The sequence below is a fragment of the Centrocercus urophasianus genome, unplaced genomic scaffold, assembly GCF_019232065.1.
Source record: "Centrocercus urophasianus isolate 14NV4802_14NV808 unplaced genomic scaffold, USGS_Curo_1.0 seq_37, whole genome shotgun sequence".
Classification (NCBI taxonomy): Eukaryota; Metazoa; Chordata; class Aves; order Galliformes; family Phasianidae; genus Centrocercus; species Centrocercus urophasianus.
Genome location: NW_024884944.1, coordinates 123,048 through 193,900, shown reverse-complemented (window position 1 = coordinate 193,900; position 70,853 = coordinate 123,048). Strand labels below are relative to the sequence as shown.

Sequence of the window (70,853 nt, the reverse complement as noted above, 5' to 3'; positions counted from 1 at the left end):
TTAGCACCATAATGAGCAACGGTGGTGGAGTGGTACCCAGAGATGATGAGGGGCACCCAGACCCATGAGCATCCCTTATGGGTGCCAAACCAGAAATGAAGACCCCAGGACCTAGAAGCCGCACAGGAGAGGTGGCTGCTTTCCTATTTTCCTGTTTTTCCCCCCAGGTGCTCAGCGCTTTGCCCTCCTCTCGCTGTGGCTGTGTTTTTTAATTTGATTCAGCAGCACCAGAGTTTTTGTCTGCAGTCAGTGCTGCCTTGAGGAAACCCGGTGGTGGGGCACTGAGCCCTGGGGTCCTTCCCAAAACTCTGCATCTGCCTTTTACATTGAAGTCCCATAGGCAAGCCTAAAAGGAAAACCTTTTGCATGCAGGGAGAATGCAGATAGTTTGCTCTATACTCAAATGGAGCCAGAAGGTGGGAATGTGGCAAACATTTGAGTGATGGCAGCATCAGGTGCTGTGCTCCTCATGGGGTCTTTGGTGATGTGTACAGAAAATCAGTTCTCATGAGAGTACCTTCAGCTTTGTGATCAATAGTATAAATAGTCTCTTCTGTGCAGGGAACCTCTCGTCCTTGTTGGCCCTCATTAGAGCTGGGTTCGCTCCTCATCAGCGGGGGGCGATGACCTCTGCTGGGGACAACCCAGGGACACATGGCTGAGCAGTGGGACTCCTGAGGGCAAGGTGCTCCTGCCCTGTGTTGGAGTGGGGAACTCGGCTGTATGATGGTTTCTGCTTCTGCAGTCCCCTAGAAGGGAGTTCATTTCTGAGCCAGGGAGCTTCCCTGCAGCTCTGGGGGTGCTGTGGTTTGGGGGTGCTGTGATTTGGGGGATGCTCGTGGACCAGCTGCCAGCCGGCACCCGATGGCTCAGGCTCTGCTCCCGCAGCTGTGGGACCACATTTACGGCTTTCCCCGTCCAGATTCACACCACTCCTCCAGCTCTGGGATCTGCCCCTCCATGGAGGGCTCAGATATCACCACTCTCCCCTCTCCTCTAACAAACACCTCCCGGAGCAGCGTGGGTGTTTCTTTCCCTTTGCGTCGGCTGAAACCTGAACTCGTGTTTATTTCTGTTCCTGGTTGGCTCCCTGTGAGCACAGCCCATCCTGCACAGCACTGTGCCCCCTGCATGGCATTGCTATTGGAAACGGAGTCCTTTTGCTGTGGGCACCCAAAAATAGCCAGGGTTGGTGCTGAGCAGAGCATCTCTGTACTGTGCACAGCTTTCTGCTGCATTGCCTGTGGAAATGCCCAGGAAAATCCCAGCATTGCTGCCCTTGTTTCTCCGGAATCATAGAGCATTTCAGTTTTTATAATTAAAAGATGCTGCTGAAGAGCAGTGAGTGCACTGTTTGTAACATTTGCAAACCTTCCAACCCTCTTTGGCTTGAATTTTAGCAACAAGCCCCACATTGCCTTTCTTGCTGTGCTGTGCTCCAGCCACCTGCTCTTGACTGGAAGTGCTCTGAGGCTTAATTGGGATTGCTTAATTACCCATCAGCATCAGGTGGGTCGTTCCTTGGGGTGTGTTGGATATAAAAGTCCATCCCCAGTGGCTGCCCCGATGGTTGCCAACAAGGCTGTGCGATCCCATGGGAGCAGCGTGAGGGTTTGCACTTCTTTTCACAGAGAGGCAAATTCCCCAAGGACGGCTGTGGGAAATGGAAGATGGTCACTCTGTTCTTGTGAAGGTTGATGGTGATGGAAGGAAGTGCTGCTGATGGAAGAGTGGTGGGTGTGAGAACACCCGCGTTTTGGGGCGTTCCCTGCATTGATGGTGCTCTCCTCTGAGCATTGCTTGGGAATGAATTGGAAAAAGGTCGCCGTCACAGAAGAGCTGAGAAATGGGGGTGGAGGAATCAACAAATTGCCAAAGGGAACAGGTTGCTGCTTTGGGTTGGCCATGAATTTACTCATTCTGGGGGAGCCTTTTCCCTGTGCCTGCTGACACTGAGGGGAGACGTTTTGCTTTCAGGAATTTCTCCTTTTCTCTCCTCAGATGTATTGTTGGAGGTGAGCGATTTTGGCAATCGCTGTTGAACAGGAGTCATAAAATGAGAAGCGCCGCCCTGCTATGTATAAACCGTGGCTGCGCTCTGTACCTATTTTTACGAGTTTTTTTTTTTTTTTTTTAAATGATCCCAGAGTACTTCCTGGAAAACGGAGCCATGAATTGATGCTTTTTATAGGTCGCACCATAATGCACTAATAAAGCAAAAGGTTAAGAGAACGGCCGTGTCCCTGTCCTCTCCTCCCGCCGGCTGTTAGAGCAGCAGATTCTAAATCATGGCGAGTTATGAAGTGCAGCTCGTGGTTCCGCCAGCCAGTCCAGCTCTCCCCGTCGTGCAGAGCATCTCTCTACTGTTGCCATCACCTCCCCTTGTGCCAAGTGAACCTTCCTGGTGAAATCTCTACAAGCAATTACACGAAATATTTCCAAACTATTCTAAAAATAGCCAGAAACAGCCTCGTGAGTGGAAATGTGGCTCCTACATATGCTTTTTGTGTGTGTGTGTGTGTGCAATAAAGGCATAAAATGGCATTGGGTTGGTGCTCACCACCTAGAGAGGTGGAAGAGTGCGGTTTGCATTCTGCAGAGCAGCCCTCAGGGTGAGCAGCAGAGGATGCAGAAGGTCGCATCCCCACTGAGCATTTGGTGCCCAGGGGGGACCCCACCATCACCCCGACCCCATCCCCACCTCAAAGAGGCAAACGGCAGCGATGGAGCTGCTGGAGTTCCTTTCTCAATTAATGGCTTTGTTTAATCATACCCCCTGTCCAGAGGAGTATTGTCTTACGGATAATTTCGTTTGCCTAACGAGATTTTGCTAATTAAATCTCCTTTCGGTCGGCATGGCTCTCCCTGCAGGATAGGGGAATGTTTGTGGATCCGCTGCCGGCTAAATAAACCTTTCCACTCCGCTACCAAAGAAAACACGGGGATTGCAGGAGCCAAACACTGTTTGCAAATTAATTATCTGCTGCGGCCCTGGCGAGGCGCTGTGCTGTGCAGGGTGCTGCTGGCTGTGCCCTGGGCTCTGCCTCTACTGCAAAGCATGTGTGGGGGCTGATGGGCTGCAAAACTTGGAGCAGGGCTTTGGGTCCCCAGAGCGGTGAGACAGCCCTGAAATGGTGCAGGGGGGCTTTGGGTGTTGGGGCCTTCGGCAGCATTTTCAAGGCCGAATGGGAACAGAGTTCCATTGCATTGCAGTTTTGGGGACATCTTGCAGGAAAACCTCAGAGCTTTTCATGTGGCACCCGTTTAGCACCTGGTTAATCACCATTAACTCCTTGGCACTCGCTGCATTTATGTTAATGGTGACCCAATTAAGTAACACTCATTACCTTGCACTGTCACTCAGCTAAATCATTTTCCAGAGAGACAGCCCAGGAAAATCGCAGTTCCTTTTGCTGGGGCTCCAATGGAGAAGAATAACCTCTGTTACCTCAGGGTATTCATTGCTCTGCCTCTGTCCCATTACAGCATTCAAAAATGGCAACGCTGCTACTTCTTTTTTTTTTCGCCTTTTAAGAAAAAATCTTCCTGCAAAACAACTTTCTGTTTTTCTTCCACGAGTTTCACACGTTTCTCCTTCGGTCTGTGCCTTTCTGGCTGCAGTTGTGTGCTTGGAGGGTCTCCTGGGCACGCTCCCTGCGCGCTGCTGGGCTGCGTGCTGCCGTGCACGATCTGCTGCTCGTCGTGTGCTGCTATGCACGCTCCCATCCGCACGCTCTTTTACTGTATGCTTCTTCTGCGTCCCCACGCACACTCCCTTGCACACTCCCAGCTTCTTTGCACACTCCCTTGCGTGCCTCGAGTCCCCATCCAAGCTCCCAGGCGTGCTCACAGCTCCCGTGCATAATTCATGCACACCCAGGGTGCTCTGCGCACATTTCTGTGCGTGCTTCACGCACTTTCTGTGCTCACCCCCACACGTACTCCATGCACACCCGATGCACGCTCCGAGCACATTCCTACACACATTCCCCTGCACGTTGCTGAGTACGCTCCATGCAGACTCCCGTGCACGTCATGCTCCGTGCGCCTTCCCAAGCGTGCCCCCCACATGCACCACGAATATTTGTCTCTTCCCCCTTCACCATCTGTGTAACGAAAAGCCTCTTCTCTCCCCGTTGCGAGCTTTGCCCCACCTGTCCCAGTGGTGGCCATTTTCATGAAACTTGTGAGGAATTCACTGGTGCGTGGCCCCATCACCCAGTAACTGCCTGTGCTGAAACCCCCTCACCCTGTCGTGCCATGGAGGCATCCTGCAGACCCGAGCATTCTGCATGCAGCCTTGCTGGGTATTTAATAATATCTAATAATGCGGCGTTGCAGCATAAACACTGTCTGCGGCTCATCGGAGGCAGTAACACTAAAAAAGTTACAGGGAGCACTTGGGGAATGGTGATAACCCTTCTGAGAGGCAAATAATTGGCGACCGAGGAGAAATATGGAAAATGGAGAGAAAAAAAACACCGTGTGTACTTGTATATATTAACGAAACATTAACTCTCTGCACGGGTTGACTTCCACGGAGCTGGGGGTGGGATGGGGGTGCGTGGCTGGAAACCCGACCATAAGTGAGGAGAAAAGAAAATAAAAATGTTTTATCTCCGATCTCTTTCTGTGATAATGATCTTAACTGATTTGAGATGGCAATAGAGCTAAAGGGAAAAACGTGTGTGGTTTTTAAATAAAAGTTGCTGTGGCTGTGTGCGTCCCTGCTGCCCATGGGGAAGGTTGGTTTGGGAATTTAGGTTTCGTGCACCAAAATCAACTCGGGAAGGTGGCACTGCCCGGAAGTGCTGGAGCAGAGATTTGGGGGCATCCCAGGGCTTGGGATGCGCCCAGCATCCACTGAGTTGGGCAGGTGGGATTGCAAGAGAACAAGCGTGCCATTTTCTATCAGTACTTCATCCAGAGTTGTAAAACGTTGCACATGTGGAGCGGGGTTCTGCTTTGCCCTCTGAAATTGGGATGTGAAGGAGAAAACCCGACCAGAGTATTTCAGAAGGTTTGTTTGTTTCCCCCAAAAGATATGTTTTTGAGGCCGTGTTTCTGAGATTTTTTTTCAGCTGAGTGGATCCTTTTGAGTTGAGAAAAAGTTACAGTGCTTGGGAAGTTTGTGCTGAGCAGCCTTTACAATGTGAAGGGAAATCCCACAGCAGGCACCCAGCAGTTGCCCCTCCTTGCAACAGGCAGCTGCCAGAGCTGCTTCTGGGGCCAGTCACCGCACTTAGGGGCAGGGAGGAAGGTTGCTGGATGAGCTGCAAACCTGTTTGCAAGGCTCAGAGTCCTGCAGATCCCACAGAGCGGCTGAGGTGGGAACAATTCCAGCAGAGGTTCAGGTCCAGTTGGCTTCTGAGTAGTTCCAAGGAGGGCGATTCGCCACCTCGCCACCCATCCACCTCCTCCCCACCCACCCCACCCCTGGGGCTCCTGTCCCAGTGCAGAGCCGACCCTGTGCCCCTCTGTGCCTCAGAGCTGTGGATGGTACGCAGAGTGCTGGCCATCGCTGGCACGTCACACGTGTGAACCCCACTCGTGCTTTGGGGTTGGACCCATTTTTGTGCTTTTTCCTCTCCCTCGGGCTGTTCTCAGCCCCAGTCTCGAGGAATCCCCGAGTGGCCGCATGCTGTGCGTCAGGGCTGCTCTGAGCACCGTGTTCCTTGGCTGTGGGCCAGGCTGGAGCTGGGACTGCCGCTGCTGCCGTTGCTATTTCCAAGCGTTTTCTTTTTTTTGCTTCCGAGAACAATTAAAGGAATATGTGGGCGCTGCTGCCTCGTTGCAGCATTAGTGCACAAAGATGCAAAATTCGCTTGGGCGCAACCCAACACCTCACATCCGCGTTGCACATCCCCCTGCCAGAAAAAAACCTGCTTTTTAGACGTTTTTCCCCAACTTAAGTGCCAAAAATGCATCTCCTGAGCGTCTTCCACCAGCTCCAGGCACCGGCAAAAAAAACTTCCTGATGGGTCAGTGCCACATTTTGGGGCAGAACCCAAAGTTTCCTTCACTGTTCCTCTCCTTCCCTGTGCTCAGCGCTTGCCACCCCGCTGTCTGTTTTTCCTCGCCGAGGTTCAGTTCTAATTATGTTGATTTTCTCCAGCCCACCCCCTCCTGGAAAGCTTATTAGGGTGAATATTTTTATTTATTATCATTTCGCCCAACTCCTGCCAGCATTTCCAATTACTCTCGCCGCTTCCTTGTAATTGTCTTTCTGTAATGGCTCCGAAACAATTGCGCTAAATGAGGTGTCTCCGGCAAGATGAGGGTTTCACTTCATTAAAGGCTAATGTATTCTCAGCTCCAGCTCTGTGGGGCTGGCGTGGAAGGAAAAAGGAAAGAAAAAAAAAAAAAAGAAGAAAAGAAGAGATTTAAACAGATTCTTTTATTTTATCGGGAACAACTTTCCCAACAGAAGAAGCATTTGGGGAGTTTTTGCTTTTGGTTGAAGGGAATCCTATGGGAGAAGTGGGGCGTCCTGTTGGGGAAGTGCTGACTGTGGGGGAGAAAGGCACTGTGAGGCCAGGGAAGCGCCGGGCCGTTCTCAGCACCGAGAAGCACTGCTTGCAGAAGCCTGGGTGCGTTTGGGTGCATTTGCTCCCTTTCTGCACCATGAACGTTGTGTTTGTGTCTCCATCCAGGCGTGCAGCTTTCCCTTTCTCCAAGCTGCCACTTTTCACTTTCTCACTTCATTTTATTTTGATTTCCTTTCTCTAAGCTCTATCTGCCTCACAAAATCCACCTTTTTTCCCTTTTTTCCCCGCTGCCATCTGATGGGAGATGCCTCGGCTGCACAAAGCAGCACTGGAGGAGTTCCCTGTGTTGCAGCTGAGTCCTCCTTGCCTAAAATTACAATAATTATTGCTGCAAAATGCGCTATTCTCTTAAAATGTTGCATCTGCAGAGCAGCCAAGGCCGGCTGCAAAGCTTTTTGCATTTCCATCAGAACTTCAAGGCTCGCTAGGTATTATTTTTGAGCCAGAATTGGATATCATTCTTGTTTAGAAAAGTGCTTTTTTTTTCTTTTTGTTTTTGTTTTTCCTTTTCCCCCCTATTTTCTGTTTTCTGTTTAGACCTGGCTTGTGGGGAGGACTTCACTATTTGCTATGTTGGAAGGCTAAGAAGCAGGGCTTAAAATTAGAGGGTGTCCTCTCAATTTTAAAGGGTTTTCTGCAGTATTTATTCAGATCCTGATCCAGCAAGTGGTTCAGGACTGCTCCAACACGAGCATCATGAGCATCAAAAGGGGGCTTCACTGGAACAGAATCAGAAACTGCAGGGGAACGTATTGTGTTGGGCACAGTGGGACCACCTAGAAAATGATGTGTGCGAATGGAGGTCTGAATGTGGGGAGAAGCACTTTGGAATCACCATTCGTGAGTATTGCAGCTGCAAAAATGTCTGTTTTTGGAAGCAGCCTGCAAGAGGATCCCCAGCAGGGGAAACACGGAAACCTGGGGGTGAAGGGAGTTGTTGAGGGCATAGCAGCCATAGAAAGAGTGGAACTACTGCTGTTTTAGAGTGGAAAAAGCCAAAAACCCAACAAAAATGTGGTGACCAGGGAGGAATCGGAGAAGAGCATGAAAGTTTGATAGAAGACAGAAAAAAAAGTGGTTTTTTTTGCCATGTGAATAAAGACTTGCGGTTGTGCCTGCATCTGTCTGCCCAATGATTGGAGCACTGTGAGCTCAGTCGTCTGTGCCACGTCCCCACGATGCTCCCAGCCCAGCGCCGCGACCCACGGAATGCCAGGAGATGGATGGAGACAAAGTGCTGTTAAACAGCTGCAAGTTTACTTAAAATAGAAGTCTGGAGCGACCTTCAAGCCCTCATTTCCACTGCAGTGTGCAACGTGGGATTTTTCCTTAAAAATGTTATTTTGTAGGGATGCAATCTTTGATAAACAGCAACTGGAGCATCTTGAAGTGCATGAATAAGAACTGAGCAGAAAGTGTCAAAAAATGAGGATTGCTGGGAGTGGCTGTCAGAGGAATGCCATAAATCTGCAGTTCTGGCTTTGGAAAACGGGGATGGAAATGCCCTAAAGGCAAACATTACTTTTGTCACTTCTACATCGCTTTTCTGCACTGTGCAGAGGAATGGCTGCTGGCAGCTCAGCTCTGGGAATGCCTTTGTATGGATTTTTCTTTCCTGGGAACACCGCTACCAGGTGAAGGAGGAGATGTTATTTCAGATGGGTGCCAGGAGCAGCAGTTCTGCATGGCTGGAAGAGCTGAAATTCTTAATTATGAAAGCCCAAAGGTGGCATAAAGAGCTGAGATCCCCAATTATAGAACATCTGGAGGTGAGATGGCATGGCCTTCCTCGCAGCCAGGGATGCTCAGCGCCCACTGAAGATGGTTTGTTTTTGGGACAGATCTCCCTAGATTTGGTTGATGTTGGATTGCTGGCAGCCTTTGAATGAGGCAAAACAGCCCTCAGCAAGAGTGAATATCCCTGTAGAGAAAAACATTCTGGGGAAAAAAAGCGGGAATAGTGCAGGGCTGCTCTGTGCTGGGGGTTTGGATACGAAGTGTGCCAAAAAGTATCTCTGTGTTTTCTGGTAATGAATTACTGCAGCCTCTGCCTTAGGTCAACTCTGTCCTCTGTGCTTCCAGCCCACCTTGAATCCTGGCACTGGTGGCAGCCAGTACCTTTGGCTCTGTTCTGGCCCTCCTCCTTGGGGCAGTTGTTGGCTCTTTGTGGCCAGTACAGCCATTGTTTTCAGTTTGCTGTTAAATGGATTGGCTCTAGCCAGCGTCCTTGCTTTGACTTCAGTGAGCATCTTGGGTTTGATACCAATATTAATGGACATCTTAGGTTTGATGCCAATATCAATGAGTACCTTGGGTTTGGATGTAGCTGGTAGCTTCCTTCTGATAACAGCACCCACAGCCTTGAGGTGGTCCTGCCCAGCATCCATTTGATCCTGGCCAACATCCCTACCTAATCTCTGCCAGCATCCTTCATCTAAGGTAAAGATAATTCCCAGCTCAGCTCGCACAGTGCATCCATGCCTGCAGTGTGCATGCAGCTGCTGCACAAACCATGTGCTTCCTGCATTGCTATGGCATTTATCCAACAGTTTTCTGACCCTGTCCTGGCAGACACGAGGCCAGCTGCCTTGGTCTCATTTTACAAAAACCCAGGGTGAGAAGCACAGCTCATCCTCAGAGCTGCAGCATTTGCAATGACTGAGACAGCTTAGTCCAGATGCATTGAATCGATGCATTGATTAGTGCATTTGCAGCACATGCTACACAATGCAGAGCTGCTCTTGTTTTCTCTGGGGCATGTAGCCCTCACCTTTCCTGCAGTGTTTGGAGCTTGCAGCAAGCCTGCTGCATGCACGGAAACTGCTGCCTTTCTGCACATTGCTCCCCGTGCCCCACCTGTGCAGCCCTTTGCCAGGACTTTCTGCAGCCCTCCTGTACCACTTTCTGCATTCTGCTCTGGTTACAATTTTAATTTTGCCCTTATTAAACCTTCCCAGACTCTGCCTCGTTCTGTGCCTCCGAGCAGAAATTCCTGGGCCAGGGCTCACACCTGGGCTGGTTCTGCTCCCATCCAGCAGTCAGACATGAAAGCCGACGGCAGAGCGCTGTTCCTGGGATGTGTCTGCGCAGGTCCCTTTGCTTGGCACAAAGGAACACAAAAATTGAGTTTGTGAGGCATGAACCAAGGCAAGGTTTGTCTTTTGGGGTTATATTCTGAAAAAAATCAGCAGTAAAACAAGCCAGGAGGTTTTGCAGTTGAGCTGCCAAGTGGGGAGAGGTGCATTTTGCAACTTTTGCACAGTTTCTCAGTGAGATGCAACAAGTCAAATTAAAATAATCCAACTCCTGCAGCAAGCTACAGAGCGAGCACTCTGCTCTGTATTTCCCACTCCAGATTTCCAGAAGTATCCATGCAAACATTTGTGCATGCATAGTGGTGGAAAAACGTTTCTCTTTGTGCATGCAAAGCTGCATGCAGCAGCACGGAGAGGTGGGAGGTGCATCCCCAGAGAGAGCCACGTGCAGCTGCACCCCCGTGCGCACACCCAATTTACACACAAACGCACTCCATAACTTTCTTTTCTTGCCATTATCTCTAACCCATATACTCCAGGAAGTTTAATTTGTTCTCGCTGGTAATCACCATTAAATAGAAATTGTCTTTTTCTGTGTAAACACGTCATTAGTGGCGCTGGTTTCTGCAGGGTCCAGATTCCATTTTTATTAAAATGAAACACTTTTCGGCTCCTCACTGTGTCCGGAGATGAGCAGTGTAATTTTAACCCGTCGGGTTGGCCGCAGATAATTGCGCGGCGTTTGATTGGGGCGATTAGGGAAATATCCTCTTTTCATGCCGAAGAATTTGCATTTTTCCCCTACTTCTCTGCAGCGAAGTCATGCTTTTGTACACAGCCAGTTTTAATGAGCATTATAAATCCTAATGAATATATTTTCGACGTGCCTTTTATTGGCTTGTTTTCATTAGCGGAGGTCTAACAAACAGGGCTGGCTGGCAATGGTGGAGCGGTGCTCCACACCTCTGCTCCTCTGCCTCCCCCCCAGCAGGAGAGCGGTGCGTTCGGCCACTGTCCCACCCAGCAGCGTCCATTTTGGGGCTGAGTGATTTTGGAGCTCTGAAAGCCTTTGCGGTCTCACAGAATCACAGAACAATTGAGGCTGGACCTTCATGAGATCCCCAAGACCTCTCAGATCCCCAGTCCACCCCCAGCCCACCCCACCGTCCCACTGCCCACATCCCGCACAGTTCCTGTTGTGGAGCCATGGGACGGCGACCCAGCACCCCCTGTGCAGCTGTGCAGTGCGGCACCGCGCTTTGGGAAAGGAGAGATTCCTGGTACCCAGCCTGAGCCTCCTCTGGCACAATTTGTGGCCATCGCTTTGTGTCCTAAATGCAGCATCTCCCTCTGTATGAGGCAGTGAAGGACTCTGGGGGAAAAAAAGGATGGTGTATGGCCAGGGGGATGGCTTGGAAGGGTTCTCAGGGCTGCAATCTGGCACCAGCATCGTCCTTTTGTAACAAGGAGCAAACACTGCAGAGCTCAGTGCGTTTGTGTTGTGGCCCTATTGCCCTTTCATCCCTCTCTGGGCCTTCTTGGGATCACATTCACCTCAGATCTGCTTTCTGCATTCCCATATTTAAAGTGCATTATTATACATTATAATAAATATTTGCTGCAAGGAATGAAGCTCACATATGTAAACATGTACATATAGTAATAATGCACACCCGTAAAAACTTACATATAATACATGCATATAAATAAATATGTGGAAATATTACACATATACGCACATACATGCAAATGCATAATTTTGTTGTGACACATTATAATGCATTCATATATGAACAATTTTCACATGTATGCTGTATATAGAAGTAACTGTGGGCACTGGGTGATGCTGTGCCCTCGCCCCCCCGTTCTGCCCCACTCAGACTCTGTGTTTGGTCTGCAGCCCTGCAATCATATGGACCCATCGTGAGGTGCCATCCACTTGCTCAGTTGGGCTCCAGATGCAGCACTTTCCATCCCTCTGCTATACAGAAAACAGCTTTTTCAGAGGTTTTTTGGGGGAAAAAGTCCACCACATCATGTTCTCAGCATCCTCCAGCAGCTTTGCCGTGTTTGGGTGGTTTCTGCCCCCTGCAGGGAAGGTTTTGGGGTTACTTATGCATGCCGGGGGCAGGGCTGAGCCCCTCTGGGGGGGATTGTGGAGCCGCCAAGTTCAGCAGGGGCTGCTTTCACCAAACTGCTCCAACTATTCTACTTTATTAGGTTTCTTTCTTTGCTTGCAAGCAGGCCTCCTTTCCCCATGGCAAATTTCTGGGGGAAAATCATCCTTTTTGTGCACTACGGAGCTGCAAAAATTATATATGTGTATATATATACATACATTTAAATAGTGTCAGTAGTTGTGCAGCCAGCCAGCTCTGCTGTCACGTGGAGCTTTGTGACAGAGGCGGCAAAGTTGCAAAAAAATAAAATAAAATGCAAACGGACCTTGCACTGCAAAGTTCCGAAGTAAAAATAATTTTTATGAAAGAGCAAACGGGCTTTGCATTGCCAAGTGGCAAAAGTCCAAACGTGCATGCAGTGGAGATTTGCAAAAATGCTTTGCAGAGTTTCAAAATCCTGCAAGGGCATCGCATTGCAAAACCTTTGTGCACATTGCATTGCATTGCAAAGACAGCAAGTGCAGTGCATCGCCTTGTAAAGCCTGCAAATGCACTGCACTGCGTTGCAAAACTTGCAGCGTCCCTCACGTGTCGGAATGGAGTCAGTTTATTGTAGTCGGCAACAAATTAGTTCCAGTAACTCCGTGTTTTTTCTGCAAAGAGGAATGAATTCCCTCTTCTGTTTTGTCTTTGGAAACTCAGGTTTAATGATGGGGATCTTTCTTTGCACAGAGGATTAACTATGCCCCCTTTTAATTCATAATCCCTTTATTGCTGTTCAGCTTTTGCTGTGACCCGCTGCCTATCCTTTGGCTGCTGACACCAAATTTATCGCCTTATTATGAAGCCAAAAATTGTTTGCTTTCCTTTGCAGTTGCCCACCCCCAGAATTGCTTTTGTGCCCCAGCAGCGGCGCGGCCGAGCCGCTCGGAGCCACCGGCACTGCAGGTTTGGGCAGAACTCGCCGAGCGTCGCCGGTGCTGAAGCCTCATTGCTGTAATTTAGCTGCTATTAAGCGATCGTGGTGCATTTTCTGGCAAAAAAAGCCTTAATTTTGACAGATGAGAGGAAAGCGATTTCCTTATTTTTCATTTTCTAAAATTTTTTCTGAAACCCAAAATGGGAACATGCAGCAGTGGGAAAACATCTGCGAGAGAAAAGGGGCCGTCGGCTGCTGGGTGAATTGGGGCCTCCGTTTCCCCAAGCCCCCCCAGCCCACCGGTGTGAAACCCCACCTTCGGGACCCAAATGAGCGCGAGGTTAATTCCGATATTTTCGAACTCCAGAGTTTACGTTCCCATGGCAACCCGTATTTTTATCCTCCGCACCGTCGGGGAGCAGCGCTCCTCTGAGAGCCGCCGAGGTGTCGGGGTCGAGTCAGAACAAATAAATAAAGCGCAGGAATTTGCGCCGCGTCGCCGCGCTGGGCAGCGGGAGGCGGCAGTGCTGGCGTTGGGGTCGGGTGGGAGAGCGCCGGAGGAGCAGAGTGAGAGGGGCTGTGTGATGGAAAGGCGCAGCTGGGGGCCGCTGAGCGCTCTGTGCTGGGGGAGCAGCGGGAGCTGGGGACCCCCAGGCCCCCTCGCCATGAATTGGTCACTTTCAGACTTCTGTGCGCCGGAGTTGTGTGGCTGCTTCTGAAGGAACCGATGTCCGTAGTTCGGGTGCGATGGGAGAGGGGACAGGAGGGTGAGACCACAGGATTTGGCTCAAAAATGACACCGCGATGGGAGTCTCACCCAAAAGCAATACGGAGAATTGGAGCAAAATTTTGCAGCCCAGCCATGCAGTCGGTGGACGAGGGGCCGCACCCTGTGCAAACCCTCCAACCCTCTGGATATTAATTAATATTTCGTGTTGACATTTTTTCCCCCAGACGGGATGTTTCCAGCACGCAGTCTGCGCCGTCGAGTTAAGATAATTAAAGGCGGTTTTGTGCCGTATTTTTCTCTTGACTGAATCAAACAATGCTGTTGGCATAGAAACAGCCTTTTGTGGAAAGGTCACCTGCATGGAGGGCGTTTTAGGTGTAATTCAAGGAGATTACAGGGGATTAGGGAACGTTTAAATATATATTTTTATATATGGAGGGAGCGTATGTGTCACGGTATGCGTGTGTAGATATATGCTTATGCACCCATGTGCTCATGCACACCCTTGTAAATATATTGTATGCGCTTCTTTAAGGGAAATACGATAAAGGAGCAGTATCCAACCAAGCTGGGAGGTTCAACAAATTAAAAAGTCTGCGATAAAGGTTTTATTTCCCCCTTTTTTTTCTTTTTTCTTTTTTTCCCCTGCATGTGGCGGGGTGATATCAACACGAAGCGCTTTCTCCTCTGTGTTTTTGCGCTTGGCTTTAATTAAACCTCAGGCAGGGCTGGAAAAATGTGGCGAGACGAGATAATTGCGCTATTCCCCACGCGGGGCTCAGCGCCACGGAGGGAAACGCGAGGAAAGAAATCTGGGGACGGAGCCGTCAAGTGGTGGAGGCGGCCGGGACCGCGATCTTCAGGCCGAGCAGATTCCTCTGCAGCCCCAAACTCCCCAAAGTGGCGGCTTTTGCCCCTTGGTGCACCTCCATGGTTTTGCAGGGGGTGGGAAAAATTAGTAAACCTGATTTTTACTCAGACAACCAGCACAGGTTGCTTTTCTTTGCCTTATTTTCTTTTTTTTTTTTTTTCTGGCAACACATTTCCAAGGCAGGAATTTAAAAGGTGAGATCACTGCCAAGTGGCTTTTATGTGGGATTTGACGCAGGATCGCTCCCTGCAGCTCTGGGTGCGTTCTCCCCTCGTCCCCCAAACCGGTGCTGATGTGAGCGCTGCAGATCCCTCAGGAATCAAACGCTGATTCCATGGCAGGAAACGCAGTGTCCTTTTTCCAGGTTATCCCACAGTAAGTCCTTATAACAAAAAGCAGGGTGTTGGAAACAGCCTGGCTGGTAGGAAGGGCTTCCCGCGCCTGACCTTGCTGGAGCCTGTTGGGATGTAATAGGAGAGAGGGGCCGAGGAAACGTGGAAGTGGCCTGGAAGAAAGGATTCAGACAGACAGCGATAACAAAATCCCCATTTCGTGTCTCTTCTCGCGTATCTGTAGCAGCCCTTGGTAGCAAACATTTGGTTCAGATTAGGTTTTGGTGATTACAGCTTGTCAGAAAATATTGTTTGCATCCTGCAGGAAATACTATGTTTTAACTTTGTTTTCATTCCAAGTAGTCAAAATATTGATTTTTCATTTTTTCAGGGTAAAATTCCAAAAGCGATTTCTGTTTGGACACATGGAAGCAAAAGCTATCAGCTCTGTCTGCAGACTTGAAATGTTTTGACATTTTTAAATGTTAGTTTCAAATTGACATTTCAACTTAAAATAGCATTAAAATGGCACAGAGTGAAGCTGTTGATTCAAACAAAAATTAAATTTCATCGAGGCATTTTAAAACTTTGTATTTTTCTCTGTCCTGAACGAACGGTTTGGAGAAAGGGCCATTCCTTGCCATTGGTTCTCTTCCTTCAGAGGAGACCAGATGGGCAAAAAATGCACTGTTTCATCCTAGGCTTGGTATTAAATAATCCTAGAATCCCCGTTTGCCATTTTGGAGACCCCAGAAAAGCACAAAAATGAGCTTTCCTTGCTCAAAGCTGGTGAGACGTCGGAGAGAATCAGAGAGCATCACTGGACCGTATTCATTGGAGGCCTTTGAAATTTGCAATGTTGACGTGAGATTTTGCCTTTCTCCCCTGGAGGAGATTGCTCTGCTTTTGACATCCCATGGTGGCATCTCTTGACTTGCAGCCTTTGGCAGGCAAAAGACAGCAGAGAGGTTTTTTTCTCTTTTCTGTAGAACTGCAATATTGGATATATATCAGGACATGTTCCTCCAAGTGAAAAAAAAAAAAAAGTCCAAATAAATCAACTGAGGAAAAAAAACCAAAAAACAGAAAAAAAGAAAGAAAGAAAGAGAAAACAACCAACGAAATTACAGTTGTATTTTTTCCCAAGTTGGTTGGTGGCCAAATCCCATCGCCCGCTGGCGTTGGAGGTGGGCTGCATCCATTCAGCTGGGAGCAGCTGTGTAGGACGTAGGCCAATAGTATTTCAACAGAGAGCAAAAAGCTACAGTGAGCCTCAAATGGTTACTGCTCTTATTCATCCGAGTGCCTGCGGTTCCCATCTCAATGTAAGGAAAATGGGGACAAACACCGATAAAAAAAGCCGTGTCCAGCGTGGATGGCCAGACAGAAAGTGCAATGACTTCAGGCTGGCTTCTGCCAGTTGGCAGTTAATTAATTGGCCGTCTTTCCGATTCAGCAGGGGTTGGGCTGTTGGTGTTTTGTTTTGGCAAATCCCTGTTTGGGGCAGTTGCATCCAGAGAGTTGGGTAAAAATGGCCACTTGAAGTCCTGCAGGCATTTTATGTCTTGGAGGCTTGAGGCTTTTCCCTGGTGATTGGGAAGAAGTGCTTCCTTCAGTGCTGGAAGTGATAGGAGTGGCCCATCTTATGGGCTGATGTAGTGATGTTGGAGAAGCAGCATTTCTGGATGCCTCTAAAAATGATGAGCACCACACATTCGCCACAGGAAAAATTGGACCAGAGTTTTGCTTCTTCTCGGTTCTTCTTCCACCACATCAACAAAGAAACATGGAAAAACACTTCTGGGGGGCTGCTTTTGGGATGCTGCTGCTCAGTGTCTCTTGAATGGGAATCCATTGGAAGTCTCAGGGAAAGACTTTCCCCAGAAAGTCTCATTTCTGCCCTCTGAGCCCTTCTCACAGACAGCTCTTCTTCCAATGAAAGAAAAAAAATCCACAAAAATAGACATCCCTACTTCTTTCCACAAATTAGAACAAGGAAATACTGAGCAGAGAGAAGATTTCAGCTTTGGGAAAATTTCTGTTTCTGTAGGAAAAATTGCTGTTTCCGTTGGGTCCCTCAGTGGCTCTTTTGAAAAAGATCTTGAGTTCGACCAGAATTGATGGCCAAGGCTACAAGTGCAGAGTGCTGTTTCCAGCCAAAATTGCCAAATGAGGTGACAAATAGTCTCTTTGGGGGGATTTCTTTTAATATCTGAAGTCACTTTATAGCAGTATTTGACTTTTATGGCAGTCTTTGGGCAGTTGGTTTGAGTCACGCTTCCTCTTAGCGCAGCCGTGGACACAGGATCAGCTCTGCTCTGAAGGATCAGCGCAGTATTAATAGCTGTTATTTAAAAAGTGTGCCCATAAATCCATGTCCAGTAGTTGTTCATAACCGTGCTTTGTTCCTCAAGGCATGTGGGAAGCAGAGCATCCATCCTCAGGAGCATTCAGCCATTTGCCTTTTGCTCGATTGGAATTGCCTAAAAATAGGGCGATTCTCAACCTGCGTGGAAATGAAAGCGCAGAAGGATGATGAGCTGGGAACGTCCTGACATGGAGTTCCTGGCACGCTGCTCTGCTAAAGGTGAACTCTATGGCATCCACACAGCAAGCGTGGAATGCTGATAACTAAGAAAGGCGAATCAGCACCCATGAGAGGGTCGAGGCGCGGGTTAACGCACCAACCGCTCTGCAGGGAGACGCCTCGTCAGCACCTCGCTCCATCGCCCCGTTCCTCTGGTGGAAGAAATCCTGGCCGTGTGCATCCTGCCCCCACAGACATGGGATTTCCCAGCTGGATTTTCTGTGGCAGATTCGTGTGATTTGTTGTGCTGTGCGCTGACTGCAGACAGCAGCAGTCACACCTTCCGCTGGGCACACGCAGCACATGCGGCTCCGATCTATCACAGCTTACTGCGGGCTATTAATAGTTTATTAACTCCATTTAAACTCTGCCTAAATGCTCCCAGTGTGCCGAGTGTCTCTGCATGGAAATTATTAAGAAAAAAGAATTAAATGGAATTACAGAGTGCGCCGGGGCACATTTGGAACTTGCGCTGTGTCCCCCGCACTTCTGCAAATGGTGAAGTGTGTCTGTGTGCGTTTGGGAAATGCTGGGATGTCCTTCTCTTATGAATTGAAGTGTCACTGAAAAGGGGTGCTTCCCGGAAGGAAGGGTTTGGTTGTTTGAGCTGAGCCAACCCCAGACCGGAATTTTGCATTTGCTGTTGCTTGTCTCGGAGCAACTCAGGCTGTGGAATGCTGATCAGCCCCAAACTTCAGAAATTCATTCCCATAACAAGGAAAGAGGTGTTTTCCCAGCCCGCTCCTGCCTATGGGGAGCTGAATTTGGGGGATTACGGATGGCAGGAAATTTCTGCCACGGGAAGATTGTTGGGAACGCACAATTTATATTTGCTTTCACAGCTGATCCTCACCCACGGGGATCCCATCATTTGATCTCAAGCACTCCCTTCCTGCTAAACACAAAAAGACATATATTTTTTCATCTCCCCCTTCACTTCGCTGTGATGTTTCTTTGTCTCCCACCATTCCCTGAATGTTGAGAGTCAAGCCAGGGCATTAATATTGATGCAGAACTCGGTTATTAGGAGCTGCATTTCCGAGCGTGCCGGCAGCATATAAATACTATTACAGGGTAATTAGTGAGCATCAAGCTGAGTTTGGATCTTGCAGGGCTTGGTGCCCTACTTTTGTGGTTTTGTGTGTGGGGTTGTTGGGGTTTGCCCACAGCCGGAGCTGAAGGCTGAGTGGGATCCCATCCCAGGAGCAACCGAATGCTGAACCGAGTGGAGCAGAAGGCAGAGAGCAGGGAAGGAAAAGGCTGTCACAGCTTTCCTTCTTTGAAAGCTGGGTGTATTTGAAGTGCAAAGTCGCTTCCGACTTTCTTATTAAATTTTCCCTGTTTTTTTGTTTGCTTGTATCCCTCCTTGCCAAGATGGGATTTCATGGTTTGCATTTTCTCCTCCTGTGCCATGTTTTAATTTTTTTTCTTCCAGTCTTGTATAGTTTGAGAAGGTTTCAGCATCGCCAAAGGGCAAATACAGCCCAGTGGTTCTGAGGGCCTGGAATGCTGCAGGTCTCCCAGCCTCCCAGAGCAGCAAACAGCTCACACTGTACAATGCTTCGCAGTGGAAAGGAAAAAAAAGAAATACCTCCTATTTTTGGGCAGAAGTAACATCCAAACAGTCCAGGTGTGTGAGATCTGAAAAATGGGCGCTCCTTGAATTCCTCACACTCCTTTATTTTATCATTTCCTCCACTTCCTTCCCTCGGCAACTACAAGAAGAGGTTGCCACCCAAAAGGAGACAACTCAGGGTTGTGGCTCCATCCCCAAATCCTTCGTTTTTTCCCACGGTGCTGCTGTTACCACCTCCTACTGAAACTCTCTGTGAATAATTTAGGAGCATTTTGCATCTTTTATAGCTCTGAACTTCAACTAAAAGGAGTTTAGAGATGGTGCTGCCTGTGCAATAAAGTATGAATGTGGCTGAAGGCGAAAAACCTCAATCTTGCATGAGTGAAAAGGGACGGGGATGGAGGGTGACAGCAGTGGGAGCTGTGGAGGCCTCTGAATGCTGCGAGCTCTTAGAAGTGGTTTAACACATTATTTTCGTGTGTTGACATGGGAGAAAGGGCATTCAGCTTGCAGGCTGGCAAGCACGGCTTGGCCCCCGTGTTTCCTTGTCTGGGGCTGTTGGAGAGGTTTGAGGTCTGTGGTTCTGCTTGGGATTGGGGAAATCGATGCAGTGTGCTGCACAGGGGGGTGAATCACTGCAGCTCACTGCCCCGGGGGCAAGTCAGTCACTGCAGCTCTGTGCTCCCAGGAGATAAACCCACTTCTTGCACTTCACCACCCCCATTTCTTTGTTGCAGCTTGGTCACTGCTGTTCTCTGCTGCTGGGTTTCCCTCTCCATCGCAGATGTTTGAGCCGAATCTTACTGTTTTAAGGACAGTTCATTGCTTGAGTCTCTTAACACATGTGCTGTTGGCCAATGGGAGAGGTGCAGCTTCATAAGCAGCATGCTAACAGGCACATGTCTTTGTCTCCTGCTCGGGGATGCTCATCCCCAGCTTTGGGATGGTCGTTTCCAGCTTTCCAGATTTGGGATGATAGCAGAGGACTTTTCCTTCAGGGGCTGCACGCACCAGCATGTGGGCTTTAGCAGGGTGTCAAGCTGCTGGAAAGATTTTAAATTCCTGACTAATTTCTTTTCCATGAAACAAATGAATCTTCAGAAGGGTGTTCTGTCGCAGCTGCTAAGCCGTTTAATTTATCTGAGTCATTTACAGTTTGTGATGGGACTGTTAATGGCCTGATGTGGGGATCAACATCACTTAAATACTTGGAGGATGGGGTTTTTTTGTGTGTTTTTTTTTTTCTTTTTTTTTTCCCCCTCCTGTCCTTTATTTTTCCTTTTGGTTTTAAAGTTGTTGCTGGATTTGTCCCCAGAGGCACAAAGCTGTGTTTGGAAAACGTCAGCTCTGTGTCCCCAGCCCCTTTGTCACGCTGAAAGCGCAAACCGCAGCCCACCCAGGGGGACGTGCCGCCCTGCTACTGCTTGCTGCTTCAAAGTACCTGTCCGTGATATGAAACATGCCATAAAATGAATACATTCCAGATGTCCTGCAAATTCCCCTTGGCTTCGCCATCCACCTGAAGGCAGATGACGTGGTGAGGCCCCTCAGCACCGGCTGCTTTGCTTGTATGGGGCTTTCCTGCCCCACAGTGTGGAATGGTGGCTCGTTTGGTGTCTCCATGGCAGTGGAGGGGTGAGATGTGTCTAACCAGGGATGATGTCTGCAAGTCTTGTCTGGTACAGAGTGGCTGCAGCTGCTGGCAGCAAGGTCCCGGGGGTGATTTCCCTCCTTCTGACTCAGGAAGGGTCTCTCCTTGGCATTTGGAGGGATTTTCGGCCTTGTAGATAGAGATTATCTCTCCTTGGAAAGTCTCCATTCACATCTTGGAGAGGGGCTCCATCCTGGAAGTTTGAGGGATCTCTGCCCTCCAGGTTGGGAGGGCTCACAGATGTGGGTTTTAGGCATTTTATAGTTGGGGAACTGCCGTCCTTGGAGTTTGTAGAATCCAGGTCCTTGGGGTGAGGAGGACCTTAGCCTTGGATTTTGTTGAGCTCCGTCCTTCAGAGTTGGGAAATCTTCATCTTTGGGTTATGGGGATCTTTTTCACCAGGGTTGATGGGGCACTGTGCATCCTTGGGGCTGGCAGGTTTCCATACGTGGAGATGGTGGAAGCGGTGGGAAATCCATCCTTGAAGGTTCCCCCCCCCAGGGTTGGGGAATCTCTAGCCATGGAGGAGCTCCATGCTCAAGAGGACTTTCATCCTGGATTCTAGGCCAAATCAGGAGCCACTGCATCTTCCGTGTAGCTCTCACCTTAATGCAGAAGTCATGGGATTCTGGCCAGGCTCTTGCCCTTGGAGAAGAGTTGGAATGCTGTGAGCCTGCACCTGTGAATGATGCCAACTCTGCAGGCAGCTCAGCAACCATTGCCTTTGTTTATTCAAAAGCACCACAGAAAACACAGTGGGGGAATGTGTGATGTCTCAGTGGATTTCCAGGAGATACAGGCAGCAATTTCCTTGGTACCCGTGGTGTTAGGGTCCACTTTGCTGGAAGGACTGCATAAAATGGGAACGCTGGTGGTGTGGAAGGCGGTAAAGTAGTTACAAAAGCTAAAATTACTATTCATAGCTAATATGTCGCATGGCACTAATTAATTTTTAAAGAGACTCACCAGGGACCTCATTGCTAAAACGTGATGTTTTCTCCTCCGGCACCATAACTGTTAACTCAGAACAAAGCAGACAGACGGAAAGGAAAAGGAGCTGCAGCATCCAAGGATTTCTCTGATAGGCAAATCCTGCTGTTTGGATTGGGTTGGGGTCATCTTGTTGCACCCCTCCAAAGTTGCTTTTTTTTTTTTTTTGGATGGGTCAAATCCAGCTTTCCTGAAGTGCAGAAATGTCTCTGGAGCTCAGAGCATGCTGAGAGCAAAGGGAGGAGCTATTTTGGGCTCTGCTCTCACCTGTCTCACTTTACCCGAGCGTGGCTTTCCTGAATATTTTTAGCCATGTTTTATTACCAGCCTCGCAAGCCCCAAACCAGGGGATTATTACCATTGCACAGTTACTTACCCACATACAAGTTGTTTAATTCAAATAGTCTTTGGGAGCACTAAGAACAGACTTTCCTGGACATTTTTGTTGTTGCTGGCATCTGGACGGGAATCAACAGCCAAATATACTTACCCAACATTTCCCAGCATGTGATGTGTGTAGCATTGCTCCTAAAATGGCCAAAGCCATAAACGCTTTATCTTCAATTTGTGTTTAACTATTATTTTTATCAGGCTGGACATTTCTCTCACCACCTTGAATCAACCTCTTAATGCCAACACTTCAAGTTTCATCAGGGTGTATTTCTCCATAAGAATGGGAATTCATCAAGCTTCAGCAAAACTGTTTCAAAAAAGTCACATTCTGTGCTTGCATTTGCCCCCTCCACTGTTACCTTTTCGTTTGAAAATTAGGAAATTTAGTTGCTCAGGGCAAACCTTCCCTGCTGTTCCTCAGGGTTTGGTCCAAACTGGGCCAGGGGTAACAAATTCCAGTTGCACCACTGCAATATTTTATTTCACTTTTGCTGGTAGCAGCCCGGGGTCACAGAGCACTGCACTCACGTCCTCCCCCAGACGGAGCGATTTCTGTTTCCATATGGAAAAGGGCTGTGGCATCTGGTTTCACTCCCAGCAGCTGGCAGCTTGAAGCCTGTGTTTTGCGTGGTGTGGAGTAAAGAGAAAATAAAGTGTCGAATTGTTTGGCATTATCAAGGATTTCTGCTCCCCAGGACTTCTGCATAAAGAGATGGAAATTTCAGCTGCTGGAGCCAAGAAACACACAGAAGTATATGAATTTATTACATTTTATCTCATTCTCCTGCAAACAGCACTGGAAATGTCAAAAGATCATCTATTGTTTCATCATTTATAAAGAATTTTTGTTTTCTTGTTGTAATTTCTTTGATGCGTGGCTGTGGGGAAGGAAAAGAAACTGGAGCAGGAGATGGCAGGTTGAACGAGCAGTTTGTCTGGCCACAGAGCTCCGTGCATTTAAATTTCTCACATCCCGGTTTTTAATTTAACAAATGTAATTAAGGATGGGGTAGGTACTCGGACTATTCATTTACTCCAGATGGAAAAATTAAATTGAATGCAAATTCTATAATCAGACACGAAGTTGAGGATGTCGGACGTGATGGGGAAGTGTCAGCACATTAATGGGAGCACTTTCCCTAAACAGCACCCAAATCTAGAGCTAGGGATTATTTGAATAATTGAGGTGGCGTTTGATAAGATATCTGATTGCTGATATCTCCTTAAGATGGAGCCTTAATTGTAATTCTCCATCAAGAAGAATTAATCTGCGTAACGGGGCGTGTAGGGAATGGTGCGGTGTCAGATCGCCTCGCTCGCTTTGGCCTTTTACCAGGGGCTGCCATTCCTGGTAGCAGTGCCAGAATGATTGGTGGCATCTCCTGGTCTCATCCTGGGCCTCCGGGGCTGTGAGTCCTGGCAGAGGGATTTCTCAAGGGTTGAGCCAGCGCTGCAGCATCAGTACTGAGGCCTGCTCCCATTTCTTTTCTTTGGGGCGCAATCAAACCCTTATTTCTTCGTGAAATAGAGACAGACAAGGAGAATGTTGTTGCATCTTCATCAGAGGACCTTATGGGACCGTCAGTGTCCTCTGATGGGATGCTGCCACTGGGCGGCCATTGGGAGTGGATGGACGCTGAGTCCCAGCTCAGCCTTGGGGGGCAGCAGGAGGGATTCGCCCGCAGCCTGGTAGCAAACATTTGGTCGTGGTCATAGGCAGCGCCTCCTGCATTTGCTCGACACTTACGCTGCACTTTGGAGAAGTAACTGTTCTGTTGAGTCCTTCTCACTGCCAGCAGTACTTGTTCCTCTTGGAACAGGGCATAACAGGCAGTGAGATGGAGATAAACTTTGCTTCTTGAATCCCACATCTGGCAGATAAAATGAATTATTTCAAATGGTCATTGTTTTTGCTGGAAATAATAATTATTTTTGAAGAAAAACAACAACATTTTCTTTAATGTTGACTATCCAGAATGGTAAAATAATCATTTCAGCCTTTCTCTCTCGCCTCCTACATCTAGCAGCAAATGAAGAAAGGGAAAGAGAGATGAAAGAGGGCAAAGAGATAAAGCTTGAAAGATTTATTTTCTTGAGAGTGTGCATATTTTGGAACAAAATGTAAATGAAACACACAAAAAAACCCCACCAAAAACATTACGGAGAAAGTACTCGTGAGCCCTACTATGGGTTTTGGATTGCCCAGCAGTGAAGAGTGCAGCCTGTATCTCTGCTGTCTTTAATATGAAGCCATATGCAAATTTTCCTTTTTTTCCCCTTTTTTTCTTTTCCTTCTTTTTCTTCTCCTCACCATCCTACCCCCAGCTGTCGCTACGTAGTAATATCCGTTTCTGCTGAATGGGTGCATTCATCATCTCAGCAATGTGATTTTAGCACTCAGATGATCTCTTAGGTCAGCATTCACGCTCCACAAGCAGAAGGGCATGATTTCCCCCAAAACTTAAATCACTTGAGATAAGTTGGGCATTATCTTCAAGGTTGCAAATTGCTTGTTTGCTCCTCCAGCTGGAGCTCTTAATTCAGAACAATTAGCATGCCATTTAAAATAGAAACAAAGCATATGGAGGTGATCCTGGGAAAAGAGCATGTTTGGGTTGGAGCACCCCAGCATTGCCTGGCATTCACTGAGCCAGCTTGGCTCCAGTTTGTCTTTCTTTGCACATCCCAGCTCTTCCTTTTGTCCTTCTTTCCTCTCTCCATCTCTCTCCCCCTCCCTCTCTTCCTCCCTTCACTGCTTTCTTTCCTTACTTTCCTTACCTCCTTGCCTCCATCATTTTTGCTCTTATGGTTCATACTGGAATTGCACAAGAATGTTATTGAGAGAACCAAGAATTTATTTTTTATGTGAAGTAAAAACAATGTTTTTCTTCAAGTCTTTGTAGGAATCAGCATTGCCTGACACACATTGTGTCACAAAAGCGTTTTTTTTCACCCCACAAATGATCTGCACATCTTCCCAATGTACTTTTCTACCACTGGGGTTTGTTGGGAGCCCTCAAACCTGCAGACCCAGGCTGTGAAGCCGAGCAGGTCATTTTAAAGAGCTTTTCTGCAACCCCTTTCCCTTTACTCTCCGTCAGAGGATGGATGGAGGCAGCATCGGCAAATCTGAATAACTAATCAGAGTCCTCATTAACCCCCCGCAGAGATGCTCAAACATTCACTTTGCTGTTTGTGAAGCAGAAAAAAAAAAAAAAAAGAGGGGAAAGAAAAAGAAATACGACACAAAACGACCCACCCTGCATTAAAGTTGATGTGTTATTAATCCCACTGTTCAGACCTCATGGGCACCAAATTTTCCTCCATCTCGCCCAAGGCTGAACAGTGTGGGGCCGCTCCTGCGGGGCACTTTGACTTTCCATTATTTATTGGTGCAGTGTGGTGAGGCCGCTTTGTTCCCCGTGCCCAGATGTGCACACATGTGCCTGGCGGGGAGATTCCCATATTTCTTTACATTTCCCCCCACTTCCAAGGATGCAGATCACCTACAGGGGCAGTGCTCTGCTCGTGGATTCATCCGCGGTTGGTGCACGGCGTTGCTTTTTCAGAAATATGGAAATAGTGCGTGCATATTGACACTTTCCAGATCTTTTTGCTGACGATGGCATCATCAGGGTTAGCTTGTGACTCTGGGAAGGTGGGCGGATGAACGGCTGAGAACGCCGGGTTGCTCTCTGCACCTTCAGGTGCTCCCACCCTCTGGGCCGCGTTTTGTTCTGAAATCGCCCGATGGGTAAAAAACAAAACACAATCAAAGGAGTTTTTGCAGTGCTCCTTATTTCAGTTTGCAGTGGATGTTGGAGCTGCTGTTGTGCTTGGAGAGGAGCCTCTTAATTATGACTGGTGCTCTTCAAAGAGCACAGCTGAAATTTGAGCCTTGGTTTTGCTCATTTATAATACTTTTCATGCTGATAGGGTTTCTCCAATTTTCACCGCAGGTACAGAGTTTGGGGATGGCGCAGCTTGGAGTGAGATATGAAAAAAATCAGCAAAGCCAGCAGCGTTATCAGGGATGTCAGTGTTTGTTGTTCCTGCTCAGGTCAGAGGAGCTGGCACGGAGTTGTTAAAAACTAAGCCACAGTTAAACAACACTGAGCTGCTGATGTAGGAAACACTACGGTTTGGTCACACTGGAATCAAGTCAGCATGCCAGGAAACATCATTTTTTGCAACAATCCTTAATGATTATTTTTTGCTAAATATTAATCAGCGTTTCCTTATATTTAATTAAATCCTTATTAAAGGGATGCTCTAAGGAAGCAGCCTTTTGCATTCTGAGCACAGGCTGAAGTCCTGGGATGCTGGTACCTTACCTGGATTTCCATCTTCACTGGTGGACATGATGCAAGTTGGGTAAATGGGGATTTAGGGTGTGTTGGTTGGGGGATTGCTGTAGGTGCAGTCTGTGCCAGGACTGCAAATCGTTGCCATCAGTGTGTCTTGTTTGTGACCCTCCAGCATCTGCTCCATGCACTGAGTGCTGTATCTGCCATGGAGCAGCTTGGAGGCAACATCTCCATTCCCTCTCGCATCTTCAGGACTTCAAAGGCCTCTGATAAACTTCAAAGGATGCCTTTTGAAGTTGCTGAAAGTGTGTGCTGGCTAATGAAGATCTACCTCCCTTTGCAAGAGTGTTTGGGGAAGCGTTGCTGGTGGGACTGGCTATTTGTGCTCCTTGTGACAGCGACAAGAGCTGCATCTTTTGTGCAGAAGCCATGCAAGCTGTATTTTTGCCCTGTCAAAACAGGTGCGTGCAGTATCCAAGACCGCAGCCCTGATCAGCTCTGAAGGTGGAAATCAGCATTGCTCAGGAGCTATTTTAGCCTTTGCAAAGCTCTGTTTATCTGCTCCTTTTCTTCCAGGTCTCATACTTTATTCACACGAGCAAAGCCAGATGACAAAAGTCTCTCCCATGGGAGGAAAGAAGACTTTACAGGGACGACAAATTGCTGCAAAAATATGAGCTTGTGGAAACACTGTCAGGACAAATCCAAAGCAGGTCACATCCCAGCTCCTTGACTAGCATTCGGTGTCAGCCTGTGCTTGCTCTGCCAAAGCACGAGCCCATAGGTTTTTATTCCTGATTATAAATATCCTTAATGATGTTTGCAATTGAAGAGTTTTGGACTCGAGACCCATCTGAGTGTTCAGCATAACCCAGGTTGAGTCTCTCAACCTCTCGGCACGACCTGCACTTGGTCAGGAAGCCGAGAGCCTTCTTGCTTCTTCACCAAGTCTTCCATTTTTTGAGATTTGGAGTCCAGCTTTTGTATGGGCAGAGAAGATTTTGTGCCAAAAGCACATGCATAAATGTGTGTTCACAACTGCAGTGCTGGAAACTCAGATGGCATTTTGCATGGAGAAGTCATGGGAGTGATACTGAAACAAACACTTAAGTGCTGGGGCTGTGGTGCATAGCGTGGCAGATATTTTGGGCGGATGTTGGGGATCTCAGAAGCTCTCCTCTAGCTGATGCATATCCGGGTGCATTTATCCCATGTGCATTCAAGGTCTGAGCAGCTGTAGACCAAGGTATAAATATATCCTAGACACATGTGAGTGATCTGAGGAGGTCTGTACCGTATGATACATATTGTGGGAGGCAGATGCAGATTGAAGATCTGAGGAGCTTTCTGGAAGGGGTGTTTATCAAGGGCTTACATGTTTATTGGAGTTTTGAGGAGCTCTGTAGAGGTGTTATATATAGCATGGTAGATATGTCAGGCATGCACGGGAGATCTGGGGAGCTCTCTAGAGGTGATGTATGTCGTGGTAGGTACATACATCAGATGTATATTTTAGATTTGAGGAGCTCCAGACTGGTGATATATATAAGAGATGTCTGTATCAGACAAATACGAGAGATCTGAGCAGCTCTCTAGAGGTGATTTATATCACTGTAGATATTGCAGGTTATATTGGAGATCTTAGGTGATGTTTATCACCTTGTATCTAGAGGTGATGTAAATTGAGGGACATTTATCAGGCGTATATTGGAGATCTGAGGAACATGCTAGAGGTGATGTATGTATCAGAGATCTGGGGAGCTTTGTCTCTTTGCCTTGAAATCATCCACTTGCTTCCAGTGTCTCTTGGAGGCCTTGATGTCATCCAGTTTTCCAGGAATTACATTTTCTACGTTCTCCTTTTCTCTTAGAGAAAAAAACAACACAAAATGCGCCCATGGCCGTGCAAGTCACTGCTCGGTCTCGCTTTTTGTTTGTTTATTTTGTTATCCGCGATGCAGAAGGTTTCAGATAACAGCTATCTTTATCCTGGACTCGCCTGGCTCGCTGACTTCTGTCTTGTCAAGGAGTAGCACCCATTTGCCAACCTTGGTCACAAGAAATCTCAGGTTTTAAGTCATCCTTGCAAGCTTCCTTCCGTGTGGATTTTTTTTTTTTTTTTTGACACAGGAACCGCTGCAGAGAGGGAGATTTGTGAAGGCATTTAGTGAGATAATTTAAGCTGAACTGAGAAATACGGTGATTTGCAGACGCACCTAAGTGGGTTAGGCAGCTAAATCCCATTTAGGCAGGGAAATTTTGCCACTTGATCTGCTTAGAAGGGCCTAGAAATCCCAATCTCAGCTTCCTTAAAGACCAGATCCTTGGGAGACGCAGCATCATCTCTAACACTTATACAGACTTTTGCTTATTAGATAACCGCCTGATCCACTCCCCTGTTTTTGAATTAATGGCTCTTTCCTGGTTCATGCAGTCTGAGCTGGAGTGTAGAGGCACGTTTACACTCAAGCAAAGATTGTAATTAACTATGGGAATGGTGACAGCCAGTGCAAAACAGGGACATGGCCAACAGCAGCAGCAGCTTCATGTTTTTTTCCCTGTTTTCTCCTTTTCAGACCCAAACTGTACCACTAACCCACTCTGAGATCCTGTGCTGGGGAGCTGTCATTCCTGAGGAGCAGAAGGGGACGGGACGAGATACAACTGTGGCTTTCCGCCTGTGGATATACTGGCATCGAGCGCATCTTCATATTCCAGGCACATCTCGGTTCGACCTCTAAAGCTCTGATACATTTTTCCCATTCCTTGGAGATGCTGGTCACGTCCCTGGGGGTCTGACTTATCAGCCACTAGTCCACCTTTCATCCCCAAGGGGCACTTCTCACCCGACTTCCTTGATTCCTCCTATTTTTTGCCCTATCCTGTAATAAGAAGTTCTCTAAGAGCAGACTTGCCCTTGCAGGGTGGCCTGCAGTGGCTTCATTCATGGTGCCAGAGGACCTAGCACAAAAAGCTTCATCCTCTATGTAATATTTCATCTTCCATTTCATTGTTTTCTTTCCATATGCAATATTTCACCATTTTCTTTCCCAGACTGTGACCCATACTCAGAAGTTTTGCTTTTGTGGCTGTGGAACATTTCGTGCAGTGGCTCCTCAAGCACCCACAGACGGTAAGGCAGCCTCGTTTTGTACTAATTGGGCAATGATGTATGAATTGAGAGGGATATGGTGAGTTGTGACCTCGGCAGGGCTTTGTCTGAGGGATTTCTGCTCTTTCCTGGTACCTTGCACTTGTATTGCCCCTTTGCTAAATTCGGTGAGCATTAGAGAGGAATTGCTGACTTTCCTATTTTTATCGTTATTTTCCTTAGAAATCAGGCTGTGCAGGGGATCTTGCTTTAAAGCTCAAGCGTTGAGAGCACGTTGTTAAGAGCTGTAAGCCACGACTAGACTAGAGGAAAACACAGATTTTGTCATAAAAATACCCCAAATATGGGCTGTTATCACTGCGAAATATTGGCAGCTCAGTAGGATATGGAGAAATGGTCACCAGTTAAAAATAACTTAAATGCAGAGCTTAAAATAAGATGTGCATGAAACCAAGGATCTCGCAGTTCTTCAGTCAACCCCAATCGCTAAAATTAGGGCCTGACAGAGTGACAAATGTGTTTCCTCTGTGCCAACACTGGAGGCACCCAGAGGGTGACAAAATAAATCCCCATTGGCTGCAACTTTCCTCCTAAAGAAGCAAAGAAAAATCTTTGGCTGTTGAACAAAATATTAACTTGAAAACTGAGATGCCTTCAGTGTGGGCAGCTGTCCTGGAAAGGAGCCTGATCTCCTCCTAAATCAGCGGAGATGAGGGCTGGAGCATCTCAGGGTAAAACCCAAAAGCTGTTCAGTTCTTTCTGCTCTTTCAGCCCAAAGTGAAGCTTGACTTGGAGGCTGCATGGCAAAGCACAGTGCAAAACCTTTTGCATCTTTTCTTTGAGTTTTGCCTGCTCTGAAAGCCCTTTTAATAAACGGCAGTCAATAATGACAGGATTATTTTCTCCAGACTGCCCTTTCAGCCTCAATCCTCACTAGTGACCTTCCATCAGCCAAATAAAACAGGATTAAGTATGTGGCGAAGTGGCTGAATTTCTCATTATTCCAGATCTCAGGTTTGGCCCCGTTTCTACTAAAGGTGTGGATTGGATTGACCTCGGAATCTCTTCTTAGGTTAAACATAAAACTATCAGAGGGTGTCCAGAGGAGAGCTACAAGATGGGGAAGGCCCTGGAGAGCCATCTATCACCAGGAATTTTGCATTAGAATAAAAAACCCAGACCCATTTCCCTGGTGGTGATAAAGACCAGAAGACCAGAGAGCTGCAAGAGGGGGATGTGAAGCAGAAGTGCAGCAAGTTGGGAGCTCTGATTTATCTGCCATATGGGAAAGAGGAAAGCAGCCAGCTCCAAAGGGATTCCTTTCACTCTCCCAAAGGGAAAATTTGCAAGCATGTTAGCAGGAGTTAGTAAGAAATGAGGCAGATTTAAGCGAGGAAAGGGTTTAATGGGTGTTCCATGGCATTGCTTTGCTTCTGGTGATTCCCATGGGCAGGGAAATCTTTGCCTTGGTTCCTGTGCATATCTTTCCATCCACATTTCTGCAATTGGGGTAGGTCTGCTGCTTTAATCCAGTCTCTGCCACATGACCAAAAATTGTTCCTGCTGGTGTTGCCATCACTCACACGTGTGCTGGGGGATTTGATGAAACTGATGCAAATAGGCGACGTGTGTTACCCCGTCCTGCGTAGTTTGTGGCCGGATCTTTGCTGGGATCTTTGGAGCACTGAGGTTGTGGGTGGCTTCTGTCCACCGGTGCCGATCCTCTGACTGAAAAACTGGTGATGGGCTGTGGGATGGAATAACAAAGCTGATGTTGTATATGTTGTATAAAAAAATCCATTTTTGCTGAGGAAGATTTCCTCTGTCCTCCAAGAAGTTCTGTGTCAAAGTCTGAACCTGGTTGGGACTTTGGGGTGAAACTTTCCTATTTCAGGACTGGAATGTGATTGAAATTTGGAGTTTGGGTGTTGGAAATACGATTGCACAGCAATTCCTATGTCATGGGATTAGCAGGTTGCAATTGAAAATGAAGTGTGCAAGGCAACTTTTGAAAGCATCAGGATAGATTTTGATCATAAATTATTCACAGTTAATTGCTGGCAGTGAAGAACTGCTAGAAAATTAATCCTCTCCCGATTTTTGCTAATGCTCTCAAAGCAATCAGAACCTTTTCCTGGACAGTTTGTGTCCGACAAGGGGAATTTTGTACATTTTTAGGCTCCTCCGCTACGTTTCACTTCAAAGGTTTTCCATTTGCCCTCAAAAAAAAAAAAAAAAAATCACAATTTGCTCTTTTGGGAACTTTTGCTGGGCCGGGGGCTGCATTGCCCAAAATTCAAGTATTTTCATGTTGCTTTGAAGAAACCTCTTTGATGTTTCCCTGTGCCAGTTTTTTTGGAAGGTGCTTTAAGGATCTCCCTCTTTAAAAGTAACACTAAAACGTGCGCAGGTATCTCAGCTCTCCACTTACAAAAAGAACAAAGTTGTTTAATGCTGCCGTTCAAGGTACATTAACCTTGTCTACTAAAGCTCTGACTGGCTCTTGCAGGTTTTATTCTTGTGTTTATGTTGCAGAGATATCCCTGGAGCATTTTAGTCGGCAGCGGGGATGGGTATCTTCGGAGAGAAGAGAAATATTTAGCGGTAATTGTTGTTCTCATCAGAAATGCACCACAGCAGCTCCCCCTCCCACACCTACTCCTTCCCGTGCAGCTGGGGGGTTGCAAATATCTTAGCGCTGTTTCCCTTCCACAACGGGGAGATTCCCCATCCCGTGGGGAAGTGAGCTGTTTTTGGGACGTGCCATGCGGCGCAGCGTGTCCCTTTCCCCTTCTGCTGCCTTTGTGTTGGTCAAAAGCCTATTCAGGAGAAGAGGAGTTTGCTCCGGCCCTGGATTTTGTTCTGCAGAAATACCAAATCCCAAACTGCGTTACACAGCGGCAGCAGCAGAAGCCCAGCCTTGATTCATCTTTTTTTTACTGGGAAATAACTCAGTGATGAGACACCAGGAAGTTGTCAAAGTGCAGTACGTAGGGAAGCTGCGTCTGGGCTGTTAGCGGTGCAGAAATCCTCCTGGAATTGAGCAGAGGAAATTTGGCTACCAAACGTTGTGAAAAAAATAGAAACATTTGTTATCCCCGTGATGTTTCTAGCATCTATCCACATTCAAGGCAGCATGCAAGCCCATGTGGTAGAAAGAGAAGAATCATGAGAACCAATTGAGAATGGGTAAAACCCTGAAAAACAGGATTCTTCCCCATTTTTGACCATTGATGAATTGACATCATCAGATGTGATGTTAGAGGGTTACTTTCGTAGCTTGTGAAAACCTAATGCTCACCTGCAGCTGGAAACTTTTGTTCTCAGGAAAATGGGCAAATTTCAGTAAAAACAGACGGTCGGCAACAGGGATACGGCAGAAATGCTGCATGTGGGACCGAGGGATTCGCTCCTGAGTCACTTCACAGGCAAGCAGAGGGATGTTGTCACCTGCAGAGAGTGAACCTGTCCTGGCTGGCGTTTCACAGCAGGATATATTGTCCTCTGGAGGTGCATCTCCCTTCTTGTCAGCCATATTTCTTCATTTTAACTTATGTATATGTGAATAATGAATGCATATATCATAAACATCAGCGTGCAGAAGCCCTCTGTGGAGACAGCAGCACTGAGCTCTGGCAGCCTGCTGTGAGCAGAGCATGACCAACGCTGTCCTCGTGAGCCATCTGAGAAAACACCCTTTGGAAGGGTGAAATCCCCTCCTGTGGTGGAACCACACTCCCAACCGTCTCAAATAATTTTGCAACGTCAGGAGGAAAATGGGAAATGCATGAAAACCTGTCTGCGTGGTTTCCACGTGGAACTCTCAGTTATCCACCACACGCTGCAGGGAGAAGCTGTTGAATTAGCTGGAAAAAATGATCCCCGTTTTCCATTGATTTGGAAGCAACAGCTGCATTTTGCAAAGCCAACATTAACGTTATCTGAAAAAATTGGTAACGTGGAGTCCAAGGCGACGATTTTTTCACATTCAGGGCTTCTTCTAATGCATTTTCACAGCAGTTTTGCTAATCGTGCGGATCAGAGATTATTTCCTCTTCGCCTCCAGGATGGCGATGACTGCCAGTGATACTTGGATTTTTTTAACATTTTGAAGCATTGGTGACCACCCTGAAAAGATGACTTCTCAACTCGTTCTAATTACGTTAATTTGAAAGGAGAGATAAGAGATGGCTGGCAAAAAAGCAGCCTATAAATCTTTCCGGGCTGCAACTCTTTTAGGTCGGCACGAGCTCTGTGGGAAATACATTTCCAACTTAATGGCAATGTTACAGTGAAATGAAATAATTTTTATTTCATAAGGAAATTTAAGATACTTTGATCTCAGATTGCTGCCAAAACCCCTTCCGGAAATGAAAAGAGCATTTATCAGTTTTATTGCTCAAAAATTCTCATTTGTGTGTGATGCCCCAGGAGCAGGCTGACTCCTCCTGCCCTTGTCGGCTCCCAGCCCCGAAAATTCACCATTTGCCCAAGGTGGGATCACTGATCTGAGATGCTCTGCAGGGGCTATTGCTCTGCACCCCTTCTCTTTCTCCTCTCCTCTTCTGGATGCCTATAGCCAAGGGCACACCGGTTTAAAAACATTTAAGGGGGAACATAATGACCAAACAGTAAGAATTAGTACCTAAAACAGCAGCGATTGGACTTTCGCTGCTCCGGGGAGAGGCGCAGCGCTGACATAAATCCGCGGGGCTGCAGGGCAGCGCTGACAGCTCCGCACCGCACGGGGCCCCGCGGCTGCTGCGGCCCCACATAAACACAGCGCTGTCGGCGACGGCTGCCTCTCATTCTTATCCCTTTTTATATTTGGCCGTAAGTCGCGTTCTCCACACAAATCAACACCTGTGAAGCCTCAAAGCGCTGCTCGATGTGGCGAGCAGGTTGGGGGATACTCGGCAATTAATTCGGGCTCTGGACTGCCACCTTCTGGGAATACATCTCGGATACAAAGCCTGCACCCTGCGGTGCAGCGCTGCTTGCTAACGGTAGGCTTGCTGCAGGCACGGACAGCAGCTGCGGGTTTTGCCCCAAAATAGCCTCTGAGGGGCCTTTTTCCCGTTTTTTTTCTGGGCTGTCGGGATGCCGAGCTCTTTGCTTTTTCCGGCTGCAGCCGTTTCTGGTGAGGTTTCCCCCATGGGCTTCGGTGTCACCCCTCGAGGATGGGGCTGCCTGTGTGCCTGCAGGGCAGGATTTCACATCTGACCCCAAAGATTTTAAGCTGCCGGTTCACTCAGGAGCAGATAATTTTATTAGAGTAAAAAAAGATAAAAGCGTCATTTCAGGAGTTGGACTCCATGATCCTCGTGGGTCCTTTCCAACTCAGGAGATTCTGTGGTTTTACGATTTTAATCCCATAAATGCTGTCTTCAGGAGGTCTGTGTCACGCGCTGACCCCACTCTACATTCTCAATGCCCTCCATTTTGGATGTGCTCTCTTAATAAGCTATTCAAGGGACGTGCAAAGCATGTGAAAAGTAGTCCCGTATTATTATATCTGTAAACAAATATTTTTCATATTTATTCACTCAAAACAATAACGGCGATTGATGCAGTGCCTTCGTGCCTGTGGTGCCTGGTGGACTCTGCAAGGCCCAAAGTCTCACGGAGGAGAGCAGAATATTGCAAATCTTCCCCCAGATGACTGCATTGAATGATCTGAAGACCCCGAGCCCACCTCAGCATCCCTGTTCCTCTGCCGTGGGTGAGGACATTTCCTCCCACAGATCACAGGAGGAAGCAGAGCCCTGCATGCACCAGGGTTCCTATGGGGAAAAGCGTAGCAAGCTCCACCCAAGGCAGCCCATGGCCGCAGCAGCGCTGCTCTCACCTGTGGCCTTCGTCACCTTTCCCTGAATGCATTTCCCATCCAAAATGACAAATCTCAGATAGCTGTCACATTAGGGGTCAACAAATCATTTTGGGTTTCCCACAGGGAGAGAGCTCTGTGCTCGTGTGAGGGGTGTCACCTCTCCTTTCCTTTCCTTCTCTCCTTTTTATTGTTATTTTTCCCTCCTGGGGAAGAAAAGCCCCATTTCGGGGTGTTTTTCCCCCAAATCCAGCAGCCTTTCCCTGCCTGCAGGTTCTCAATGTGACTCCTGCCCAGGATGCACCATGTCTCCCCGGCACCGGCTCTGACGATGATGGCCACCCAGACGGTGCCCCCTCCTCCCTACCAAGACAGCCCACAGGTGAGTGTCCCCCATGCCCTCATCCCCCCAAAATCCCCTCCCACTGCAGCGTGGGTTCTGCAGTGAGGTGGCTTTGGAGGCAATTTGAAAGGCGTTTTGATTGATTTTATGGCATTTTTGGCAAGCCGTCGCAGGGAAAAAGAGACTTCATCTACAGTGTTGCTCCAAGGAGTCGAATAACCTCCTTTCCAAGTGTCATTACAGAGTTAGTTATTGTAAGAAAAGGAATTTGGTCCAAGAGAAACTCAGCCAGTGCACCCCAATGTGCTGGATGTGGGGATTTGGGCTCTGGAAAGGTTGGGTTTTGGGGTTGGCCCTCCTCTTTGCAGCCTATTCCAAGCTTTTGGGGGGCAAATCTGTATTTCTGGTTTGGTCTGCTGAGACTGAATGTGGATGATCCAGATGTAGCACTGAACTGGCACTGTGTTTAAGGCAGCTTTTATAGGGCTTATATGGAAAAATGTGAATTTTCCCCCCATTTTGTGTTTTCTTCAAAGCTCAGCTCTGCTGCCTTTCTCCACCATTTGCATCCCTGTGTGGCTGCAAAAGCACAAAATACCCCCCAGGAAAAAAAAATAGAGACCATTTCCTGCAAGGAAAATAAATACATTGCTGCCTAGCCGTGACTTCTGCGCTCCCCTGAAGCCACCCGGGCCTCCTTTCAGCTCGTCTCCTTCGGTGGGAAAAGGTCACTTTTGCAAATGATGCCTCGGTGGGGCTTTTATGGCTCCTCCAACTTCTGTGTCATCATTTGCTCGCTCCGCTGCTCCGCTCAGGGCTTTTTTTTTTCCCTCACTTTTTCCTTTTTTTCTTAGTGCCTCCCTGTCGAAACGCCGCGCCTTTCTCGCTTACGCAGCAGGGAGCTGGGACGCCGATTTAGTCCTAATGGGCAATTTAAGGGACTTTTAAAATAGCCCAGCTTTTCCATGGCATCCTACAGAGACATACCCTATACCTTTCCCTGTCCCTTCTGTGCCCTCATTTTCATTTAGAACATTGCATTTGGGGATCTCTGAGGCTGTTGCCACCCAAACCCTTTCTTTTTCATCCTTTCGAAGGGGATGCTTGTGTGTTTTCCCTTCATTTTAGGGGGAATGCTGCAGCAAAAAGCACTTTGTTTTGTGTTTGTTATTTTTTTTTTTTCTGAATGCTGTGGCTGCTGTGAGCTTTTCACCTGAAAATGGTAGGATTTGGTATTTCTAGCTTTTAGAAAAGCAAATTGCATGTTTATTCCTCTCCCCAAAGATACAGCAGATATGGGGAGGTCTGTGTTAAATAAGAAAACAAGTTGAACCATCAATTACAAGAGTTACAGCTGACATTGCAAAGCTCCCCATTATCAAAGGGACCATCCTAGGGAGAAAAATGGTAAAAAAGGGGTTTGGGGGAGCTTTGCATTAATATCGTTACTGCAGAGGCCATGCAAGCAATCAACCTCATTGTCGGAAATGTGCAAAAATGAAGCAGAAGTGGTGGGAACAGCTGCCTTACGAGGGAAAAAACGCTGTAATAATCTCCTGGTTCTGCTACCAGCACGTAACGGTGTAATTGAGACCAAGCGTGATCGCTGAGCAACTCTACCTGTTAGAAATTAGGACTCTGCATAGAAATCCATGTGTTTTCCATAATAAATTAAAAGAAAGAAAAAAGCAGAAAGTCGTCTGCCATTTCACTGTCAAAGTTGGGCAAATATATTTAGCAGAGTAGAGGTTATTTTAAAAATACAATCTCATTTTCAGCACAGGAGCTGATGAAAATAAGCCTGCCCTCAGAAGCCATTTTTAAAATGGGGTTGCATTTGTCACGGACAAATCCAGAAAATCTGCAGCTGTTGCAGGTTAAAAATCGAGCAGAGATGTCAATTTTGCTGTAGGATCAGTGAGTCCCTCTCCTGGTGTCCTCAGCATAGTTCTGGGCTTGTAACCTGCATAAATGGCACATGGATTTCATGCAAAGGCACTGAGAAATGTCCCTGTGAATAGGATCGTATGCAGCAGGCTGCCCTGCCTTGAGCACCTTCGCTGGGGTTGCTGGCTGGAGCTGACCTATTTGGCTGCAGTCCTCGTAAATGTGGAGCAAAAGGGATTATTGCAGGTGCCAGGCGTGCTGCCACTGGCTCTGGCAAAGCATTTTCGTCCTAAAGAACCAGAAAGAGGATTATAACACCAACAGGAGTACAACCGGGAGGTGATGCAGTACCACAAAAATCGCTTCAGCTCTCTGCGCAGAATTCAGCCCTGCCGTTACCCAGCAGTTACCATTGCACGAATGCATGGCAATTTTATGCTTTTTTCCCTCTCTTGTGCACATACTGTTGGCTGTTTTCCTCCCTGCCCCGCACCCCTGTCTGTCTGCAAACGCTTTGCTTTGGAGCAGCCTCTCCTATTTTTTTCTGACTTGGCACCACCGTGCTGTTCATCAGAGGTTGCATGAGGTGTGGGATTATTTTCTTTAGTCCAAGGTGAGGTAATGGCTTCGAAACAGCCGCAGAGGAGGCTTTTCTGTGAGTAATAGCCCAATTAGTTGCAGACTCAGCTGCACGCAGCCAACTTGGCAGGATTTGGGGGCTCCGTCTGCCGGCGAGGACACAGAATGGTCTGCAGTGTCCCTGTAAATGAGTGCTCAAGTGAAGAAAGGGGAAAAGGGGAAAACAAAATCCATTTACCCCCCAAAATTTAAAGTAATTCTCAGCAGAGCTGGCAGGGAGAGGAACAGGGAAAATGAGAAAGGAAGTGGAGGTATTTAACGGCGTGGCTGGAATGCTGTACACAGTCAGTGCTTTCTATTTGGGTTTGTACAAAAACTGGAAAAAAGCAGGGAGAAACCCCAACTGATGGGTGAAGTCCCACAAACCCATTTATTTGGCCCTCTGGGAGTGAAAAGGGAGAAAAATGAAGTAACCCAGCCAGCTTCCGCGCTGGGAGTGTTAGAAATTAAACGGTGCCAGGTGAATTTCCAGGAGCCAAACTTTGGAGTTATGAACAATAACTGAGATTAAAAAGTGCCGTGGCAGCAGGCAAAGGTCAGGCAGGAGATATTAAAGTCAAACATTTCAAAAGCAGCGGGCGCTTTGGCACAGGTCCGTGCAGCTTTTAATCGAGGTGAGAAATCTGTTTCTCCGTGCCGAGAGTCTGAGTGCAGAGGTGAGTCGTGCTGGACAAAACTGTAGGCATCTGCACGTATACACGCCTCTTTATGTACACAGAGAAAGTATTTAGCCAGAGACAGAGGCTTCTTTTTGCTACGCAGCTTGGGGGAGGATGGAAGATTTATGGAGGAAAACAGACAAATGCTAATTTGAACAGAATTCCAGAGCAAGAACAGGTGAAGCATCGACTCAGGGAGTTCATTTTGCACTGAGATTTTGAGTTGCAAACCACACGAATTGGGGTGCTGATTGATTTGGCCCCAGAGAGATTATGCTTCTCCCCCAGCTGTTATTCTTTTAACTAAATCTTGTCATTTATGTCAGATCTGACTACAGCCTGGCAGTGAATCACAGAAACACGGAACTGTAGGGGCTGGAAATAATGCAGATTTCCCTAATGCAATCATTAATTTTAATGTTAATCATTAATTTTAATTTTAGTTAATATGGAAATCACCCCAAAACATTCGAGCGAGGACACATACCCTATGCACGGAGATTTTGGGATGCTTTGGGGTGATGCTGGGAGGACATGCAGCAATTTGCACACGTGCTGGCAGAGCTTGGTCTTGCTTTTTAGGTGCATGTTTCCCTAAATTAATGTCAAGTTTTTGAAAAGCAAGGCATTCGCTGACACAGTCGTTTACTGCGTTCATCTCATGTATATTTTGCTGGCGGATTTCACACCCCTTCACAGCAGCCATTTGGGCAGTGTTGGCCTTTGGGACACACACACAAAAAGTTGCTTTTCTGGCTGTCTGCTCTAAGTGCTTCAGATGACTCATCTCTGGGCTCAGCACACAGAGGGCTGGCAGAAGCTGGTGTGATTCTGGGAGAAGGCAGAAAGCCTGTGTGTCTGACAGCCCTACCTGCTCTCTTTGAACATTGAGAGCAGGAGACGAGCAGCGCAGATTTTATCGGGGACTGCGGAACACTTAGCATAGAGCACCTGCAATTCCCCCTCACATTACCCCTTTTTCTCTCCTGTTTCCCCTTCCCCTCAGATGACGGCCACAGCCCAGCAGCCCAGCAAGGCTCAGCCCGTGCACCTCTCCACCGCGCCAGCTCCCACCGCAGCCGTGCCCCCCGCAGCCGGCGACCCGCAGGCGCAGCTGGAGGCCGACAAGCGAGCTGTCTACAGGTGATGCCAGCTAACGGCCGTGGGCAGTAGTTAATCCTTGTGGCAGTTTGTTCCTGCATTCATTTTTCTTGTGCGTTGGGAGTGCATTGATTCGGTAATGCACTGATTAATGCATTGATGAATGCAGCAATGCACCGATACGTTAATCACGGTAATGCATTGTTAACCCACTAACATTCAAATGCATTCGTTAATGCCTGGGAATGGGTGGGTTCGCATTTAGCTCCTTTTTAGCAATAATAATGCAGGATGACGGAGCTCCTTGGCCAACCCAGCACCATGGCCAGCAGCACCACACCCCTCCAGAAACACCACAAAATCCAAATTCATCTTTTTTCTTTTTGTAAAACTGTCATTTGAGGCAGAAAATGCACTCAGGAGGAGCGAAAACAGCCATGAACCCGGAACGTGCAGCTTGTGCATCCATGTGGTACACAAGCGGCAGTGGCTGGACCCCTCCTGCCCCCTTATTTTTAGCTGTGGGTACAATAATACATCATATTATAATGTATAAAGTGTTGTAATAAGTAATATAATGATTATGCAAATAATGTAATTATATAAGTGATATGTAATTAATGATAATACCATAATGTATGCACTATGATATGGCAGTGATGTTGGGGGTTGGAACTGGATGATCTTTGAGATCCTTTTCAATCCAAGCCATTCTATGATTCTGATCTATGATACTGTCATATAATTAGGATTAAGGCTTAATATTAAGGAATAACCCCAGCTAACAGCCACGGCTGTGGTTTGGAGATGCCATGCATTTATAAAAATGCATAGAAGTAATTTTTTTGTGGCATATTGGCCTATAGGGTTCCAGTCCCCTGTAAAATTTGAATATGCATCATTTCATGTAGGATAAATATACGTCATTTGATATCAAATGTACTTTCAGCAGCTGGCTGCGTGCCACCCCGTGCTGCATCCTCCACTGTCAGCAATGGATTTTTGTTAATTTTCAAAGGCAGAAGGCATTGGCTCTGTGCGTTGGTTGATCAACCTGAAGGGAAATTGCCAGAAAAATGCAACAAGAAAGATAGAAGGCCATGGGCAAATGACCACAAAGTCACCACTGGATCTTATGCTCTAGAGGGAGTTCTATCCTCCATTAAAAAATAGGAAAAAAAAAGGAAAAGAATCTACTTGCTCTTTGCTATACGACCGAGCATCATTCTGGGGACGAGCCCAGCAGCATCACTTCAGATTTTGGGCTGTCATGCACTCAGAACCACTCCTGCCCTCTCTGTGCTCTGGATTTCCTAGTGGGAAAAGTCTGTGTCTCTTTGCCAACCTGCTTTTGGAAAATGCATTTTGGGGCTGGAAAGACAGCAGCAGCGAGCGTTGTGCCGCGCTGCCCTCCCTGTGCCCGCACTGCCAGCCTGCAGCAGCACCCTGCTGAATGTGCGAAATGAGGCCATTAGAGGGATTCATTTCTCTTTATTAGCCCGTGTCAAATCCTTTTTATTAGCGGCTGCCAACGACCTCTCCTGCAGGAAAATGTCAGGTTCAGCCCTTTATTTGTTCGGTGCCATCGCTGCACGAGCGGCTTCTCCTGCTTATTTGGAGCGGTGGCAAATGGGGTGGAAAGGCTGACCTGTGCACGCTCCAGATTCAGAGGATTGCCCCAAAAACACAGATTTTTGCGAAAGCAGATGTTGCCAAAGCAAATTTTTCCATCCCAAAACTCTTCTTGGTGCTGTGGGGGTGATTCTCTGCCTTTGTGACATCTGTGATGGGGGAAATCCTCCTGGACCTCGTGCATCGTGGATGCCCATCCCATATTTCACATCGAGGGCGGCATCCGGATCCCCTGTGCCAGAACCCTGTGGTGCCTGTCCCATTCTCCTGTGTTTAGCAGCCATCGAAAAGCTGAAAGTGGAGAAATCTGTGTAATTTTTGCATGCAAAAGGAAAATAAACCAACAAACAGTTGCAACAATTCAGCACCCAGCTCATGGCAGAAACCCTAATTTCACTGCTCCTGAACACCATGCTTGAAAAGGGCTTTGGTGATTTTCCTTAGCTTAGGGGTTTTTCATGTCCACCTTTAGTTTTATTTAATTATGATTTTTTTTTGTTGTTCGAAATATTTTTATATATATATATTACATTTTTATATTTTATTATCGTATCATTTATTTTGGTTTATTTTCCTTCCAAATAAAAGCTACCCACACTGCCTCCCCATCCCACAGGCAATTCCTGAAGGTCAGTTATGAGCACAGCGAAGCGCAGTGAAGTCAGTGGTGGCTTTAATCCCTGTTGGCACCAACACCCCTTCAAAGCAAAGAGGCTACAAAATGCATTTCCCCCTATAACAACCCCAACCCCTGGGGTAATTTTGTTCCTTCGTACCAGGTTGGTTCGTGCCTTTTCTTCCTAGCTGGTTTTCGAAATGGCATCTGCTGCGAGCCGTGGGTTCATAAGGCCAATAATTCATGCTGCTGCTTGGAATTTGCCGTTCATATCCCTCGGCTGAGCCCCGGCAGGGCGGCTGAAATTATGGAATGATTCCCCCAGCCCCCGCAGACTGCTCCAGCCCTGGCAAATCTTGCATTAAACTGGGATCAGGCCAGATTAGACCATAATATGCTGCAGTATTAGTGGCTGCAAATGAAGACTTATCCCAGGGGTTTAACCCCTTCCCCTGACTCTGGCTTGGAAGAGACCCACAGGAAGCCTGGAGCGAGCCAGTATCATTCCTCCTTTGAGCTAAAATTGCTTTTTTTCCCCCCAAAATTGTATACCTGTTTATAAGAGTACTTATCTGAAGGGGGTGCGGCAAATCCTGTTATACTGAGATAACTGGGGTGCCATTGCCGTGGGGATGGCAAAGCAATCCCATGGCAGCATTTTGCATCTCTCCCCTCAGAGTTTCATAGCTTTATATTTTTTATGTTTTCAATTTTTAATAGTTTTGTATTTTTAAAGTTGCACAGCCAGAGAAGCTCCCTGTGCTATCTCATGATCTTTGTGTCCTTCATTTCCGTGTGCTTTGCACTAACATGTATATTTATATTTTATATTGTGTTGATTTAGAATAACTATTAAAAGGAATCCCAATTGGAATCCCACTGATGGATTTCCAAAAAGAAAGGCAAGAAAGGCAAGCCTGTCCTCAAAGGGAAATCTCATATTAAAAAGAAAGTGAGGTTTGGCCCACCTTCTACCTCATCTTGAACACAGATGTGCTCAAAATAGTCACAAAGAGCCATCGGGATGCAGTAGCAACCCATAAAGCAAAAGCAAGTCGGATGCTTGGTATAAAAGGATGTAGAAATGCATGCCCGCCCCATCCATCATCCCCAGCTGACCGACATTTTTGGGAGCCTCTTGGCTTGGATCCCAGTGCAGATGTCGATTCCAGTGCCAAGGCAACCTCCTTGAAGCCAAACGTTTTTGTCCACTGTGGAACCGTTCTGAAACAGTCAGCACTGGTGCAATGCTGGAAAGTGTCACGATGTTGAGACACGCCACTTCTAGAGGGGAAATGGTGCATTCAGCAATTCTAAAACTTTGTTTCTTTCCTGATCTAGAGAAAGCACATTCAACACTGGCATGAGGTTTTCATCACCAGGCTGTAGCAAGCTGGGAGGGAATGGATAGATGGATTAGGATAAGAACAGATGAAAGAACGAAAACAGCTGGATTTATGGGGTGGCCTGCTCTGTTGTTCACAGGCACCCGCTGTTCCCGCTGCTTACGCTGCTCTTTGAGAAGTGTGAGCAGGCAACCCAGGGCTCCGAGTGCATCACCTCAGCCAGCTTCGATGTCGACATTGAGAACTTTGTCCACCAGCAGGAGCAGGAGCACAAACCTTTCTTCAGTGATGACCCTGAGCTGGACAACCTGGTAGAGTGTGCTGGGGCTTCGTGTAGGGCCTCTGTGGGCTGGGGCTGGAATAGAGGATGAGGAATGTGTTATGGGAGTCTACCAACTTGACAAGATGTTGGGGCAGTGTTTATGATATTGGGCACCTTAACAGTGTTCTGCACGGACCCTGCAAGATTTTTTTTCTCCAGGACTTTCTGTGAGGTCATCTCCAGCAAGAACAAACTCCAGCCCAAGTTTTGCCTGATTTTCTCACACATGCACTGCAGAGTCAACACATTTCTGGGAATCAGCCAAGCTTGGTGAACAGTTTGTGACCTGTAACTTGTAATCTCTGTTTTTCAGTATGAGTGCAGTCCCATCCACTTTCTGCTGGCACCGTCTCAGCTCATTTATGATGGGCAGCTCTTGTCCAACAGACATGGCAAAGTAAATGCCTTTTCCAGAAGAGGAAATGCTTATCAGTGGTTTGGGCCACTTTGAGTTCTTTATAGTGCCTTCTCCACTGTAAATTTTCTTGTAGCCATTGCGTGCAAGGACTGCTTGGGATGGAGCTTTTTATCTTGCAGGGACTTCATGGAATATCTCCAAATCCCATTATTATTTCCAGGAACCTCCACACATGATCTCTGTGAGAGGTATGTGGGTGACCACATCCTTGGCCCCATCCTGGTGCACTCACTGCCTCACAAGGAGATTTTAAGGTTGAAAGAGGAAATTTCACATGCTTGAGATGATGCAAAGACCAAAAGTTCTTCCTCGGGGAATGGTGTGGCCTCTGGGATTCTCTGCAGAGGGATTTCCATCCCAGGAAAGCAACAAAATCAGGCAATTTGCAGGCAGTGAGTTTGTTTGACGACCTGGCAGGAGGAGAAAAAAGTCAAGCAATGCTCATCCAAGTGCAGAAAGAAGCACTTTCCTAAAAAGCAAGAAATAATTACAAGATAAAAATGCTGCATCTTTTGGACTTCGTTTCAGCATTTGGAGGAGAGTTTGGTGAGATCCTCAATTCAAGACTGGCTTGGAAGTCTGTGGAAAACCACCCAAAAAATTACAGGATGTGCAAAACTGTTTGCAGATTACTAAGCCTGTTTTGCAACGTCTTGTAGACAAGATACAAATCTGCTCTGGGATGAATGACCAAAAAAGCGGTGTTTGGGATCGTTTGAGTGCAGATTTAAGGGCTGAATGTGCATCAGATGTTTCCAATCCAAAATCTGTTTCCATTCTCCTTTTCTTTTGTTGGTTTTTTTTTTCTTTTTTGCATTTTTTTAACACCATTGATTCCCTGGAAATCAACAATGGCGAAGTGGGGATGAAAAGGCCAGCGGCATTAGCTATCATTAGAATAAGAGTCATGTATTCCTCGCTGCCGAGATGCACGTAATTAGAAATTAGAAAAAGGTCAGATCTCACCATTATCAACTCAATCAGCTGCCGAGTGCCACACAGTCAATTAATTCAGCATCTGTATTTTTTACAACCCCGCGCACGTACGCCGACGGACTGTAACTCTTTATCCGGACAGATATACGGCGCAGCGGAGCAGGGACATAAAATGAGACCCTAAGCAAATGAGCTGAGATAATTGAGAGATTTATTTTTTATACATATATGTGTCAGGTCCTCTTGCCTTTGCCCTTGAATATTGACTTTCATGGCCGTGAGCCCCTGGAGGATGCGGAGAGCTGGGGCGCGACGCCTCCACCTTGCGCTTCACCCGTGCCAAGCGCAGAGGAAGGAAAATGTGCAGAAAAAAAAGCATTAAAAAGGGAAGTTTTCCATCCGTGCCCCATTGTTCCTGCTGTCTGCTGACTGAAAATTTGCTTTCTCCGTTGTGGAGCCTCCACCTGAGTTTGGCCTTGGATTTTTCGGGATGTTTCCCAACCTCGACATCTCACAGTTTGTAAAGATGACCACTAAAATTTGCAAGTTAAAAACACCCTTTGAAATGCAAAGACTCTTTGTTACATAAAACTGGATTTATTGCCCCGGAGTGAATAGCTGAAATTTTATATATTATGCAAGATTTCAAACAGCGGCTGTAAAACTTAAGGTTTCAGCTCGGCAAGAGGAATGTTTCATGTGTAAATTTTTTAACATTTATGGGGTACGTTTTAATGAGGCCCAGGCTTTGCACCAGCAACAGCTTACGGCAGTGCTGCAGCCCCATAATCTTGTTAGAGAAAGTGGTCTCTGGAGAATAACCAAACACGTTGCTACATCAGGGCTTTGCCTCGGAATTTTCTGGGAGAAATTCCCATGAAAGCGACAGTAATTTCTGTGAATTTCACCTCTTGGGATCGCAGAGATAGCACAGCTGCAGAGGGAGAAGAAAGGCAGGGGAGCAGAGGGATGGGCTCTGGGTGGATCTGGGGTGAGAATATCGATTCTAGGGGCTTTCTCTTTCTTTCTTTGGTTTGCTGAGAATGGTAATGCTTTTGACTCTGCTTTTGACGCGTGCAGATGGTGAAGGCAATCCAGGTGCTGCGCATCCACCTCCTGGAGCTGGAGAAGGTCAACGAATTGTGCAAGGACTTTTGCAACCGCTACATCACCTGCCTCAAAACCAAGATGCACAGTGACAACCTACTCAGGAACGACCTGGGGGGCCCCTACTCCCCCAACCCTTCCTCCATCAGCCTCCACCCTCAGGTAACACCTTAACACTGCCTGCAATCACCATCCTTGCACTTTGGCCAGCGTGCAAGGCACGCGAGGTTGAGGAATGGTTCTGCAAGTCCTGTGGTCTCTGGGAAATTCAATGAAATCCATCCCAAATTGAGGAAAACATGAAAAAAAGAATGTATCTTGCACATATGAAGCAAAATGGTGAGGATTTTTTTTTTTCCCGAAATAGTTACAAGTGTTTCATGAAAAAATAGTATTTGTCCCTGTAGTAGAAGTTCTGTGTCATGGCTTAAAGCAGTGATTGAGCACCTGGTAGGAAGGCAGGGCCAGCCTGGGGCAGCTCAGGTATATGCAATGTGCTGAGTGATAGAAGGGCCAGGATCCACCCCTTCCCAGCCCTCATTTAAGGATTGGCAGTGGAGGTGAGGTGATTTTGCTGGAGAACCTTGCATACCTGAGGCTTTGTGAAGGTAAACAACTTCTTTCTTTTATTTTTGTGCCCACAGCTGTTGTGTTTGAGCATATCCTCATTGTAGCCTAGGGCCTTGCTGTCCCTGCTATGCTTTCTATTGTGTTACAGTCCCACTTTGTCATCTTCATTTCAAGGCAGGACAGCAGATTTCAAATGCCCCTTTTTGGTTGCTCTGCTCCAGCACATCCTGCAATCCACCACCAGCATGACCAAGCTTAACACCTTCATTTGTTTTTCTGTACTCCAAATTCTCGCCTGTAGAAGGTAGCATTTGGTGCCTTAAGTACTACAGATATCCAGAAAGTTCAGCCATTTCTGTTCATATTTTGGCATTGAGTTGCACCTTGGTAGCTTTTTGGAGAAAAACAGGGGATTTCTCCTTAGTGTCTGGAAGAAAAATCAGGGTTGTATTTCTCTCTGATAATGTGCTGCTTGGCTTTTTTCAGTGGGAAAATGAAACTTGCGGTTGCACAGTCCTCCCTGAAATAACTGCAGCCAACACACCATTAGTCAGAGGTTCACCAAGCACCTCTTGGCACTATTCCCTAATGGGGGGTAGATGCCAGGAGCTCTTTATGGTGTTTCAGGGTGTTTTCAAGGTAGTGGAAAGGAGAAAAAAGACATCATTTGTAGCTGCTTAGCTCCAAGTGCTGCGCAGTTCAAAACTCCTGGCGTTACACATGGGGCTGCCTTCTTTCCCCAGCACAAGGAGGGAAAACATGGAAAAAAGTTGTATTTCTTATTTGGGTTTCCTGAAAGCACCAAAGCACCAATCATTGATCTTAAAAAAAAAACAAAAAACAACCAGCTTCTCTCTATTTTCTAATAATCTCTAGAAATGGACTTATTATCCCTTCGCTACTTTATGGAAGCATTCCTTATGATCAAAATTAGCGAGACACTTGCATAAAAGAGAACAATAATTGCTCAACGAGCATCTCGTTTGTAATTTATTAGTTTCTATTATTGTGCGTTGCCACGGCAACAGCTCGCATCCCGGGTGATGAGAGAGATGTTAGATATGAGCCGACGAAGCTCCTGGTCCCAGCAAATGGAGGTGCACGTTTTTATCAGTAATTTTCATGAAAATAATAAGTGAGGGAGTTAATGAGATGGAAAGCCGTCCTGTGGCTATTGTGATTTTTTTTTTCCCTCTCTTTTTTTTTTAAGTGTTGATCTAATTAGAATGCATCAGTCAGGAGAAGTAATGAGGATTTAGCATCTCACAAAGAGGTGGGGATCGTATCAGAAAATTAGCACAAAATTGGAAAATAATCGGGCCAGTGCTGGAGAAGGGGCTGAGCTCCTCGGATTCCTGAAATCCCGGATCTGCCCCCGTTTTCCTTCCAGGCAGGACAGGAACGTTGAGAATTCAAGTGAGGCTTTGGAGATTGTTGCTAAATAAAAGGATGAGACCCAATTGGAGGGGAATCGCACTGCAGGATTGTCACACTGGCTCAGGGACAGGAGGGTTTGCAGCAGGCAACAGGAGCTCAACTATTCGTGGTGACAGCTCAGAAGGAGCCACCATCTCCTTGGGCACTGGATGTGGTTGACATAGTGGTGCTGACGTAAGGGCAAATTTTTTCTAATTACCCAACTCAGCAATGTCAAGTGCCAGACTGCTTCAGCTCATTGAGTGTACTTGAATTTGCATGGATAAAGCTTAGAAAAACAACAGTGGAAACACTTTTTGTTCATCAAAGAAGCCTTATAGAGCTGGGGATGCTTCAGAGAACTGAAGAACTGTGAGACTCGTGTTCAAAAGATGGCAAGTGGGATGATCTTGCTAATTATTGTGCTATTAATCTCACACCAAATATAGGTGTAACACCTAAGCAGCCTTTACTACAGAAATTCAAAAATAATGTAAATAATAGAAATGTGATTAATCAATTATTGATCTACAAGGTTTCTTAGCAAACAGGGTTGTGGGGGGTTTTTTGTTTTTGTTTTTTTTTCCAAGGTGTGGGATCAATCATTTTGAGAGGAGATGTACCAGGTTAGTTATGAAAGCAAGCTGTTTCTGGCTCAGGCAAATTTTTTTTGACCACTCAACTGCCTGCTTAAAAATGTATGGCTATGTCATAACAAGAATGAGAGCTGAAACTGAGAAAGCAACAAGTGGAACTGACGAAATGGGATAATCGCCGCTGTATTGATTTCTGTTATGTAAAGCCAACAGGTTTTCATCCCCCATTCATGCAGCTGTGCCTCTACATGTTGAGTTTGGCCAGCTCTTTCTCAACAGACTCATACGTTTCTTTTTTTCTGCAGCTAACCCAGATTTTTCCCAGTTCACACAAGCACAGAAAATTTTCAAAAAATTAGAAGGGGATGGGAGCTTTATAACATGTGTGCCACTCAGAATTAAATCACTGCATCATAAAACAGAGTGAAAGGACATCAGCACTAGTAGCACTGCATTTTAGCGTTACTGTGAGAAAGGGGTGTTTTTTGTACAATGCCATATATACCAGGTCCATTTCCTCATTAAAGTGATTTTTAATTTGGAGAAACCATGTTTTGCCATAGAGCTGCAGAATTTTGGTGCTGTGATGGATCTGTAGAGACACCTAGTGATGCATTTTTTTCTATGCTCAAGTGTAAAAATTGCCAGAAACTTTCCAACTGAAGTCCTGGAATGTAAAACATTTCTAAAATCATCATGGCAATGTAATTTGGCTGGCATTTGCAATTAGTATGCTAAAAACATATTTTGAATCTTCTTGGAGATGTCTGTAACTATTTTAAGGCAGAGCCTCCATTTCCATTGGATACCTCTGGTTTCGCAGTGTTGCTGCACTTTCAGATATTCTGAATTATTTCTTCCCACTGCACTTCCAAAAACAGTCTTCAGGATTCTCGTTTTTTGAGGAACTGCAGAATAATGAGTCAGGAAAAGAGTTTTGCATGTCTCCTGGTGAACAGTGCACCCACATAATCACTCGATGTCCAATTAGTTGATCTGGGCATTCAAATTATCATCCCCATTGCTTTATTTTTAGAATAAGAGGGGCGATGGCTTTTTCTGACCCAGCCCTGCTTGTGTTTCTGGTGTCACTATACATCAGTTCTCCAGATAAATCCTCTGTTCTTAGACCAAGAAATAGGTTTGCTGATGCAATGTGTAAAAATGAAGTAAGTTCAAGTAAGGTGGAAAATGCCTTTTGTTGGTATTTTGTTCAGCAGCTGAGGAACAGGACAATGGAGAAGTGAGACAGAATGGGAAAATGGGTGGAAGAGGGAGAAAAAGATCCTCCTTTTACTGCACAATGTGAATGCAGCTTTATCTCTGTTACAGTGGGCATATTTCAGATATTCATACCTTATTTTGGAAGGATAGTTTTCTAAATGCTCTTGGCGTGACACTCAAAAGTCTTGCACATCATGGAGGCTGTCGTGCTTGGCCTGAGTTCTCCGTATCCTCCCATTGTGATGCACTTCCCAAAGTATTGTGCTAAATAATCACATAACCTATTTGTGCTTTTTTCCATTTGCAGCTCTTGGGTGAAAGGCTGATGGTAATATTACAGCACTTGGGGAAGAAATTTCCATTTTTGCAAGAAGTTAACTTTAAAGCTGCAAGGAATTATGTCAAATGGAGCTGTGTCATTTTTTTTTTTTTTTATTATTCTGGCATGGAGAAACTAATAGTGGTTATTTTCTGCTGCTCTTATTGGAGATCTGTGCTGTTCACGTGCTTTTTTTGGGGGGCGAGGGGGTTATTTTTTTCAGAGCAGTTTATGGTGTTTTCCCTTTGAGGTGAAGCTGCTTCATCAAGTTCCAGACAAAAGAAAAAAGTAAAGAAATGTGTAGATAGGAAAACAATATAGTTATTTCCTTCTTGTCATCTACGTGGTATTTTTTTCACTTATTGAAAATAGTGGCTGCACAAAGAGGTGAAGTTGCTTAGACACAAGTGGGAGCTTTGCAAAGCCAAATTCCTTGCTTTTCCATATTTATTTCCAGCTTTGACAGAAGGAGGGGAAAACAAAGCTCTTATTGCATGTGACAAAATGCTTTGAAATCTTCTTTTCTTTTTCTTGCAGGAGATGCTGCAGAGCTCACCTGCGGCGCTCCCGGCCGCCTCCAACCCCCCCCCCGGGCATCGTGGTGCCTGCAGCTGCGCTGCCCCCGGGCAACCTGGCCATGGGCAGCGGGGCTGGATCGCCCGCTGTGCCAGGTAGGGTCAGCAGGGAGGCTGGGGGGAGTCTGCCCTCTGCATGCAGCACCCCCATGAGCCCTGTCTTCCGCAGGTGGAGCCCTGTACCAGCCCGTGACGATGGTGACATCTCAGGGCCAGGTCCTTGCCCAAGCCATCGCCCCTGGTGCCCTGCAGATCCCCAATGCCCAGGTAAATCCTAGAGCCACAGAGCATCTTGAGCTGGAAGGGACTCATAGGGGGCACCAGGCCCAACCCCTGGCTGCACACAGCACCACCCAAACACAAAACATGTCTGAGAGTGGTGTCCAGGCCTCTGGACGTGGATCCAGGGCTGCCCCATCCTACACGCAGAATCTGGCATTTCTAGCATTTAAGGATGAGAGGTGGTGGCCTCACCTTGTGCCAGGGGACGGTCAGATTGGATATTGGGAAACATTTCTTCTCTGGAAGTGGTGCTGCGCTGGCACAGGCTGCCCAGGGAGTGGTGGGGTCCCAGTCCTGGAGGTGTTCTGGAGCTGTGGGGTCAGTGGGCATCGTGGGGGCAGACTGGGGCTGGGGATCTTGGAGGTCTTCTCCGGCCTTAATGATTGTATGATTCTCTTGTTAAACTTTGTGTGGTTGCTTGCTCTGCTGTCAGATTTCACAAGGTCTCTCTGCCTTTCTTCACCAAGTTCCAGGGAAGTTGCAGTCTCAGGTTTATTTTTGTAGGGTAAAAGATCTGCACCAAAACACCTCAGTATCATTTATCTTCTGGGGACCACAAGCATCATCCGTCCCATATGGCAGTGCTCCTTTTTTCCCTTTGTTATCACAACCTCATGAATTTGGGGTGGCTTTGAGGCATCTGTTCTATTTTCATTCCTCTTCTGATTAGCCATGCTGGGTTTCTCTGCTTTTTTGTAGCAAGACAATGATTTAGGGTAGAAATTGCTTTATAAGGATAACTTGCCATCCCTGTTTGCACGCAGCCTGCATCATCCACAGTCTCTTACAAACGCTGTCATTCCTCAGGAATTTGGGCAAAACATATCACTGTCTGCCACGCTGCTCCCTGGGGGCAGATCAGCCTCAATTCCCCCATGCACATTTTTAATGGCAGGAGCCTCCTAACGCTATCAGTCATAAATGCGTGTGGAAAAAAAGGATATTTTGGAAGGAGGAGACACCTCCGCAGCAGGCTTTAATGCCTTCAAGGCTTCTTTCCTCCTTTCCCTCTTTAATATCTCTCCGTCACCAGCTTGGATCTTGCAGCAAAGCCCTCTGAGGTGCAAGAAACAGACGCGCGGGGAATATCAGGGCAGGGAGAGCAGCCTGGACAAGCACCTCCGGATGCTCTTCCCGCGCCGCCAGCGTGATTTATTCATCTGGAGCTCATGGGAGCGGTGGGACCTGCCAGGCTGATGTTTAATTCATCCAGGAGAAGTGTTTTGATGAAGAGCTGGGAAAAAAAATCTTTTTAACTGAGGTTTCAGTTCTTTTCCCACGACATCATTAAAGCTTCTCTTGCAGCATCCCAGTGTATTTATTTTTGTTTTTTTTCTAAAAGCAGCGCATTTTCCCACAACGTTTCTCCTCTATTAATTGGAATAAGCGGAGTGAGGAACAAGGAGTTAACGAATCACAGAGTTTTAACCTCAGGCTATAAAAAATAGTTGTCTCTGTTTTGTTGTGGTATTTTTATTGTGGTAAATTATCCTCCTTAATTGCATGTTGAAAGTGGGCATGGCGTTGTCCCCACTGGTGCCACTGCAGTTGGGAAAAGCCAATTGCCCTTTGCAAAACTGGGTGCAAAAATGAAGATACTAAATGAAGATACTAAACAGATTCTGGTGGAAAAATGGAAATTTAATGCAGATTTTGGGAAAGTGGTGGGATTTGGGAGGTTCTCACCACAGTCTGTTTTTTCCACTCCGCTACTCCCGTTTTGAGTTCATTTTTGTTTGTTTGTTTTTGGGTTGCCGATCACCCTTTTGAGCTGATTCTCTCCCTGGCAGGTGAACCTGGATCTCACCTCACTCCTTGATGGCGAGGACAAGAAGTCCAAGAACAAGCGGGGCGTTCTGCCCAAACACGCCACCAACATCATGCGTTCCTGGCTCTTCCAGCACCTCATGGTGAGCGCACCCTGCATGCACCATGCACCCTGCAGAGCACACTTCGGGGGGCTGCACAAGGGAAAAAAGGCTGCTTTGGAAGTTGGAAAGAAAAATGTCCTCAAAACCTTCAAAATGAACAAATTGAAGTGGTGGTTTGTCTTAGTTTGGGGTATTTGGAGGCACAAAGTGGCTTTGCTTTCATTTTAGGAGCATTTGAGGCATGTTTTCACTGCTGGTGGCAAAATTATGATCTTGATGTTTAGCAAACAAAACCAGAGGGGGAAATAAGCCAAATGTCTGACTTCCATCCACGTTTGCAGATGTGTAAAGAAGGTTTCTGTACAGTTAACGGCTCCAATGTACCCTTTTCCAGCAGTCGGTGGGCTGGGTGCAACAGCTGCCCCTGTGGGTGCAGCAGGAATTGTCCAAAGTGTGAAATTACAAAATCATCCAGTTTTTGGGTTTGTTGGTGGGTGGAGGTGTAATTCTCAGAGGATGCAACTGGGCTATTTTCATGCAAGGAGGCTGCTTGCCCACCACTGGGGCTGGAAAAAGGGCAGTAAGCTAAAACAAAAATCCCTTTTTCCTGCTTAACTCAGGGATTACTCTGCGCTTACTGTTTTCTCAAAGCCCCTTCCTGAATCTCCTGGTGCAGGAGGACTAACAGCTACTTCGCAGATTTTCCTGCACAGCATTTTGTTGGGCAAATTGTGACGCCCGGGGATGATGAGGATGCGTAGCACAAGGCACTGAGTCTTCCCATATGTCCTATCTTCTTAGCCTGAAAGCACCAGCATAAATAATGGGGTTTGCATCCTAGTAGCATCAGTGATCACAATTTTGTTGGGCTTGGGGAATTTTTAGCTGGAAATAATATGCCATAAATGCTGGAATAAGGCATTATGGGAAATGGCACTGGGAACAGTGAGACATCCCTGGGAAATCCCGCATGAAGCCACCTCTAGGAGCGCTTGGGCAAGTTGATATTTTTCAAGGAATGCTTTTGCCAAAAAAGGAGCAGGTTTTAAAGCCGAAATCCTAAAGTTCTGACAACTGTTATTAGAAAACAGTAGAGAAAATCGCTAAAACTAACGAAAAAAAATCTCCTTTTCCTTGAAGTAAAGCCTTAGGTGAAAAGCATTTGTAAAGAGTTAAGGATGCAGGGGAGACAATGGTACCTTACAAATGTGCAACAAGTCATCAAACTGGGGTGGGAGGGATGGGAAAAAAAAAGTGTTCTTTCCCCCTGATTGGGGCTGCTGCTTTACATACATGGATGTCATTTTGCCCATCTATCTTCTAGCACCCCTATCCCACGGAGGATGAGAAGAGGCAAATTGCTGCCCAAACCAACCTGACCCTCTTACAAGTCAATAACTGGTGAGTACACTGGTGGCCTGTGCTGTCACCTCACAGATTTTATAGATTTTTGAACAATTCTGTCTCATTTAGTCTGTTTTTAGGGATTGGGTGAATGGTTATGGGTCATTTTTAGGCAGTACAGTGGCTGTGTGCTTAGTTAATTGTTGGACTTTGATGATCCTTATGGGTCACTTCCAACTGAGGGTATTTTGATTCTATGCATCCAGTGTTCATTTGTGAAGTCCCAATGCCCTCTCCTGGCAATCACAACATAGCAGCCAGTATTTTCCCTCCTGCAACTAACAGCCGGAGAAATTAGAGCAATGGCTTAACATGCCACAGACAAATGAAACAGAGGTGCATGGCTTGGGGAATGGGATAGAAAAACAGTTTTCTGCACCATGAAACCACTTCTGAAAGGCTTTTATTGTAATTATATATATATATATAAATAATAAAGCAATTCATTAAATTGTTATTGTTTACTTAATATAGTAATTTAAACAATTTTTAATTGAATGGCTGCTTTTTTCCTGGGAAAGGTTCATCAATGCCCGCCGGCGCATCCTGCAACCAATGCTTGATGCCAGCAACCCAGACCCAGCCCCTAAAGCCAAGAAAATCAAATCTCAGCACCGGCCCACCCAGCGGTTCTGGCCCAACTCCATCGCTGCTGGTGTCCTTCAGCAGCAAGGTGGCAATTCGGGGACAAATCCTGATGGTAAGGAGAGTCCTGGTGGCTCCTGTTCCTCCTGGATAAGGCCACGCATAATACCTGATGCTGGTATTCAAGGTTTTTAAGGTCCCTCCCAACTCAAACCATTCTGTGATTCTATAATCATTCTATGTTTCTATGAACAAAAGAGATGAAGAAAGAAGATTAAGAGAAACTCTGACAAACCATTTTGGGCATCTTCTTCCTGAAAGGCTAGTTTCCTGTTATTTAGTAAATACACAGCAGTTAAATGTAAGATTTAGACCTCGGGAGATGGGTGGGCCAGGTGGGACCCCCTGCATAGTATTTTGGGTAATACAGCTGACCATTTGTGTTCTTGTAGGTTTATGCACTTTTCTGTCCTTTTAGTATTAGCCAGGGAGTCCTTGTTTTTATCTGTTTAATTTCAGGCTCCCTTGCCATGGACAACCTGCAGCCCCTCTCATCAGCCACGGCCACCATGGCCATGCAGCAGGCCATGCTTGCAGCTCACGAGGACTCCCTAGATGGCACCGAGGAGGACGATGATGAGGAGGATGAGGATGAGATGGAGGAGGAGGAAGAGGAGGAAGAGGAGCTGGAGGAAGAGCCCGGTGGCCTCCCAACTGCGCCTGGCGCTAACCTTGGCTTGGACCACAGTGACTCACTGGAGTAGCTCACCTTGCGTGCTCCCCAAATCATGGATGGCGCCAGAAGCGACCTCTCCCAGAATGGCAAAAAACAGCAAGAAAACAACAAATTGGTGAGGAAAAAATCTAACTGTGGAGGCCCTGACAGATGCCCCATCTGCCTGTGGGTGCACCGGGGCCACCACATCAGCACATGGCAGTGAAGGACACGTGTTTACAAGGCACATATTGTGGCCGGATTTTTTTGAGGTTTTCTTTCAGGTTTTATCCTTGTTTTCTCCCTTTTCCCTTCATTTTTGGTAATGAAAGCATTTATAGGGGAGGCTGTTTTCCCCACCGTGCTCAGATGCCACCATAGGCTGTTGCATCCTCTTGGATTTCTTGGTGCAAAAAAACCCCAACAGAAACAGGATTGATGTATTTTTGGGGGAAGCTTCCACAAAAAAAGGTCATTCATATAAACATCAGCATGTGGGAAAAAATTGCCGAGTTCCCAATTCTGCTTCCTATCAGATTGGAGGAAAGTTTCATGCTTTTGACCCACAGGATTGCTCACATCCCCCTGTTTTGGCCCCAGTGCTGTGGCCATTTGGTGACTCTACGTGCGACTTTCAGGAAAAGGGAGGAAGTCCCCAAACTATTTAATTTATGTGCTAAAAACCCAACAAATCTGGAAAAAATATTCAGCCTTGAACTTCAGGACTGAGACTGGATGCAATGTTGGGCTGGATGTGAGGCTGAGTAAGACCTTTCCAGGGTTTTTTTGGTACCAAATAGGAATAAAATAGCAGCCTTTCTCTGAAAATTGAATAGTGATTTGCCCAGGAGGAAGGAAATTCAAAAAGATGGTATCTCCCCAGTGTCATCCACCTGTGCAGGAAAACATTGGGTTTCTCACCCCCAAGTGCCACAAGTGAGCTGTTAGGGGGCAGCTGTACAAAAACACTGTGTTTGGGGGCTTCAAGTGGTAGCAAAAAGGCAAATTCTGCCTTGAACTGTGAGAATAAAAGCAGCCCAGGTAACACAGGGCATCTTCTCAGTTCCGTGGGGGTTAAAAAAAAAAAAAAAAAAAAAAAAAAAGGATTTTTTTCTGCCAGTTCTTCCCCAGCAGTGTGGGGTTTGTTCTTCTGTAATAAGGAAGGATTTTGTCGGCTGCATGAATTGCCATTTTTGACCCTCTTTTGGCTCTTGAAGAGTTGAGAAGAAACAGCAGCCACAGCCAAACAGGCCGCAGCAACAAAGTGATGCAATGGGCAGCAAAGCCTGTTTTTCAATACTGATCTGGCGTGAATGTAATCTGTAATTTCATAAAGGATTCATTGTAATTTAGTATTAATTCATGTCATTTATTATAAAGTGCTACGAGATGAGGTTTTGCAGCTGTATTTTATTGTCAGCTTCTTTCCAGTGGAGGTGAGGGTGATGAAGGACAAGTGGAGCACCAGAATGGGTGAATAACACCAAAATGGGCAACCCATAAATAGGCAAATTCTCCTAAAATGAGTGAATTGCTTCAAATCCACAGATGAGTGATGCAACCCCAGAAGGATTCGCCCTCTGTGAAGAACTCTGAAACTGGGTGATTTACCACCAGTATGAACTATGCTTCCCCAAAATGAGGGACTATCCCCAAATATGAACTCTGCTCTCCAGAAATGCAATGTGCCTCCAAATGAGTGACCCTCTCCAAAATCAGTGGGAGCTGCCCTGACACCAAAAATAAGCACTGTGCCACCGAATGTTGCTTCCCAAAAATGAGGAATGCTCTCCAAATATTATTAACAGTACCCCAGAATTGGTCTCTTCCCCCAAAATGAGTGCCTTTTCCCCCAGATGAGCACCCAAAATAAGTGACACACCCCAAAGCAGCGTGATTCTTCCCAAAATGGAGTCCTTGCCTATTAAGCACCCAGCAGCTTGCTACCCCAAAATATGCCTATTTTGCAAAATGCTGAATAATCATGACCTACAAAAAGTACATTTTTCTACCCCAAAGCTGCAAAACACAGCTTTTTTTACCCTGCGTAATGCAGGATGAGGTGGTTTTGGACCTGCTCCATCCCCTGGTTAACCGGGGATGCCTCAGTGGAGTGGAGGCTGGAAATGTGACACCCATCTTCCAAAAGGGCTGGAAAGATGATCGTGGTAGCTACAGACTTGTCAGTCTCATCTCAGTGCCAGGGAAGGTTATGGAATGGATAATCTCAGGAGCCATCGCGGATTGATTAAAGGTCAGCCAGGGGATCGAGTCCAGTCAGCGCGGGTTCGTGAATGATAGATCCTGTTTGACAAACCTGATTTCATTCCACGACAAGGTGAGCCACTTAGTGGATGAAGGTAAGGCTGTCGATGTGGTTTACCTGGAATTCAGCAAAGTCTTTGACGCTGTTCCCCACAGCATTCTCACAGAGAAGCTGGCTGCCCATGGTTTGGATGGGCGCGCGCTCCACTGGGTGAAACACTGGCTGGATGGCCGGGCCCAAAGAGCGGTGGTCAGTGGAGTTAAATCCAGTTGGCCGCTGCTCACGAGTGCTGTTCCCCAGGGCTCGGTACTGGAGCCACTTCTATTCAACATCTTTATTAACGATCTTGATGAGGGGATTGAGTGCACCCTCAGTAAGTTTGCAGATGACACCAAGTTGGGAGGGAGTGTTGATCTGCCAGAGGGGAGAAGGGCACTGCAGGGGGACCTGGTTAGGCTGGGTCAATGGGCCAAGATGAACTGTGTGAGTTTCAGTGAGCCAAGGTTAACTGTGTGAGATAACTGTGTGAGGGCCAAGTGTTGGGCCCTGCATTTTGGTTGCAACAACAGGCAACCCTACAGGCTTGGGGAGGAGTGGCTGGAATGCTGCCTGATGGAAAGGGGCCTTGGTGTTCTGATGGACAGAGGGCTGAATGTGAGCCAGCAGTGGGCCCAGGTGGCCAAGAAGGCCAATGGCATCCTGGCTTGTGTCAGGAATGTTGTGGTGAGCAGGACCAGGGAAGTCATCCTGCCCCTGGACTCAGCACTGGTGAGGCCTCACCTTGAGTACTGTGTTCAGTTTTGGGCACCTCAGTACAAAAAGGACACGGAGGTGCTGGAGCAGGTCCAGAGAAGGGCAACAAGGCTGCTGAAGGGCGTGGAGAATATGGCCTGTGAGGAGAGACTCACGGGAAGGAACTGGGGCTTGAGTCTGGGGAAAAGGAGGCTGAGGGGAGACCTTACTGCTCTCTTCAAATACCTGAAAGGTGATTGCAGTGAGTGCGGGGCTGGTTTCTTCTCACCGGTGATAGGATGAGGGGAAATGGCCTCAAGTTGCACCAGGGTTAAGTTTAGGCTGGATATCAGGAAACACTTCTTTACAGAAAGGATTGTTAAGCACTGCAATGGGCTGCCCAGGGAGCTGTTGAGTCACCATCTCTGGATGTGCTTAAAAACCGTTTGGATGTGGTGCTTGGGACATGATTTAGCGAGGGTTGTTAAGAGTTGGGGTAGTATGGTTAGGTTGTGGTTGGACTTTGATGATCTTTAAGGTCTTTTACAACCTGAGCAATTCTATAATTCTATTCATTGAATGCAGGGCAAGAAGACACTGGATGCCAGTTGCTTAATTAATGAAACAAATTGTTTATTTCCCAGCTGTGCAGAGGTTTGGGGGGATGTGGGCCGGGGAGGTGCAGGTGACCTGTTTCCATGTGACTGGCCCCATTTCTGGGGGTGCTGAAGTTTGGGGGTGCAGGGCTGCACTGCATCAGGTTGGGCAGAGCACTGCAACGAGAGAGGTGAGCGTGCACAAGTGTGCACAGGGCTGCACTAGGGTGCAGGCGGCTGCAGAGTGATGCATAGATAACAGGGCTGCAGGGGGTCCACAAAGATGTGCAGCGGTGCACAGTGATGCATGAGTGTGCAGTAGGTTGCATGAGTATGCATGGGGGTGCACATGCATGGTTGAGGGTTTGTATGCACAACTATGTGTGAGCATTCATGAGCTTGCACCAAGGATGCATAAGCATTCATAATGAGGGTGCTTCTGGTTGAATGAGGTTGCACAATAGCTGTAAATGGGATGTAAGAGGATACAGGAGGAAAAGAGAAGGGATGAATGAAGAATTCACAAGGCATGCACAAAAGGGAGTACAGGGGATGCACCGGGGCATGCAGTGATGTACAAAGAGTGCATGGGGGATGCACAAAAGATGCAGGAGGATGAGCAGATGATGCACAAGGGATGCCCAGGAGATGCATGAGGCACATAAAGGATATTCAAAGGAGAGAAATGCACAATGGCGCATTACAGGTGCCCAGGCATTCCCAATGGATGCAGAAGGGCCATGGATGGGTACACAGGGGGTGAAGGAGAATGGACAATGACATGTGAAGGTCCATGAGGATGCTGTAAAGATGCAGGAGGGATGCTCAGGAGATGCACCCAACATGCAGGGGAGATGTAAGGAATGCACAAAAAATGCATGAGACGTGCATGAGCACTGCAGGAGAGGTGCATGAGGGTAAGGGAGATGCAGAAAGGACACACTGATAAAATGGGGAATGCCCTTGGGGTATGGAGGATGCAGGGGGGATGCATGGGGCACATGCAGGTACCTTTGAGGATGTAGTCCGTCAGCAGCGTGGGCACCTTCTCATTTCCCTCCTTCATAGCAAACAGGACTGCACGGTGAAAAAGGACCTTGAGCAGTCCATGTATCCCCACATACCTCTATTCAGTCCCCAAACAGCCCCACACCATCACAGAGGCACTACCACAGTGTACCCATTCTGACAGTACCCCAATGGAGCATTTTCACCCCCATCAACCACACTCAGGTGATGCAAAATGGAGTTTTCCACCCAAATTGGCACTGAGGTGGGCTGTAAAAATGGGAAAGGTGGGGCAGGGGAGGCCCTGCAAATCAGCTGTGCTACAGCAATGCAAAATGGGAAACTGCACCCCAAATTGCTCAGGGCATACTGATGCAAAATGAACAATTTTGCCCCAAATTGGCCATGCGGGGGGGTCCACGCACATTGGGAAACATTTTGTACCACAGTGATGCAAAAACCAACAGCAGCCATGCTGATGGGAAAGCTTTGATTTGCTGCAGTGGTGCAGATGAGACAACTGTGCCTGAAAACTCACAATGCTTCACTGATACAAAATGGTGTTTCTCCTCCAAACCAGCTGTGCTGCATTGGTGTCATGCATCTGATTGCAAAAAAGGTGGCTGCACCCCCAACTGGCTGTGTTGAAAAAATGTTAAAAAAAAAAAAAAAAAAAAAAAATTCATCCAAGTTGTGGGCACTGCAGCAATGCAGATTGTGTGTTTGTGCCCCAAATTGGCCATGTTCTGGTGATTCAATATGGGTCAAGCAAGGACTCACTGTTGGTGAGCATCTGCAGATCCTCAACGGAGGGCGGCGAACCCTTCTTCTCATAGGGAATCACTGTGTTCAGATACTGCAAAGCAGAAAAATGCCCCCAAAACACCTCCATGCCATAAAGCTGCCTCTTTTTTTACACCTCACTGATGCAAACCACCCCAAATTGGTGCAAAAGCAGAAGTGCCAAATACAGCTGCAACTTTCCAGCAATTGCATTTAATTTACAGATGTTTGGGGGGCTATTGAGTTAAATGGATACTGCAAAAGTTATGCTCAAATGCACATGCACCCCTGGCTAGAGAGGACCGAAGGGATGAAAAAGGGCAAAAATGGCACACAAAGGGCTGTGCAGAGCAGGGAGTGGAAGGGGATAGATTTGGGCAAATTGGGGGGAAAAGGCACCTGCTTCTCGTTCGCAGCGGGGCCAAAGGTCTGACGCAGGCCGGATTGCAGGATGCTGGAGATGCCCTCCATGCTGAACCGCTGGGGACACGCATTATCCTGTCACCTCCTGGCATGAGGACACCACCCTGGGCACCAATATCCCCCCATCTCCCCGATCCACCTCCCTGTCACCCCATCCCATCTTCCCATCCCCATGCCTGTCCTGCCCATGTCCAGTGGCCTCCATGTGCTCAATCCCATGTCCCTTCATCTCATCCCATCTGATGCTATGCTATCCTATCCCATCTCACTCCATCCCATTCTACCCCATTCTACACCATCCCATTCCTTGCCATCCCCACATCCGCAGGGCCCCACACCCCACCTCCCACAGGCTCACGTCCATATGTCAGTCGACCCCATCCCCACCTTTCTGGGCATCTGTCCCCCACGCTCGGGACGACCTCCTTGCAGGCTGAGCCCACGGTCGCGGCGGCGGCGGCGTGCAGCCTCCCGCTGCTCCCGCTGCTCCCCCTGCACGGCCAGCAGTGCCCCAATAAACGCCGTCTTCACCTCCTTCTCGAAGGCCAGCTCATCCCGCCGTGCCAGCTGGGCCACCAGCTCGGCCGACAGTGCCCGGCTCGCTGCCTCTGCGCGCCCTGCTGCCGCTGCCAGCTCCCCGGCCGTCAGCTGCTCCAGCCCTGCCGCCAGCATCATCGTTAGGGTGCACAGCGTGCATGCACTGTACAAAAAGGCCTTACGTGCAAGGTGCAGTTGGTGGGATGCCTGGGATGCTCAGTGCAATGCATGTTGCGGTTAGCAAAGGTCCAGTGCAGCTACGGGAATGTCCGGTGCAATGAGTGACATGCACGGTGCAATGAGTGACATCATGGTGCAGTGAGTCTTATTTCTGATGCAGTCAGTGAAAGGCACGGTGTATTAGTTAAGCACCTGGTGCAATTAGTGACATGCACATTGCAATTACGAGAATGTCTGGGGCAATTCATGGCATTCCTCATGCAGTGAGAGCTACTCCTGGTGCACTCAGCAAAAGCACAGTGCATGAGTGAAATACCTGGAGCAATGATCAAAATGAATGATGCAATTTAATTACTGGAATGTCTGTGGCAATTAGTGACATGCATCATGCAATTATTTGAGCATGAGGTACAGTCAGTAAAATTCTAGAGATAATTAACAAAATGCACAGAGTAATCAGTGAAATGCACACTGTAACCTTTTTACTGCTTCGTGATCAGTGAAATGCTCAGCGCATTGCTGGAACACCCAGCACTGTCATAGCACAATTGCTGAAGTGCCCGGTGTCAGAACAAGGTGCCCTGAGCAACTATGGAAGAGCCTGATGCAATTAATGGCATGCATGGTGCAGTAAATGAAAAGCATTAAGTACAATTAGGGAATATACAAAGCAATTATCAAAATGCCTGGTAAGATTAGGGAAACCCTCCTTGCTGTCAGTGAAACGTAGACAAGGTATATTTGGGGGAAAACCTGGTGCAATTATTAAAAAGTATCATAAAATTTCCCATGTATTTTGGAAAATGTCTGGTGTATGGTGCATGTCAGCAAATTAGGAAAATGCACCAAGCATGGCTCAGGGAAGACCTTGCTGCATGCAATCATATGCATGCACAGTGCCATCAGAAAAGTGCAGGATGCAAACAGCCATGCGCAGCACAAGTGAGACATTTTTTCAAAATGAACTTGTCAATGGATCACCTGTGTGGCGTGCTTAGGATGGCACATGCCACTTAGCAACATGCACTTAGTGCAGTGCACAATGCTGGAGACATTTTGCAAAATGTGCTGCATGCTTGTTGAAACACAGGACCATCTAAAACCATGCTATAAGAAAGATCTCGAAGGGCTCATTTTTTCCAGAGAGCCACCTCCTGATGTCCAATTTGGTGAAAACTGCACCCAGAAAGGGCTGTGCCTGGCTCCTACTGCCCATACCTTCATGGGAGCAGTTGTTGTTGAAGGTGGGGGAGAAGGTGTGCAGCTCATGCAGGACGATGGGCTCCATGCCCCTGCCTCCACCATCACCCTCTGCGTTGGCCTCAGCATCCTCTTCCTCATCTTCTTCCTCCTCCTCCTCCTCCTCATCACCCTCAGGATCCACCTCAGGGTCAGGCGAGCTCTGCATCAGCTCCTCCAGCTCCTCGATGACCTGTGAAGCACCAGTGTCCACATCTGCACTCTGCAGCCCACATCATCCCACATTTGCACCCTGCATCCGACATCTGAGTCCCGCAACCTTGCCCACATGTATGCTCTTGTCCCAAAACAAGTGGATTTGGCCTTTTTGTGTCCTGAGCAGTGTGAGCCCAGTGTTACAGACACATCCACGTGTCTGGTGTAGGTACCTGCTCAGCTGTCAGCAGTGGTTCCTCATTGATGCCTGAGTCGTGTTCGCTTCTCTCAGCAAGCTCTTCATCTTCCTTCTCACAGAGCTGCAGGAGACAAGCTGATCACCTCAGTGGCACTACAGGCACTGCCTGGTGCAAGTATGGGAATGGCATAGGCACAGACATAGCCCTATAGCTCATGGGAAGAACTACCAGAACCACAGCACTGGGGGTGCACTGCCCCTAGGGCTTATGCTGCAGAGATGTTGCATGGAGATGCTGCATGGGAGGAACTGACAAGGAGACATTAGATGGGAGAGCTGGATGGAGATGTTGGATGGAGGCAGTGGATAGGGGTTTGGGATGGAGGTGTTAGACCAGAGGCATTGGATGGGAGTGTTGTATGGAGAGATGTTGGCTTATGAGGTGTTTGATGGAAGCACTGGATGGGAATGTTGGATGGGGACGCAGTGGTGGGTCATACTGGCTGGGGATGCTGGATGGAGGTGTTAGAAACTTCAAATGGTGATGTTGGGTGGAAATGATGGATGGGAACAAGTTTGATGGGTGAATCATAGCAACATAAAATTGCTCAGGTTGTAAAAGACCTTAAAACTCATCAAGTCCAACCACAACCTAATCATACTACCCCAACTCTAACAATCTTTTGCTAAATCACATCCCTGAGCACCACCGCATCCAAACAGTTTTTAAACACATCCAGGGATGGTGACACAACAGCTCCCTGGGCAGCCCATTGCAGGGCTTTCTGTAAAGAAGTGTTTCCTGATATCCAACCTAAACTTAACCCTGGTGCAATTTGAGGTCATTTCCCCTCATCCTATCACCGGTGAGAAGAAACCAGCCCCACACTCACTGCAATCACCTTTCAGGTATTTGAAGAGAGCAGTAAGGATGCTGCATGAAGAGACTGAATGGAGTCATCAGGTATGGGGATGACAGGGAAGTTTCAGATGGTGAAGCCATGGAAGGAAATGGATGGAGGTGGTGGATGAGGACGCTCTTCTCTAGTGACAGGTTGCAGAACATCCAAACAAGCTCAATTCAGTGGATTTTTTATGCCGTCCCACAACCCCAAACATAGCTCTTCATAGAATGAACTCATTACAATGAAGCCAATGAAGTAAACACTATTTTCTTCCCAATTTGGGAACAGATTGGCAAGGACTAACAGGGCTTTGGGGTGCCAAGGGTGTCACAGCCATACCTGGGGATCGATGCCATCAGGGGCCTCAGCCTCAGGGTGCATCCAGGGCTGGGGGGAGCCTCGGGGGACAAAACCATCAGTGAGGGCATCCCAGACTCTGCAGGGAAGTAGGTGTTTAGTGGGGATCACCAAAGTACCCCAGAATGCCCCACAGTGCTGCCTCTCAGAAAGCCATCGTGAAACAGCATGCCAAAATACCACAATGCATCCCAAAGTGAGCCCCAGGACACCCTGAAATACTCCTAATTATTGCCTGGTGGTCACTCCCTCACCACCACTGTGATATGCAAAACATCCCAAAGCACCCCAAATTCTGCCTCCGAATACCTTAAAAGTGTGTGCACATTAGCATAATTCCAATTCCCCCTAAATCACCCCAAAACAGCCTCCCCTCTCTAATTGCCCCCAGCTCCAAACCAACCATAAAAACACTCATTTTGGGATATTCATCTCATCTCCCTCCTCATCTGATTTTAATTTCCTCTTATGCACATATTTCACAATGCATAAAAATGGGACCTTAAAAAAAATCATATTCCCATTTTTAACAAAAAAAGCAACAAATAAAGAAAAAGCAAATGAGCATCCCAAAATTTGCTTCTTTTCTGCTCTTAAAGAACCAGCACCTTGCAGAATGCAGCCGCAGATTTCCAGGTTAATTATGGCAATAGCTGGTTAATAATTAGAAGAAAGCGGCGCCTTTAAGGCCTCCACCCATCCCCCATCCATGCACACAGGGCTCATTGAGGAGTGGGGAAAAAAAAAGCCTGTTTTGCCCAAACTGACCCAAAATGACACAATCCACAGCACAAAGTGGCACCATGGGCTGCTGGTGGCAGCGCTGCGTTCCGGGCATTCTGCCAAAATGCTTTTCTCTGATTTTTCACTGAAAAATACAAAAACAGCTGAAAAAAAGAAGAGATCTGGGAGCTTTTGGTTTGAAAACAACCACTTTGCTTGGTGAAAAATCAGCATTAGAAAGTGCAGGCTGGCGAATAACCTCAATTAAACAGGCAAAAAGAAATCCATTAGAAAGGTGTTTGTATGTCAACATCTCTGGAAAAAAAATAAAATAAAAAACATAAATTCTGCCCCTAAATGGCATTTTGCTACCAAGAAAAAGGCTTTGTGTGAAAATTAGATTTCAATGCAAATGCCACTTATGGTGCTTTTGGCCGCACAGGCAGCGCTGGGCAGATTTTGCTCCCAGCTGCCCCACTTTGGTGCACAGTTTTACATTGCAAGGAGGGGGCTGAGCCCTACTCACAGCTTACTCACAGTTCACACTTACCCCCAGCTCTCCTCACAAAGCCTGGGCCCGCTGCAATGTCATGTGGAGCACCTGGATATGTATATATCCAGGATCCTACAGACACTGCACGGTACTGCGTTACCAGGCTGTGAGGGAAGGGCCTGTTTGGCACCTGGAGGGTCACCTGCACGCACTCAAGGAGGTGCACAGCCCCAGATGTGCCCTGCTCATAGGACAAACACCATTACTCCGCACAATCATGCTGCAATGGGGCAAGCACGTTTCCATGCTGGGAGTGGGGTTTATCTCAGAGCGCTGCACGGTGGCATGCAGGCCTGAGCGTCCTATGTGTCCTATGTGTCGTATTTGTAGGACACCACACAGAAACTCCATGCGGATGCACAGCTATGCCATGATGTAGGGCACTGAGCAGCACGTGGGGAAAGTCTCAGGGGTATAAGGAGCACAGAAGGCCTAAGGGAGCACACTCAGAGGATACTGCACCAAAAGTTTGGTGCGCTGCACAATCATGCAACAACATGGGGATGGGAATGCGAGGAGACTCATGTTCCCAGCAGGAAGAGGCCTTACTCACTCCTCATCCTGGAGGTGCTCCTCCTCCTCCTGTGCCTGCAGCCTGCCTCTCACAGGGGCCAGGCCCTCAGTGGTGGCGTCGTAGTTGCGGAAGCAGACGGTGAGCTTCTCATCGAACTCCTGCACCAGGTCCTCCATCGATTTGAAGCTCATCATCTCAGTCGAGAAGCTCTCCAGCTCAGCCAGTGCTGGGTCCACGGTGCGTTGAGGGGCCCCTCCATTGTCCCCAGGCCCCTCCTCAAACTCCTCCTCCAGGCTTACCAGGGGTGCCTCCATCCTCCTTGCCACCGCTGCCGTCTTAGCTGTGGGGACAAGGTGCCCATGAGGCACCTGCTGCTCACAGGCTGTGTCAGCAGGGCTCCCTATTCCCTTTGCTGCCTGTAATCCCAGTGCCAGTAGTATCCCAGTAGTATCTTAGTGTCTTAGTCGTGTCTTGGTAGTATCTCAGTAGTATCCCTAGAGCATCTTAGTACTGTCTTCATAGCACCTCAGCAGTGCTGCAGTTATAAGCTGTTGCTTCTTAGTACTATCCCAATACTCTTTACTAGTAGAAAGTGTTTAAAAAGCCCCACAGTATCTTACTGCTGTTCGGATAGTGCAGATAAAGCATTGCATCACTGCATTTTTTACTGAAATGTTAATATCTCAGTAGTAGCCTCATACTATATCATCTGAAAGTGTCACACTGGTATCAACAATGCGCTGACAGTATCCCAAAAAGCTTCCTCGAGTGCTGCCTTGATAGTACCCCAGAAGCATCTTACCACTATCTCTTCTCATTCCCTAGTAGTAGCTCTGAAGTGTTCCATTGGTTTCATAGTAGCATCCTACTAAAAACTGAATACTGTTCCAATAGTACCTTAACAGTGTTGTGACAAAATGTCAACAGTATCACAGTGGCACTCTGATGCTATTTGAGCTGTGCAGTATCTTAGTAGTAGAGTATGCTTGCAGTATCTCAGTAGAAACCCAGCAGTACTGGCATTCCATCCTGATGGATTTTAGAAAGCTCCTGGTAGCACCTCAGCAGCATCCCAGAAGTGTCCTCCAGGCATGCAATCCTGTGCAGGCATGTAGCCCTGCGTGTGGAGGGAATGCATGCCTGCACAGAGGCACATACATGCAAGAATGCATGTGTGCACAGTGCCCAGATGTTCTGTATGCACACCTGGGAGCGCATGACTGTCAGGGTGCATGCATAAGAGCGGTACATGCATACAGGTGAATCTGAGTGCAGGTACATCCTGTGCCCATCTGCAGCTCTGCACACATGCAGCCCTGTATATACACAGGTGCAGGGCACATGTTTGCACACCATGTGTGCACATGAAGATGCACACATACACAGTGCTATTTGCATGCTCAGGAGCTGCATGCATTTGGGGCGGCTGCATACACGGCAGCACAACAGGCTGCGTACACACGTAGGTGTGCGCTGTGCACGTGTGCACCATTGTGCACCAGCTTTGTGCACACCTGCACCATTCACACGTACCCTGTTTTGTGCCCCCAAGCTCTCCGCTGCACACACCCGCATGTGTGCACTGCGCATGCCCCTGCCAGCATCCCTCATACGTGCAGCTCAGTGCACGGCCCCCCCGATGCGCCCCAAAATGCCCCCCCAGCCCCACATCGCCCTCCCGTCGCGCAGCGCCTGCGCACCCCACAACGCACCGCCTCCGCACGGCTGCTCAGCGCATCGAGCACCGCGGGAGGCAGGCAGCTCCTTGCTGCCCCCCCACAACCTAGCATCCCCAAAATCCCATCCCTACGACCCGTGCACAACGCCCAACGCATCCCCCACAGGGGCACCCTGATGCGATGTCCTCACACTGCGCAGTGATGTCCCTCAGAGCCCCGCAGGCCCCCGCGCTGCACCTCCAAAATCTTTCGCCCGTCTCCCCACCCCCGCCCCGCACACATGCAACGCCCTTTGCAACCCCCTCAACTCATTCACACTCTTCCCCACCGTGCACTCATCTCCCCTGACTGCACCCCAACCTTCCTATTTGCTCGTATTCTCCCGCACCACCACACGAGGGTCCCCCCCATGTCCTCCCCCAGCCCCGCGCCCACCTGCGGCCCCGCATCCTCCGCGCTTCGGGAGAAGGTTGACCGGGGGAGGGGGGAGAGGGGAGGACGGACGCGTTGCGCACGCGCGGAACGGGTTGGATGGGGGGGGGAGGTGAGGGGTGACGTCACCTGGAGAGCTCACGCCTCCCCCCATCACCCCCTTATCCCCGGGGAAGGGCAAAGAAAGGAGGGGCGCAGGGGCCCGCACCATTATTCGCATCTTTCCTTCTTCATCCTCATCCTCCTCACCATCACCATCATCAGTACCATCAGTATCACTTTCATCTTCATCCTCCTCCTCCTCCTTGTGTTCCACATCATCCTACTTTTCACCTTCTTTTCCTCCTCCCCACCCTCATCCTCCCCCTCCTCATCCTCCTCACAACCTTTCTTTGAGTCATGCACCCCCCAATACACCATTCTCCCCTTCCTTTAATATATGTATATTCATTTGTTCATACGTTTCTGCAAGCATACAAATAGATCACATCCATTACAAAAAGCAGACTATGCTTTGGCAGGGGGGTTGGACTCGATGATCTCTGGAGGTCCCTTCCAACCCCTACAATTCTGTGATTCTGTGATTCTGTGTGATATATAAAAATGAGATAAAGTTGAAATAAGATCTTTAAAAGCACATATTAACTATGCAAAAATCTCTTTTCCCTCTTACTTCAGTGCTTTTTTTCCTTTTTTTTTTTGTAAGGAGCTATACATTATTCTCTGTAACCCCAAGAGAACAGCAGACCCAGTACCCCCAATTGGAGGTTGTGCTGTGCCATGGCTGTTGGTGTGATGCACTGCAGGGATGCACAGAGCAGCACTGCTCCTGTATCCCTACACAGCTTTCAGACCCAGCGATGTTACAGGATTTGCTGGAACTCTGCTGGAAATTTCCAGCTTCCCTAATGTCATCCTTTTGTTCTTGCAGACTAGCATAGAGGTCTTGTTGCATTGATGTTTCTAACAAATGGGCTCAAAACACCCTGAAACTGAAGGATTTCTCATAGGGTAGAAAATTCTGTTGGCAAGGTTTTGAGGCTGCATATGTGACATAACACATCATGGTGTCACTGCTGCTTGGCCACACGGCACACTGCATCTGGGGGAAGGAAACCAGCACTGAGCAGTCCGGCAGCTCTGGAGAAGCTTTCTGCTTTGAGAAAACGCTGAGCTGTACAAAGGGTTCCCATGGTTCCACCCCATCTCACAGTTACAGCATTGAGATGATGCAAGAATTTAAAGGTCCTTCTCTATTCTATTCTATTCTATTCTATTCTATTCTATTCTATTCTATTCTATTCTATCCTATCCTATCCTATCCTATCCTATCCTATCCTATCCTACTCACTCCATTCCACTCCACTCCATCCCATCCCATCCATTCTATTCCATTCCACATTCCACTCCATATTCCATTCCATTCCATGTTCCATGCCATTCTATTCTATTTTTATAAAGTTAACTCCACCCATGACACCCTGTAGTGCTCAGACACTTCCAGCTCCAGTGTCTTTGCCCACGGCAGTATTGGGAATGAATTTCTCCCCATAACTTGTGTCCTTTTTTAATTCCAGTCGCAGCAGCCACTGCACTGCTGGTGACAGTGACAGTTTTTCTGCAAAACTGTTTTTATGAAAGAAGTCATTTACTGCTGAGAATACATTCCCTCCTTTATGCTTTTACCAGCTGACAAAGCCCTCTTTTGAGCATTTGGATTCTCTGTATCTCCAGCAGTGCTTCCTCCCAGCGTTATCTGCAGGCAAAGCCACACACTTCAGCTTGTCACCACACAGCTTTGCATTTGCTCTGAGCAGAAAACCAAGGCAATATTTGGTGTGACTGGTAGCATTGCACGGCCCCACATCTGTGTCAACTCCAAGCTGACCCTAAGCAAGTAAACCGAAGATTAAAAAATGATATCAGTGTAACTCTGAGTGACATCATGGCAGGCGTGAATTCATGCAGACTGCTGTTTTGTCACTTGAAATAGGGGCTCCTTTGCCCAGC

The 70,853-nt window shown here is 47.4% G+C and overlaps 2 protein-coding genes across 2 annotated transcripts; one reads left to right on the top strand and one right to left on the bottom strand.

Annotated features, from left to right (window-relative positions):
* Positions 1-32,739: 32,739 nt before the first annotated feature.
* PKNOX2 (PBX/knotted 1 homeobox 2) lies at positions 32,740-56,944 on the top strand. The gene is given in 12 exon segments (XM_042832172.1): positions 32,740-33,410; positions 35,272-35,380; positions 39,533-39,669; positions 43,361-43,532; positions 45,978-46,166; positions 50,667-50,711; positions 50,713-50,800; positions 50,874-50,971; positions 52,777-52,896; positions 54,182-54,258; positions 54,783-54,961; positions 55,366-56,944. Coding segments are annotated over 11 exon segments (1,434 nt in total). The 5' UTR covers positions 32,740-33,410; positions 35,272-35,296; the 3' UTR covers positions 55,611-56,944.
* Positions 56,945-59,171: 2,227 nt separating this feature from the next.
* On the bottom strand, positions 59,172-68,900 carry FEZ1 (fasciculation and elongation protein zeta 1). The gene is made up of 10 exons (XM_042832175.1): positions 68,847-68,900; positions 66,772-67,072; positions 64,925-65,021; positions 63,715-63,801; positions 63,305-63,518; positions 61,757-62,028; positions 61,346-61,426; positions 60,944-61,019; positions 60,167-60,232; positions 59,172-59,332 (listed from the first exon to the last, which is right to left on the bottom strand). The coding sequence occupies exons 2-10, from the start codon at positions 67,044-67,046 to the stop codon at positions 59,316-59,318; spliced, it is 1,185 nt and encodes a 394-aa protein (XP_042688109.1). The 5' UTR covers positions 67,047-67,072; positions 68,847-68,900; the 3' UTR covers positions 59,172-59,315.
* Between the last annotated feature and the right edge of the window lie 1,953 nt (positions 68,901-70,853).

Coding starts and splice junctions, on each gene's coding strand:
- FEZ1 (XM_042832175.1), bottom strand. CDS start 67,046: ATGGAGGCACCCCTGGTAAGCCTGGAGGAGGAGTTTGAGGAGGGGCCT. Junction 63,519..63,714: donor CACTGCTGACAGCTGAGCAG/GTACCTACACCA, acceptor GGTGCTTCACAG/GTCATCGAGGAGCTGGAGGA. Junction 62,029..63,304: donor CAACAACTGCTCCCATGAAG/GTATGGGCAGTA, acceptor TGCTGGCGGCAG/GGCTGGAGCAGCTGACGGCC.